At 34.2% G+C, this 70,942-nt stretch overlaps 7 protein-coding genes, 3 long non-coding RNA genes and 1 pseudogene across 26 annotated transcripts in view; 6 read left to right on the top strand and 5 right to left on the bottom strand.

Annotated features, from left to right (window-relative positions):
• The window catches only part of LOC140987887 (uncharacterized), a 6,714-nt gene extending 3,137 nt beyond the window's left edge, over positions 1-3,577 (top strand). Inside the window, 5 exon segments of the mRNA XM_073456614.1 lie at positions 529-611; positions 711-788; positions 2,064-2,247; positions 2,361-2,489; positions 3,149-3,577. Coding sequence (XP_073312715.1) covers positions 529-611; positions 711-788; positions 2,064-2,247; positions 2,361-2,489; positions 3,149-3,313 — 639 coding nt within the window. The 3' untranslated portion in view covers positions 3,314-3,577.
• Positions 3,578-4,753: 1,176 nt separating this feature from the next.
• Positions 4,754-4,968, bottom strand: LOC140987888 (uncharacterized). The gene is made up of 2 exons (XR_012177227.1): positions 4,888-4,968; positions 4,754-4,793 (listed from the first exon to the last, which is right to left on the bottom strand). It is a non-coding gene; the product is annotated as an uncharacterized lncRNA (long non-coding RNA).
• Positions 4,969-5,115: 147 nt separating this feature from the next.
• LOC140988449 (uncharacterized) lies at positions 5,116-7,779 on the top strand. Its single transcript, XM_073457461.1, has 4 exons — positions 5,116-5,252; positions 5,508-5,819; positions 6,042-7,430; positions 7,512-7,779. The coding sequence occupies exons 1-4, from the start codon at positions 5,116-5,118 to the stop codon at positions 7,777-7,779; spliced, it is 2,106 nt and encodes a 701-aa protein (XP_073313562.1).
• A 1,188-nt stretch (positions 7,780-8,967) lies between these two features.
• On the bottom strand, positions 8,968-15,034 carry LOC140988682 (uncharacterized). Of its 2 annotated transcripts, none has more exons than XM_073457722.1 (16): positions 14,669-15,034; positions 13,458-13,577; positions 13,132-13,191; positions 12,937-13,002; positions 12,738-12,839; positions 11,652-11,735; positions 11,462-11,577; positions 11,260-11,361; positions 11,061-11,177; positions 10,830-10,895; positions 10,222-10,288; positions 9,842-9,895; positions 9,670-9,762; positions 9,383-9,433; positions 9,259-9,297; positions 8,968-9,181 (listed from the first exon to the last, which is right to left on the bottom strand). In XM_073457722.1, the coding sequence occupies exons 1-16, from the start codon at positions 14,684-14,686 to the stop codon at positions 9,077-9,079; spliced, it is 1,260 nt and encodes a 419-aa protein (XP_073313823.1). In that variant the 5' UTR covers positions 14,687-15,034; the 3' UTR covers positions 8,968-9,076. The 2 variants fall into 2 exon arrangements, with proteins under 2 accessions (XP_073313823.1, XP_073313824.1); XM_073457723.1 differs by lacking the exon at positions 14,669-15,034 and adding an exon at positions 13,918-14,185.
• Positions 15,035-23,403: 8,369 nt separating this feature from the next.
• Positions 23,404-32,281, bottom strand: LOC140988160 (uncharacterized protein At5g08430-like). Of its 4 annotated transcripts, XM_073457122.1 has the most exons (10): positions 32,104-32,281; positions 30,353-30,432; positions 28,870-29,057; positions 27,768-28,626; positions 27,091-27,200; positions 26,839-26,898; positions 25,897-25,947; positions 24,980-25,124; positions 24,585-24,798; positions 23,404-24,465 (listed from the first exon to the last, which is right to left on the bottom strand). In XM_073457122.1, exons 1-8 carry the CDS (start codon positions 32,211-32,213, stop codon positions 25,017-25,019), a joined length of 1,566 nt encoding a protein of 521 aa, XP_073313223.1. In that variant the 5' UTR covers positions 32,214-32,281; the 3' UTR covers positions 23,404-24,465; positions 24,585-24,798; positions 24,980-25,016. The 4 variants fall into 4 exon arrangements, with proteins under 4 accessions (XP_073313223.1, XP_073313222.1, XP_073313224.1 ...); XM_073457121.1 differs by having other exon boundaries at positions 24,585-25,124; XM_073457123.1 differs by having other exon boundaries at positions 23,404-24,462; positions 24,585-25,124.
• Positions 32,282-34,022: 1,741 nt separating this feature from the next.
• Positions 34,023-36,843, bottom strand: LOC140987825 (ras-related protein RABA2a-like). The gene is made up of 2 exons (XM_073456509.1): positions 36,498-36,843; positions 34,023-34,715 (listed from the first exon to the last, which is right to left on the bottom strand). Exons 1-2 carry the CDS (start codon positions 36,819-36,821, stop codon positions 34,233-34,235), a joined length of 807 nt encoding a protein of 268 aa, XP_073312610.1. The 5' UTR covers positions 36,822-36,843; the 3' UTR covers positions 34,023-34,232.
• A 1,746-nt stretch (positions 36,844-38,589) lies between these two features.
• On the top strand, positions 38,590-40,650 carry LOC140988790 (uncharacterized). 4 transcript variants are annotated; one of them, XR_012177363.1, is made up of 5 exons: positions 38,590-38,829; positions 38,923-39,025; positions 39,164-39,187; positions 39,387-39,434; positions 40,156-40,650. It is a non-coding gene; the product is annotated as an uncharacterized lncRNA (long non-coding RNA). The 4 variants fall into 4 exon arrangements; XR_012177364.1 differs by lacking the exon at positions 39,387-39,434; XR_012177361.1 differs by having other exon boundaries at positions 38,600-39,025.
• Positions 40,651-43,249: 2,599 nt separating this feature from the next.
• Positions 43,250-45,231, bottom strand: LOC140987433 (putative 12-oxophytodienoate reductase 11; annotated as a pseudogene).
• Positions 45,232-53,359: 8,128 nt separating this feature from the next.
• LOC140988448 (putative F-box/kelch-repeat protein At1g15680) lies at positions 53,360-54,528 on the top strand. Its single transcript, XM_073457460.1, has one exon. It carries the CDS (start codon positions 53,374-53,376, stop codon positions 54,526-54,528), a length of 1,155 nt encoding a protein of 384 aa, XP_073313561.1. The 5' UTR covers positions 53,360-53,373.
• An 8,530-nt stretch (positions 54,529-63,058) lies between these two features.
• Positions 63,059-64,147, top strand: LOC140987165 (uncharacterized). Its single transcript, XR_012177081.1, has 2 exons — positions 63,059-63,359; positions 63,882-64,147. It is a non-coding gene; the product is annotated as an uncharacterized lncRNA (long non-coding RNA).
• A 1,209-nt stretch (positions 64,148-65,356) lies between these two features.
• Positions 65,357-70,942, top strand: part of LOC140987854 (regulator of nonsense transcripts UPF3-like) — a 9,292-nt gene continuing 3,706 nt past the window's right edge. For 5 of the 10 annotated variants that reach the window (XM_073456560.1, XM_073456559.1, XM_073456557.1 and 2 more), the window contains exons 1-7: positions 65,358-65,782; positions 67,983-68,089; positions 68,591-68,686; positions 68,828-68,926; positions 69,065-69,144; positions 69,754-69,861; positions 70,382-70,529. In XM_073456560.1, coding sequence (XP_073312661.1) covers positions 65,643-65,782; positions 67,983-68,089; positions 68,591-68,686; positions 68,828-68,926; positions 69,065-69,144; positions 69,754-69,861; positions 70,382-70,529 — 778 coding nt within the window. In that variant the 5' untranslated portion in view covers positions 65,358-65,642. Of the gene's footprint in view, positions 65,783-67,982; positions 68,090-68,590; positions 68,687-68,827; positions 68,927-69,064; positions 69,145-69,753; positions 69,862-70,381; positions 70,530-70,942 lie in introns of all 10 variants that reach the window. The other 5 variants (XM_073456558.1, XM_073456555.1, XM_073456554.1 and 2 more) reach the window with 3 other exon arrangements.

Below are 70,942 nucleotides of genomic sequence, written 5' to 3'. Positions count from 1 at the left end.
AACTTCAAATCTATTGAATATTATTTTTCCGCAAGGAGGCCGGGGAGCAGTTGGTTGTTACCATGAATTTTCAGCTGTCTTCAGGGGAGTGATTTCATTGATGAATCGCAAGCATTCATCTGGTTGTGATCTCAAATTGCAATTGTTATGGTGACTGGAATCAATTGGCAATCGGAATCTGAAACTGAAATTGGATAAGAATTTTTTTTCTCGGTCTTGTTGGTTTGCATCTTAATTTATGGTATTAATATGTTATGTATTTGCTTAAATTGATTGTCTTGTGTGCCATTTTTTATTGTATGTTTTTCATTTTCAGTGGTTATTTTAGACCTTGTAGCAGATAACTGGTGCAGTCTTCGGTCTTCCCATTTTGTAACTTTTACCCAAGTTGTGTCTTGCTAGTTTCCTACTGTTCTTTTTGGGTTATTTTTCATTAACTTTTCCCTCCCACTCTAACTTGGTCATGATTGTACTTTCTATGTTCAGCACTTAAGCTAGTGAAACTAATTTTGTTCATTCCGCTATCAGAAATCAGGATCAAGAACTGAAATTGTTCATAAGTTTCCTGTGGGCATCAAAGTTCAAGCTGTTTGGAGTGAAGATGGAGAGTGGTATCTGAATTTTCAGAATATATTATATGTTAATTCAATTGAATACTTTTGTTTGTGTTCTTTCTCTTTTCTGTGGCTTATTGATGGAATGATATTCAGGTATGATGGAACTATCGAAGATCATACTGTGAATGGATATTATATTTGCTATGATGGTTGGGGTAACAAGGAAGAGGTATGATTTAATTGCCACAATCTTTGAAATTAGCTCTTTTGATTTGAGCCAAACAATTTAATTTTTGTTGTATTTAAATTCCATATCCCATGGTGCATTATTTTCTCATTTTGTTGGTATTGCGATAATTAATCATTGACAATATCGTTTTTTGTGCATGTTTATTTTAGTTCATTACCAGCTTTTTAAAATTAACTATCTTAATAATGTATCAAATGATTTTTTAAAAAAAACATTGATTTTGTTAGTTTTCCTCTGGAATTCAAAGTTTTGATACTCTTTGGGAGTTAATCATACGTATGGACCTCCCACTTTGTCTCTTATTAATAGTGTTCTAAAAAGAGGTAGGCATTCGGCTACCTAGGACTGGGCGCTAAACGGTTTTTTAAAATTAAGTTTTATAATATTTAGTAACATTATATATTAATATTTTAAATTATTTTTTATTTTATTTTGGATATTAAATCATTTTTTGATATAGATGGGAGAACATGACTAATAAAAAATAAGATGAAATTTTTTATTTTAGTATATTAAATCATGATTTAAATTAATTCAATATCATCTTTGCGATCATCCTCTTTTTTTTTTTTATGCAAAATCATCCTCGTGAAGTTTTTCACTATAGACACAGACGAAAATGAAATATGATGTGTTAGGACAAGCCATCAAATGACATTTCTTGTTAGACTTTAGTTAAGAGATTATAAAAAATTTAACTTTCATTTTATTAATTGACTTTCAATTTAAATAAGAATAATAGTTTTTAAAAAAAAAAACAAAAAATAAATAAATAAAAGTCCTAATCGCCTAGGACCGCCTAGAACCGTGCAGGCGGAATTGCCACCTAGGCTGGCCGACTAGCCCTTTTTAAAGGCGGTCGGCTGCTGCGCCGCTGTCTAGGCCGATTTTTAGAACAGAGCTTATTAGTGCCTAATTGTGTGAATTGAAAATCCCTAGTGTCATGCTTCGTGATGCAAACTGCAAAGGAATCTTGGTGCCAGAACTCTATCTTATTCTTCTTTGTATGGTCATCACTCTGTTTATTTCTGGTTTTCAATTTTTGTTTACCTTCACTATTCCGAACAAGTCGAACTAACTAAAATCTCTTAGTGACAAATTTGATGGCCCAGAAATTGTTATTGGTGCCAGAGGAAATAATTTACGATCTTTGATTTCATTCTTCTAGTTCTTCGTTTGTGCTCGCATAATGTTGTACTGAAATTTTTCTGAGAACACTTGATTTGAGTGGCTTTGTTTAATTGGTGATTCCATGTGGATCCTGATAATGTTAGACCAATTCAAGAAGACACGGCTGACCCATTGCTTGAAGCTGAAAAGGTGGCTGTGGCTACAAAGGAAGCCCTTAAACGGTAGATTGCTCAAGCTGCTGCCAAAGATTTCCAGTCCTGGACCGTGCCCGAAAAACTTCAAATCAATCTTAATGATCCCGAAGATGTGGTATGTTTAGAATTTCTGAACAGTTTTTTGAGCCATAAGATCATATTTCAGCCACAACTTGTCTAGAGTTCTGCACTTTCTGAATTTTTACTTAACAAATTTGCTGTTAAAAGAAAGCGGCAAAGCGAAAAAAGATACATGCTTTCAAGTCCAAGATGCGGTTGGAAGAGCAAGAGGTTACACAGAATAAGAGACAAACTGCCTGGCAGCAATTCCAGACAACTAAAGGCCGGGCCAAGAAGGTATGCTTGCCAGCAAACTCTTGGGCAAAAACAATGGCACTTGCACGGCTGCGTCTGGAATTGACTTGATAACTTCCTACATGATAGCAGTCTCTATCCTTAATATTGAAATTTCCTTATTTATGCTGTCCACTTGCTTTGCTCCTCTTTTCACCTACAAACCTCAACATTCTCTAAATTTACCAGTAGACACAGGAGATCAAATGTTGGAAAAGTTTAGTCACCTATGTTCTGTTCGAAGGCTACATTAGATCCTCTAGAAACTTCAATAGCAGGTCGAAAGAAGCTCTCAGCGTGTCTTATTCCTGTTATTTCTTGATTATTTTTATACATCCAAATGGTGCGGAGCTTTTGTTTTATATTCCAAATTGTACGATTTTTCTCATCTCTCGTCTTTTTTGCTCAGATTTCCATTTACATTTTACTTTGTTTTCCCTAAACTTGTCTATTACCTTTCTCTGATATCTAAATTCAAGGCATTAGGTGACTAAATGTATGTGAAGCTTACATATTGGTGTACAATTTAAAAACAAAACTTGATCCTATTTGTCATTCTCCTCATTGTTCATGACATTTTTTTTTATTTTAATCCTTTTGGACTTATTCCTCAGGTTGGATTCTTCTCTGGTCGATTTAATCCTTTTTGACTTATTCTTCAGGTTGGATTCTTCTCTGGTCGAAAGCGAGAGAGCATATTCAAATCTCCAGATGATCCGTTTGGGAAAGTTGGTGTAACTGGAAGTGGGAAGGGCTTGACTGATTTCCAAAAAAGGGAAAAACACCTGCACCTAAAGGGAGCAAATATGGAAACTGCAGACGACTAGGTATCAAATATGTAAGAAGCATATTTAGAACCGGCCAATATGTGATCCAATTTACCAGCTGTGGGAACAGTGGAAGGGCCCTAGAGACCAATTACTGGAATTTATATCCCCTAATAGCACTGGCTCTGTTTTACATTCTACGTAAAAGGCGATGACAGTTTACTTGACGAGGTAAGGTTTCATGAAATTTCGGATGTTTTAGTATTAGAATGCACTGAGATTTCATGTTTGGTATTCGGTAAGAATTGTTCAAGCTTGTTAATAGTTCTCCCGTTGCTTTCCAATTTCCAATACGTGTTTTAGCTTTTAATTTACCAATTTTTTTTATGCTTGGAACATGACAAATCCAGTTCGTTTACCCGTAATTACCTATTGTCTGAATTCCAACATGATTCTACGAGCAAAAATTGTATTTCAAAAGCTATTGGCTTGTGCACGGTTCACCCTAGATCAAATCAAACTATTTCAAGGATCGGGCAATGGTGCAAGAAAGGTGATTTTATAATTCTGTTAAGCAATACATTAGCGGTCTTAATTAAGTCCGACCTATGAGTATCGGAATTCCCAAACTGATTAATAAACACATATTTTACAGTCAATAATGCGGTGCATCTATCAACGTTGAGGAAGTGCTTGTGCATTCCTGTGCCACTTTTTACGATAGAGTTCGCTTATAGGGTTACTTAATTTTTGGGTGCCGATGATGAGCCCCCCAGCTTTCCCTTTATTTCAAGCTCACGAAGAAATATAACGTTAACGACTCTAGTACCTACGAATAAAGACAAAAAATCAGATGAGAATGTCATCAAAGAACATAATAAGTAATAAATGAAACAAGGTAAGGTAGAAATAGGGGAATATCTATTGGCTTCGCCTTTCAGTTTGATTTTACGGGACTTAACCAGACATAGCATAAAAGATATTCAGATAAAAGTTTGGGGATGCTAAAACATCGGTCCTCTAGTGCACTTAATATGCGCAAGTATGTGTTGTCCTTCTTGAAATCTTTGGGAAGGTTAGGTTTAGTGAAAGTGCTATACCACTCCATTGTACATGTCCACTCTTTGGGAGGTTGAATAAAGAATAAGTATTTTCTCCAATCTTTTACGTTACTGGGTATCTCGTCAAAGAGTTTGCGACTGGATCGAGAAGTTACAAAGAAAGGCCCTTCCTTCGACTTGGCCAGGACCAAAAATTAAAAGAATGTGGAACAATTTAGAGGAAGTCTTAGAGCTCGTAATAAAACCACAATGCTACATATTGAACGGAAGGCATTGGGGGTAAGTTGGCCTAGGTGCGCTTGGTAATAACTGCCGAGCTCTTGGAAGAACTCGGATAGAGGAAAACGGAGACCTGCTTCTAGCTGATGTTGGAAAAGGTATACTAACCCTTGGGAGCAAGATATGGTCGATCTTTGGAGGTCGGGATGATGATTTTGTGGGAAAAAAGAATGTGCCATGAAGCCGTAAGGTCTGATTCACTGGTAAGAGAAATGTGAGAGGATGAGTGATCATACCATAGTGTATCAGCATTGGCTATGTTCATTTGTTGATTCACGTGAAAGATTTCTTTACCAGGACGACTATGGCTTACGATTTCCTTATCTTGATAGTTGTTGAAAAGTTCGGCATTTTCTCTCTCGATTTCGTAGGAAGCACTCATGTTGTTGGCGTTGGCAGCCTGTCAAACAAGCGGGGGAGTGTGGCGAGGGCGATGGGAGAGGGCTAGGTGCAGGCGGGGCAGGGCGGGACAAGTGTGGCGAGGGCGAGGGTGAGATGGGCAAGCAGGAATGGGTGAACTAGATGAATGGGCGAGAGGCGAGGGCAAAGCAAGAGCGAGAGGGAGGGGCGAGTGTGCCAAGGCGAGGCGAGGGCGAGGGCGAGGGCGAGGACGAGGGTGGGAGTTGCGAGGAGAGGTTGGGCGAGAGTCGAGAACGAAGGTGAGAGGGGGACGAGGTTGAGTTGATGGGCATGGTCGAGAAGGCGAGGGGCGAGGGCTAGGTGCAGGGGCGAGACGATGAGTGATGGTGGCTAGGTGAGACAATCCATTGAACAAGTGGTGGTCTAGGAGTTTGGGCGAGAGGCCAAGCACAGTGAGGGGCGAGGAGCGAGCGATGGGTGATGTGCGGTGAGGGCGAGGCTGCCGACGAGGGATGATGCGTGGTTAGGGCCGAAATTGCGTGTAATGTGTGAAGTTGTGACCGATGCACAAAATTCTTTCATGATCTCATTAAGAGAAACAACAAGCGTAATGCCATTGTAGTCATTCGAAAAGCTGATGGACGTACAACCATGCATCAAGGTGAAATTGCTCAAGAGTTTATTAGTTTTTACAAGCTTCTGCTGGGTTCGAAGATTAATATAACACCACTTGCTGATGAGTCTATATTATCTGGGCCGTTAGTTCCTTCAGATTGCTGGCAAGAATTAGCGAGCTTACCAACTCAAGCTGAAGTTGTTGAGGCAGTGTTTGATATTGACAATGACAAAGCTCCGGGTCCCGACGGGTACGGCTCCTTCTTTTTCAAAAGTTCTTGGCATATTATTGGGGAACATGTTTTTAATACAATGCTTGAGTTCTTCAAAAATGGGCGCATTTTGAAACAGTAGAATCATTCAATTATATCATTAATACCGAAGACACCTGGAGCAACATCAGTGCATGATTATAGACCTATCTCTTGTTGTACTGTGTTTTACAAGATCATCTCGAAAATACTTGTGAGCAGATTGAGGACCGTGATTGGAAAGGTGGTTGATGGAGCGCAAACATGTTTCATTGAAGGACGATCGATAGTGGATAATATTCATCTCGCCCAAGAACCACTCAGGAAATATTCTAGGAAGCGAGGATCACCTAGATGCATGCTTAAAATTGATCTTCAGAAGGCATATGACACAGTTGACTGGTGTTTCTTAAAGGGAGTTCTCACTCACTTAAATTTTCCATGTTCTTTTATCAACTGGATTATGGAATGTGTTTCCACGACTTCTTTTTCTATTGTCATTAATGGGCACTTTCATGGGCATTTTGAAGGCAAGAGAGGACTTCGACAAGGTGATCCGCTATCCCCTTATTTATTTGCTTTATGCATTGAAGTTCTTTCTCGAGAATTGAAGATGATGGCTCGTAATCAGATTTTCGGGTATCATCCTAAGTGTAAAAACTTAGGAATCACCCATCTAGCTTATGCTGATGATTTATTATTATTATCTCGAGGTGATGCTCGTAGTGTCTCTTTGATGATGCATTGCATGAATAGATTTGGGGATATGGCGGGCCTTCGAATCAATATACTGAAATCTAATGTTTACATGGCTAGTGTTCCTGACGTTGTGAGACTAGAAATCCTTGATGTTACTGGTTTTGCTCTTGGAAATCTTCCATTCAGATATTTAGGAGTGCCTCTTGCGTCCAAAAAACTTAGGGCTTTGGATTACATCCCCCTAGTCGACACCATTTCAACTAAGATCAGCTCTTGGCCACGTCATTCACTGTCTTATGCGGGTAAGCTTGAGCTTATCAGGTCAGTTGTTCAGGGTATTGAGTGTTTCTGGTTATCTATTCTTCCTCTACCCTCGTGCATTATTGATGCAATATATTCGTTATGTCGGAAATTTGTGTGGCCTACTAAACATCCACCCATTGCTTGGCACACTCTATGCAAACCAATTGAAGCAGGTGGCTTGGGCCTAAAGAATTTGAAAGCTTGGAACAAAGCTTTATTGGCAAAAACACTTTGGAATATTCATAACAAGAAAGATAGTTTGTGGATAAAGTGGATTAATCATGAGTATAGTCATGTTCCAAATGTGTGGAGCTGGGTTTGGAAAAAAGATCAATCTCCGCTCATCAAGAATATTATTATTATTCGAGATAATCTTATTTCAGCCCACGGCTCAGCGCAAGCTTCGATTCAGATGTTGGATAGTTGGTTTGGAGTTTCGAAAGGTTTGAATAGAGCCTATGATTTCTTTGTTGCTCAACAGCATAGATGGCCTTGGAAACCTCTCATTTCAAAGAGATGCATTCTTCCAAAACACAAGTTCATCTTGTGGCTGCTTGCTCATCGGAAACTCCTCACTCGAAACAGATTGGAGTACCTTGAAGACAAATCGTGTGCTTTGTGCAATGCTCCTAATGAAACTATTAATCACTTGTTCTTTGCATGCCCGATTACTAGAGTGATATGAAATAGCATTCGTTCTTGGCTTCACATGAGGAAGATTATGGGATCACCTTCGTCTATCCTTGCTGCGTTCAGAGGTATTTACCGTGGTAGCTCAACCATTAATAAGATGAGATGTGTGGCTCTTGCTGCTACGGTTTACCACACTTGGAACATTAGGAACAGGAAAGTGTTTGAAAACCAATTGCCCAATATCAATGCTGCTGTTATGAAGATTAAGATCCATGTGTTCAGAACCATCGACAATGCTGTTGAAGTTATTGATTATCTGCATTAGATTGTTTTTTCGTATTATGCATTGAGATTTGACAAATGTATTATTCCTGGAGATGCCCAGTGTATTTGTATTTGTAAAAACTTTTACCTTTTCTAATGATTTAGTTCATTAAAAAAAAATGAAAGGAGTGGACAAGTACTTATAGAGGAGCCCAAAGAAAATTTGGCCATTCAAAAGATGGAGGGTGAGTGGTGGATGGTGTGCCACAGATATGTGAAAATGATTTAACTTATGTGACTTTTATTTTATCTTGTTCCAAAATTTTTGAAGAATAATGGAGAATACGGGAAAAATACACAACACATTTTTTAAGTCAATGTCAATGAAATCAATCGAACTTTAAACCTACATATTCAGTTCGACTTACAAAAGAAAGACTGATGATACCCCATAAATGGATCCATCGGATGGTCAGGCTCAACTTGAATCCATACCTAGATCTTGGACCCCAGACCCATTTCTAATCAAAGGAAGGCAGCCCATTAAGAAGAGGAGAAAGGAGCACTGGGGTGTTGTTGCTCAGAAAGGGAGCTATTTTTCGGGTAGGAAGGCTCTTAGGGGTAGGATCAAAGTGATTGAGCAAGAACTGGGGAGAGAACTAGCAAGTTGAGGAGCAACACATGAATTCAGGAGGAACAAGATCGTCATAAAGGAACAAGCCCCCAGAATAATCTCAATTATGAGTCGTGGCACCCAACCCCTTGTCATTTGTTAAATGCAATATAGATGCAGCTTTTCCGAATGAGGCAGGGGTTACGGCCTGGGGAATAGTTTTACGGGATGATGCTGGTGCTTTTATTGAGTGCTGCTCTTCAGCAATTCAGGGGAGATTGCCAGTTGACGAAAAGCATTCATTTCCTGAATTGACAAACATAAATCATATATATTTTAAACAAAATGTACTGCAAAAGCATTCATTTCACTGTTTCTAAAAAAGAACGATATCACCCTCTAACTTTTTTTATTTAAATATAATTTGCCTTTCGACCGATATCTATATTTTACAATAGCCTTTTGTTTCAAAAGCCAAAAGAAGGCAAATTGGCCTCTACAAACAGCAGATACATATCATCAAAACATAAATCTTAGAAAAATTTAGAACCCGAAGTTCGGTCCAAATAACGAGCGCAAAAAGAATGCCAACTTCCCAATTTTGCTGCAGTCTTCAGAACCGTGCTGTATTTCACAATGCTGTGAGAAAAGAATGTATTGGTAGACTTCTGAAATATCTATGTTTCTTTCTGTACATGCATCTTCCATCTTCTGAAAAATTGTGTATTTGTTGTTTAAACTCCGGTTATCGTGTTTGTTTAAACGGGTCGACCCAACAGTCGTCCTCTTTGACTGCATTATCCCATCTGTTCTTAAATATCTTCATTTCATTGTAGGATCGTAGACGAACCTGCATGAGTATGGGTAAATCAGTATATATTGTTGAAATCTAGCTAGGCCTATACAGAACTTAAGACTACAACGTACAGCTGATCTGTTGTCGATCTTGTATTTAACCGAAGTTGCCTGAAATTTGTAGTGGATGGATATATTTAATTCAGGGTTTCATGTGGAATAGTGTAACAACACAATTTGAATCAAGAAATCATACCAGTGGTTCCGAATCTGACACGTTTTTTGAATGTGACGATTCTGAGCTCGTCTGCATTTGAAAAACAACGATCAAAACATGCTTGTCGAGAAACACAATATCTCATTGAAAGGCACATAATCAAAGGGGAGTGGGGGTTTTAAATGAAAGAAATTTCGAAATTTTTGTCAATCTATAGGTTTCATAATCAAAACACTTTAATTCCTAAACCCATCCCTGATCATTCTCACTTTTAGGCATGTGTTTCATCAAACACGTTTCAGTTCTTGTAATAAGAGACGGGATACCTTGTTTTCATTAGAAAGACCACCAAGCGTAGGAAGACCAAAATGAATTATATACTCTTCGTCGACCACACCAACTTTAACCGTACGATCACCCTGTAGTTAAAATGATAATTTTTGTTTAACGATGACTGCCATTAATCGAACGAGAAATAAACTTCAGGAGAAAACTTACCTGTGCACAATAACCAAGCTGCACATCGAGGCCCCAAGCGTGGATCAAGTCATTCTGTAAGGGGACATTGCTATTAATTTTCATAAGGGGAATTGTTATGTGATATGCACGAGATACGAATGTATAAGTGGATAAGTGGTTATACAAGAATGTATCGAATTAGAAGCGCCCAAACAAGATCAATAATTTGATTTTAACTTCGCTTCCGTTTATAATTTAATAATCACTTCCTAATCTTCATATCATATTGTTTCCATTTCATTTCTTTTACGTAGTAAGCATTATATGGTTAAATTTATTCAGAAACTTCATCATTAACACAAGTAACACAAACTATACAACCTAAACAACAATTGCAAGAACATGAAGATTGAGTTTACCTGGATCATATACCACACACAGCGCCAAGCTGCTCTTGAAAACACGGGAGCCATCATCTCAACCCAACTGCACCACATTTCGATATATAGAGTTGGAAGTTATAATTTAATGTTTATGCAAGAGATTCACAACTACCGCATATATGTATTATTTTTGCAAAGCAAAAATGGAGAATGACGATGTTATGGTTGTGATCGAACTACATAAGTTGCGTTTACCGAACGTCCTGTCTTTTTAAAATAAAATCTTTTTAATAACGTTTCATAATATCAACTTAATTAATTTATGAAAACGTGAAACATAGAATAATTAAAATCGGTACTTATTCACATAATGCCAACATGAAATAGCACAAATAACTCGTCCACGACAAATTTAGTAAAACTTAAATGTATGAGCCTAATACTATTCATAAGAATCAGATAAATATATAAAGCAGACTACCTCATGCATCCCAATATAAAGACCAAGTTGTGTTTTGTAGTTTAATATGACTATTTTGTAATTCGATTAGGGGTGGTGGGTTTGCTATTACACTTGTACCACAACAGTTACTCCGATCTTGCTATTAATTTATACAAAAACATAATAAACGATAGATTCTTACCCAACACAGGGAGGAGTTGTACTGTTGTCGTAACACCTTCCACCGCCTGTAAACTTATAGTATCTCCTATTCAAAGAATGGATGGAAGATAATAGATAGGACATAAAAACCACTATTGTAAGTAAACTGCCCATTTTTGCCATAAAATCTTGGATACAACGAATCAAGAAAAATTTCACGTTGTCAAAGATAAATGACATATGAAACACCAAATACATGACTTTTTCTAACCTGTGCACCCTTGTTCTACTTCTGCGGACTGTAATTTGATGATGCACCTCGGATTTACGAGAATCAAGAGCGGGTTGTGAAATTTCAAGTCCCTCTTCCTTGATAATTGATACATATCTGTAAAAGAAGTGAAATATTTCAAGAAAACATTATTAAAACAATTTCACTACTAAGCAATAATAAAGTCAAACGTTTGTACCTTTCCGGATGAAAATATTCGACTCCTAGGTCTTCATCCCACAAAAAGATATATTCATATTCAGCAACAATATCAGGATGTAGAAACCGTTTGGCAAACCACCTATCCCATTAATAAAGATTTTTGACACATAAATATGACCATTGACGTTGGAAAAAATAATGTCACTTAGTTTCTCGTGAAACATCTTTAAGATACACACCATTTTGTTTGATTTATAGCAGAGACGTGAATGACTTTGTCGCCGCATCCCTCATTCCAACTTTCAACAACTCCATCATAGTGAAAAAGCATCACGACAAAATCATTTGCCAAAAACTACAAAAAATTCGTGAATATCAGATGATTTTCACTGTTCATAATCAGAAATTTGAAGGAAAGGAAAACAATACCTTGTGAACAATTTTGTTTACCAATGTTTTTTGCTTTATCCCAACTGCAACAGCCAACAAATTTCTTGAATGTGTTGTCTCACCCTGATTACAAAATAACGCATATCATAAATAAAGTGTACAAGAATTCAAAAAAGCAAAAAAGAGAAAACTACTACAAGGATAATCAATCATGTAGCTCAGTAGTTATTACTAAGAGAGAAAAATGGAAATTTATCACATGGGAACCAAAAATTTGTGAAACAAAAAAATATCCTCATCGTTATCAATCAACTTTCATAACAGTCTCCATTTCTTTCTGAACCATCTTTCTATTTTGCAACGTAATTAAGTTTATCCTATATGTAGAATCGACATCTAACAGTGTTCTTATTAATTACATGGCCGATCTGTATTACAATGCAATAACTAAAACATTCATGCAAGCCAGCATGTTAGTAGGAACTTGGAAGGGATAGGGAATAGGTGTTAATTCATAATAAAATAGTCATTAAATGCTTGAAAACTTAAGCATCATAACCTTATGGAGTTAAGAGAACCAGACAAATGATCTATTGCTGTCAAGCACATAAATGGCCCATTATATTTCTTTCAGGGGCGAGCCCTGGGAGTGAAAGGAGGAAAGCGAGTTAATAAATTTTGGGTGGCAAAACTTGAATTTTTTAAGAAAATATTACAAATAAAATTAAATTGTAGGAAAGGGGGCAGGAACCTAATAGTTGGTATGAATACTCAAGAATCCCAAAATAACCAAGGATAAATAGTCATGTCTTAGAAAATTCGATTGTTCCTTCCTACAGTTCTAAGTATTCGTAGTCCAAATATTCAAAATTCCCAAAATGATAAAACATACTTATCCGTGTCAACCAACAGTTCTAACTATGTTATAATAAGTGAGCCTTAAAAAATGATTACTCTCGCCTTCCTTACCATTAGTTTATCTAAAACTCTAATAAAGCTAAGTGGTGAAAGCCTTGAGAAATCGTGCACTAACTATTCAAAATAAGCACAAAGATTATCAGAGATGCCACAAATAATTATCACGGGTTATCATACTATTGAAATTTGTTATCATGGATTACATACTTTCTCCGTTATGGGACCTGTTAGGGGGATCACTTCCAAGTTCGATGTTGCTGAAACGATTCCTTTTGGCAAAGCTTCAGTAACAACAGGCCTGCATTCTCTCTGTAATTAACAAGAAAAAAGACTTTTTGTTAGAAGAAGAGGATGCTAGAAAAGATGAATTCAGCAAAGCAAGAAAATAATAGTATAAATGACAAACTTTGCATTTTGCAGGACGTATATCCTCTGTTGCCACTTTTTCTATTGAGTTCGGTTTTGGTGATTCCTACAAATTCAGATTCGAGAATCATGCATTATTAGCGAATATTTATAACGATAGAATCTATATGTTATAGAGATCTGTGATAAAGTTTAAACTGGTAAAAGCATTCTCATAGAGGGAAAACAAATCTACCTTGCAGTTATTAGAGTCTATATACTTCTGTGTCCTGTTCAAACCAAATCCAGGTGATAACTGCATTAATGGAATATAATATTAAAAGAATCATTTTTGTTTTGAACCTGCAAAATGTCGCCGTGAAACTCGTAATTACCAACAAACAGATATTGCAAGATTAAAAAAAAAGTAATGACAATGATCTTTTCCTATAATCTGGGCAGGCACTAGTAAACCAACATAAACTACATGAACCGAATAATTTTTTGTTCATACTTAGAAATATATTTACTCACACCATGAAATTAAATTAATGTGCCACAATTTGATTGTTGAATAAATACCTCGAAAGTTTCAGTCCCCAGCCATGCACTTCCCACAAAGAAAACACCACAAATCAAAGACGCACACACGACGAAACTGCAGAGACATGATCTGCTTTTAGGATCTGACAATAGAGAAACCTGAAACCATCAAACAATTTGCTGATCAGAGAAAACTAAAAGAAAGAATAAGTTCAGCTACACTGTTAAATTAGATTGAAAACTTGCAGAAATCATGGATAAAACCAAATCAAGTTGACAAACAAAAGAATCAATGGTAAAATAGGCGCATGACGCCTAAAATAATTTTGAACAGAGGGAGTTCACCAAGAACTTTTGAGGCATCAATACCATATTAAAACATATGCCAAGATTAGTGCTTTAAAATTTGTATCAGGAACCTCAAATCTCAACGAAACAAATAACAAAACTGAGAGCTGCTGCCACAGCCATGATTATCAACACCAGCCAAAAGACTTACCATGATGATATCCAATAAATTCAGGAAGCCGCCTAAAAGAAGAATGCCATACAAAAGTGCTAATTAAACCAAACTCGAGTTGATTAATCGATATATATGAACACACCATATGCAGTAAATATTTTTTTCCCAGAAAATTAAGGACAATTTTAAAACTACAAACTTATCTATTATGATTACCAATATATGGTATTCATACACAATCTTATTCTCCAAACCTTTATTGAGTTCATGATAGTCAAATGGGTAAAACGAAGACTTGAAAGCTATAACAAACCTCTCAATTTTTTTTTATTATAATTGCCTCGTTTTCATATGACTGGCTACTGAGGCAAAGACGATTCAATTTGAGAATTGACTTTTATATATAAATTAAAAAGACCAAAGTTCATTTTTAGTTTATATTTTTTGCTTTATCTTTAGCTATTTTCCATTTGTCAATCCAACCCCCAAAATAAAGGGCACCCTTCTAAACAATTTAAACATAAAAATTAGAACAGAAAATCTATTTTTTTTTTTTCCAAAAATCCAACCTCTAGAATATGTAAAATATTTTCTCCTCATCCCTCAATGTATTTATGCGTCTCGCCGTCTCCCCTTGTGATCAAGACACGACCAGCTCAACCAAATACGTTCAGACAATAAACGAACAAAATGAGTCAAAGAAAAAAAAAAAGCATGCAGGAAAATTGAGCACACAAGCAGTTCACAACACATGAAAGCAAAGAGATAGAGAGAGAAAGATAATTACAGAATTGAACATCTCCATGCTACATAAAAATCTCCAAAAACATCCCAAAAACCCGCAGACAAGACCGGAAGAACAAAAAGAAACTGCCCTTTTTCCTCCTTTGCTTTAAAACTTTCCAATTAATCACAGGAGATTCGAACAGTCCTTCTCAAAAAGCAACGAATATAAGAAAGCCCACAAAAAGGAACAAGCCAGTAAAGGCGCCTTTCTGAGTTTACTTCATGGAAAACGGGGGACCCGATAACCCGTAGATAGATATAGGCCCGTGTATATATAGTTTTATACTGTACTGGGTTTCATCCTTGTAAACGGAGGATCACGAAGAGAACATTTGTTTGTACGTCGCCAATTATACGGAGGAATGTCCGGTCGTGCGGTTCGTGAAGACGTGGGAGGTATACCTGGCTACTGGGTTTACGCCACGTGTTCCTGTGGGACCCGTTAGTAGTGGTGGAATTAATTTTATTAATTTATTGGGTAATCTTGAATCATTGATTGACAATCCTGAGAAATTTATTATATTTCGATTTTGATTTTATTATTTAAATTGCCTTTTGTTTTTAAAGGGAGAAAATTGACCAATAAAAATAAAAAAAATAGAAAATCTTTTTTAATATTATTGCAAGATATTGATTCACATCGATATTAAAACTAATTTTAATTGTGTCATGACTTGATAATTTTATTATAAAATTAACAAAATATAATCCATTTTTTTAGAGATTGAGATATTTGTTACAACTGGAATTCGTACTTTGAGATCTCATCTCAAACTTAAATTTTGAGATCAAATGAACTATTGTATCTCTTTTACGTTTTAATGTATTTTTGTATGGAAAAAAAGTATTTTTAAAAACATACCGATAAAAATTTTAATTAATAGGAATTTTTTTCCCGAAAGTGGATACGATATTTGAACGTAAAGGCGTTCATTCAAAATTTCCTCTAGCTTCATAGTATTTTATCATAGTTCGACACAATATGTACAGACTATATGAAAGAGTAGGTCTCTTATGACACTGTCTCATGGGTTTATATACATTAGACGCATCAACTCGACTTATATTTACCATAAAAATTAATAATTTTGGCATAAAAATTAATATTTTTTGTGAGATGAGTAGGATAAGAAATCAATATCATAAAATTGATCTGTGAAGCAGTCTAACTATTGTTTTTGATATATGAATTACTAATCATTTTATTGTGTATATATAATATATCATATGCATAGATTAGTAATACCGCTTTTCAAATTAAAATTATATTTTATTTCACTGATGATTGAAAAAGATAATTCACTATATATGTTAATATTAGTACTTTCGAAGCTAAAATTAGTATTCTTTCAATTTGTTTTTCAAATTAAAATTATATTTTATGTTACTGATGATTGAAAAAGATAATTAATTATATATGTTAATATTAGTACCTTTGAATCTATAATTTAGTATTCTTTCAATAAAGAGGAAAACTTATAAAATTTATTAAAAATTTTAATGTATTTACAAGTTTCGAGTTTGATATCCTGGACTCAAGTCGGATCGCTTAAAGTTTCTAGTTGGACTAGATACTCTTCCAACTATACATCCTACGGGCAGACTGCATACTTCTGTAAGCTCAAGCTAGATTGCTTAATGGAGATCAAGATGCATGTTAATCTCTATCTAGTATACTAGTGATCATTTAAGCCATTTCGTATGTATACGAACTAGACATTTCATAATATCTTTTAACCAATAATTTACAGTAGCCTACATATCCAGTTATTCAAGAATGTCTCCTAATAAGACAAATATATATACAACTTTCTCCATCGTGATTCAGCTATCAGCACAAGTGACGTTTTTATGAATATATGGCTGTTAAAAGAGTTCTAATATATAAAAACATTATTCAATACCAAAGAAGTTTATGTCGGTAGAAAAGTCAAGAAAGACAGCAGAACTATTAAATGTGGGCAGAAGGAAATTTCACGGAAATTTCAGAAGACGTGTTTTATACGCGTCTGCACACTGACAGAGGCTCTATAAATAGAGCTCCCCCTTTCATTTTGAAATCATCCCTTCTTCGAGTTTTCTCTCATCTTATAAGCATTTGAGTGCTTAGTTCTATAATATTTGTGAGGTGTTTGTTCTCCTGTATTAAGAGAGTGTGTGGTCTCTTTGGAAACACAATGAGTGAGTTGTACACCACAAAATATTCTAGTGGAAATTCTTTTCATCTTGCCCGTGGTTTTTACCCTAATAATTTTTAGGTGTTTTCCACGTAAATCTCGGTGTCCAGTTTATTCCTTATTTTCTAATTTATTATCTCAAATTACCGCAAGTGGGACCAACAAGTGGTATCAGAGCGTTGGTTTAAAATTTCTTAAAATTCTGAGTATGCTATGTGGTTGCAGCCTAGACTGATCTTCCACATCAGAAAAGATTTTTTGAGATTTTTTATTTAAGGCGGGATTATTTTGTCCAGTCTACTAAAATTGTTGTAGACATAATGGCGGGCAGGTACGAGATAGCAAAGTTCAACGGAAACAATTTTATGCTATGGAAAATAAAGATACAAGCATTTTTAAGAAAAGAGAATTGCTTGGCGGCTATTGGAGATAAACCGGTGGAGATTACAGATGATGGAAAGTGGAATGAGATGAATGACAACGCTGTTGCCAATTTACACTTGGCTATAACAGACGAAGTATTGTCAAGTATCTCTGAGATAAAAACAGCAAAGGTTATCTGGGATATTCTGACAAAGATGTACGAGGTCAAATCGCTACACAACATGATTTTCCTAAAGAGGAGGCTTTATACTCTTCGGATGGCGGAATCCTCATCAATGACTGATCATATCAACACACTAAATACTCTATTTGCCCAACTCACTTCCATGGGGCATAAAATAGGGAAAAATGAACGTGCAGAGCTTTTACTTCAAAGTCTATCAGATTCATATGATCAACCTATCATCAACATTACCAACAATATTCTTATGGGCTTTCTAAGATTCGACGATGTCTTAACTGCGGTTCTCGGAGAAGAAAGCCGGCGCAAGAACAAGGAAGATAGGTTGGTAACATCGAAGCATGCAGAGGTTTTACCGATGATAAGAGGAAGATTTATGGACCGTGACTCCAGTGGGAGCCAAAGACGAGGTAGATCAAAATCGAGAAGTAAGAAGAAAAATATTTACTGCTTTAAATGTGGCGGTAAAGGGCACTTCAAGAAAGAGTGTACGAGTATCGAGAAGAGTTCTCAAGAAAATGTGGTCAGTACTTCAGGCAGTGGTTAAATATTATTCAGCGAAGCAGCAACTGTTGCAGAAGGCAGACACAAATTTTGTGACACATGGATTATAGATTCAGGAGCGACGTGGCACATGACGTCTCGGAGAGAATGGTTTGATCATTATGAACCAGTCTCAGAATGATCTGTATTCATGGGAAACGATCATGCCTTGAAAATCGCTGGGGTCGGTACTATCAAAATTAAAATATTTGATGGCACCATTCGCACCATACAGGAGGTACGACATGTGAAAGGACTGACGAAAAATCTTTTGTCCTCGGGGCAATTGGATGACATCGGGTGCAAAACTAGTATCGAGAATGGGATCATGAAAATTGTGAAAGGCGCGCTTGTGGTTATGAAGGCAGAAAAGGTTGCTGCAAATTTGTATGTACTTTTGGGAGAAACACACAAAGAGACAGAACTAGCTATTGCATCAATTGGTTCAGGAGAAGAATTAACAGTGTTATGGCATAGAAAGCTCGGGCATATGTCAGAACGGGGGTTGAAAATTCTCTCAGAACGGAAGCTGTTGTCAGGACTTAGAAAAGTGTCAATACCCTTTTGTGAGCATTGTGTTACCAGTAATCAACACAGATTAAAGTTTGGCATTTCTACTGCAAGAAGCAAAAGCATATTGGAGCTGATTCATTCGGATGTTTGGCAAGCACCGGTTGTATCCCTAGGAGGAGCGAGATACTTTGTCTCGTTTATTGATGATTTCTCTAGGAGATGTTGAGTGTATCCGATCAAGAAGAAATCAGATGTTTTCCAGATCTTCAAAGATTTCAAAGCGCGGGTTGAACTTGATTTTGAAAAAAAAATCAAGTGTCTGAGGACTGACAATGGAGGAGAATAGACTAGTGACGAATTTGATGCATTTTGTCAACATGAGGGCATCAAAAGACAATTCACGACGGCTTACACACCTCAACAAAATGGAGTGGCGGAGCGGATGAACAGAACTTTGTTGGACAGGACAAGAGCTATGTTGAGGACTGCGGGTCTAGACAAGTCATTTTGGGCGGAGGCAGTCAAAACTGCTTGTTATATTATCAATTGTTCTCCTTCAGTGGCAATTGATCTGAAGACTCCGATGGAGATGTGGACCGGAAAGCCGGCAGATTATTCTCATTTGCATACATTTGAAAGTCCTGTGTACATTCTGTACAATGAGCAAGAAAGATCGAAGTTGGATTCGAAATCCAGAAAATATATCTTCTTGGGTTATGCTGATGGAGTAAAGGGGTTTCGCTTGTGGGATCCTACTGTCTACAAGCTTGTCATCAACAGGGATATTATCTTCGAGGAAGATAAAGTAAAGGGAGACAAAGGCATACCGAATTCAAAAATTACTATATTTCAGGTGGAAAATAAGACGGATGAAGGTCAAATTTCTTGTGAAGCAGTACCAGAGCACGAAGAACAAGTTGAATCTGAGGCTTCCAATGTGAGGCAGTCAACTCGAGACAGAAGACCACCAGGTTGGCTTTCAGATTATGTCACTGAAAGTAACATTGCATATTGTCTATTATCAGAGGATGTTGAGCCATCGATTTTCCACGAGGCTACTCGAAGCTCGGATGCATCCTTGTGGATGATAGCAATGCAAGAAGAATTGGAAGCATTAGACAGGAATCAAACTTGGGATCTTGATACACTACCACGAGGAAGGAAAGCCATTGAAAACAGATGGGTCTATAAGATCAAGCGTGATGGCAATAACCAAGTTGAGCGATATCGTGCTAGATTGATGGTAAAAGAGTATGCTCAGAAAGAAGGCATTGACTTCAATGAGATATTTTCTCCTGTGGTTCGGCTTACAACAATCAGAGTAGTGTTGGTATTGTGTGTGGTATTTGACCTACATCTAGAACAGCTAGATGTGAAAACATCATTTCTTCATGGAGATCTTGAAGAAGAAATCTATATGCTCCAGCCAGAAGGGTTTGCGGAAAAAGACAAAGAGAACTTGGTTTGCAGATTGAACAAATCTCTGTACGGTCTCAAACAGGCGCCGAGGTATTGGTACAAGATATTTGATTCCTATATCATGAGCCTTGGATACAACAGACTGAGTGCATACCTTTGTACATATTTCAAGATGTCTGGTGATGATTATATCATTTTGCTGTTGTATGTGGACGACATGTTAGTAGCAGGCCCCAACAAAGATCATGTCCAAGGATTGAAGGCACAGTTGGCTAGGGAATTTGATATGAAGGAATTGGGACCAGCAAACAAGATTCTATGGATACAAGTTCAACGAGATAAAAGTAACAGAAAAATTATTTGAAAAAAGTCTTGCAATGCTTCAACATGCAAGATAGTAAGGCAATTTCGAACCTTTTTCCTGTTAACTTCAAGTTATCCTCCAAGATGTGTCATAGCAGTGAAGCAGAGAGGATGGAGATGTCTCGAGTGTCATATGCATCAGCAGTGGGAAGTTTGATGTTCGTCATGATCTGTACAAGACCGGACATTGCTCAAGCAGTGGGAGCAGTTAGTCAGTATATGGCAAATCCTGGACGAGAGCATTGGAGCAATGTTAAGAGGATCCTTAGATACATTAAGGGTACCGCAAATGCTGCATTATGTTATGAAGGATCGGATTTTACACTCAGTGGCTATGTCGATTCAGATTATGCAGGTGATCCTGATAAGAGGAAATCTACTACTGGTTATGTGTTTACACTTGCAGGGGGAGTAGTAAGCTGGGTTTCAAAACTGCAGACAGTTGTGACGTTATCTACAATGGAGGCTGAATATATGGGAGCTACTCAAGCTTGCAAGGAGGCAATATGGATTAAAAGGTTAATGGAGGAGATCGGGCACAAACAAGAGAAAGTATCTTTGTTTTGTGACAGTCAGAGTGCCTTGCATATCGCAAGGAATCCAGCCTTTTATTCCAGGACGAAACACATTGGAGTACAATTTCACTTTGTACGAGAAATAGTAGAAGAAGGAAGCGTGGATATGCTGAAGATCCATACAAAGGATAACATAGCTGATTTTCTGACCAAGCCAGTGAACATTGAAAAGTTTGAGTGGTGTAGATCCTCAAGTGGCCTAGCAGAAACGTAAGCAGCAAGGAATGGCAAGACTGAAAAGATGTGTGGAGATGTGTTTGATTCTCAATCAAATCTCCAAGTGGGAGAAATGTCGGTAGAAAAGTAAAGAAAGACAGCAGAACAATTAAATGTGGGCAGAAGGAAATTTCACGAAAATTTCAGAAGACGCGTTTTATACGCTTCTTCACACTGACAGAGGCTCTATAAATATATCTCCCCCTTTCATTTTGAAATCATCGCTTCTTCGAGTTTTCTCTCATCTTATAAGCATTTGAGTGCTTAGTTCTATAATATTTGTGAGGTATTTGTTCTCCTGTATTAAGAGAGTGTGTGTTCTCTTTGGAAACACAGTGAGTGAGTTGTACACCACAATATTCTTAGGGGTTTTTACCCTAATAATTTTTAGGGGTTTCCACGTAAATCTCGGTGTCCAGTTTATTCTTTATTTTCGGATTTATTATCTCAAATTACCGTAAGTGAGACCAACCGTTTATTGAAACTATCATAATCTTCCTTATCAGAGATCTCGATCACTCTTCATTTGTTATTATCTTCAACTTGCTCCATACACACACATACTTTGTTATCTGATAATTTATGATCAATTATTGCTACCTTACAAACTCTAGTTGGTCAAGATGTTTTGTTGAGAATGCAGTGTTGTATATGTCTGGACTTATGGTTCGATAAACAATTCGTGTTTATTTGTATAGAAGAGATACTAAAAGTTTCGATATATAAATGTTGGCTTGAAGTGTGTTGTTACAGTATGTTGTAGAACCAAAGTCTTTAGTATTTTTTATTTTTATTTTAGTGGAAAAAGATAAAACGTATATTGATTTTTCTTTCAATACACTATCATTATCTTTCTCCTTATCTATTAGGAATTTATTTAGAAAAAGTGGTACAGCTGGACCTTTATGCAATTGAAAATTTTTATGTGGTCATGTCCGACTGGTCGAGAAAAGGCTTCAATAACTAAAAAAAAAATTAAAATCATCTTAAATTTAGAATAAAATTTTAATGAATTTATTCAACTACATTCTAAACTCTTTTATGATCTAACTGTTATTTACAAGAGCACATATTTCGTATCTTAAATAGTTTTTATAACATGTATTATTTAATATAATGCATATTTGAATTTTGAATGGTGGAAAATTCATGATTATTTTCCTTTAGTGGATATGGCATTATTGATGGAATCTTGTATCATAGAAAATGGGATGATGCCAAAATTAAATATTTATTTCTCTTGTGAATTTATTAAAGATGTGATCTTGAAAAAATCATATTATATTAAATTCTAATATGAAAGAGATAATGAAAGAGACTTGGTCATGACATAACATGAATATGACAATTCAATTCATACTCACTTGTTTATATTAAAGAAAATAAAATATTGCAATTGTATCTGCTTTATAGGCTCTAAATGATAACCAATATTAGTAGATCAATGTGACATGAGTAAATTCAATTCATATTTCATATGGAAAATAATAGTTTTAACATAAAATATAATATTTTTTATGAATTAAGTCAGATTGAACATCTGTTTCACAAAATCGACTCGTGTATATATATATATTTATATATTTTTTGAAATAAAACATTAAACATTCCCAAAAAGATAAGCAAATACAGGCCAATAATTGCGTTTCCAAATCTATTGTTATGTGAAGGTATCCATTTTGTATCATGAACCATTTAAATGATAAAAAGAATTTTATTTATTTAAACACGACTGGAAAGAAAGTAAAATTATTCAGAAGTTTGTACATAGAGTTATTTCTTTTAATCATCAAAATTTGTCATTGATATTAAATAAAAGTGTATTATTTGCAATCCAAAAATAAAATTTTATTTTACCTTTTTATTTTATTACTTGACAAGCTTATGTTTACAAATTGCTTTCTTGAAAATTTTGATAGATTCTATAAACTCCAATGAACATAATGGTTGTTGGATTGATCAAATAGAAGCTAGCTATGTTTTTTTAGTGTATATAATAAAATAAAATAATCACCTTTTTTATCTCAATTTTTAATATATTTCATCTAATCTTTAGAAACGATATACAATTAATAATAACTAATTGAATAAAATTAACTGTAATAAATCGATTGAATGCAGAGTATTCTATACACATCGCACAACAGATATTAAAGATTCACAACATATTTAATAATTTTTATTTGCCTTTCAATTAGATTTCAAATAATTAATCATAAATATATACTTCATCTACCATATTATCTACATGCAGGCTACATATAAGTAAAGTACCAATAATTTTTGTTTATAAAGTAGGTAAACGGCCCAGGGAAAAAACACCCTCTAAGATCTTACACAACCTTGTATATCTTGATGCATCATGTGTAACCAATTTGGTCGACAGAATTTTTTGGACTTCAAGTTCACAATTCCGATGTTCGACCTCATGAATCCTCCACTGACTATGAACGGAGCTATACATCCAAAAAAATTTCCTCTATTCATATGACTGTCGTATGCTTCAGGGCAGGGACACTTCTTTACATATAAACGAGACAAAAGTTGTAAGATTTGAAGTGATCAATGTAGCACTGCTACTGCTTCGAAAAGGCGAAGTTGATCGCATCCCCTAACCATATTGCATCCTCTTCGTTTTGCTCTTCCTTCCAAACCTTGAATTTAAACGCACAGGGACTGATCTCACTCCATCGTTTCAGCATGGATATAGGCCACTTTTCTTGCTCACCATTTGGACCTCGGACACACCATGTTTCGCTTTCCAGGTTGTAGAAATTTTGATCTTTAGGAAAATAACTGGCTTTACTGTCATTGCCGTTTTCATCATCACTAAGCAACTCAACAACCTCAATCTGTGTAGATTCTTGGCTTTTTCTTGTTGCAGGTTCGTCTGGTGACTCTTCAGAGCATATGCCAGGCATATAATAGTTTTCCAGCTTGCCATTTTTACCAAGATCATCCCCGAGCAACTCAATCACCCCAATCGGTGTAGATTCTTGGCCTTTTCTTGCAGCTTTCTCGGAATGTGTCTCTTCAGTGCACGTAACAGAAACTAAATACTTGTCATTCTCGGCCTTCAATTCACGAATACACCATCTTTTTTCACCTTTCAGGATGTCATCTTTCTGATTGACAGGAATCAAATTACCCTTGCGATCACTGGCATTTTCATCATCACTTGACAATTCAATCACCCCCATCGGTGTAGATTCTGGGACTTTTCTTACTACTTTCTTGGAGGACATTCGTGATACTTCACCAGAATGGCATGACTCAAACGTATCCCTTTTCTCTTCAGAAGCAGGCTGCAAAGGCTTGAATTCATGGTCTGGGATGCAAATGTGTTGAGATTCTCCCAAGCCTGATCTTTTAAGAAGGGGTTGCTTTGTCTCGGGAAAATATCCACGGGCACGACGACCATTCTCTGCTGTCAAAACAAAAAATTTTAACCCAAGATATCAAGATTAGTGATCATTCCGGTCTTGTTTTATAAAAGGTAAGACTGATTATGACTTGGATAAAGTGAACCTCAATCACACAAAATACCTGATATCTCATTTTCTTCTAATCTGTCTCGACAAACAGTACAGATTGAACGATTGAGTTGTCATAAATTTTCTCATCATCTATGCTATCTTCAGAATTGGGTGAGAGCTCAGATATTTCTGGACTCACTATAGGAAAGGTTTCAAGTAAACGAGCCTGTTCTGATGGAGTCTGCAGCCTCTTTCTCTTCTCCAAGTATTCAGAAAGCGTAAGACTATGGAAGTCAGGACCACAAACCCTATAGGTCACCTCATAAATTTCAAATCAAGGTCCTAACTCTTTCGAATGTAAATTCAAAGTCTTTTGTTTCATCATTTTGTTTTATGATACATTTTTTTATAAAAATGTTCATGTTCCTAACTTGATAAAAACACAACATAAATAGGAAAGGATACATAGATGCATAACAATAGTTCATGATTATATTGTGAGCTAGTTTTCTGTATACATTAACATCGGGAAAGGATATTCGCGTCTATGTCCTTTCTCGTTGGCTCGGTCAATGAGTCTTTGCAGCAATCCCAGCTCTTTATTGATCCACTGCATTATTATTTTTAAGTAAATTACACTCCCACAAAGTAATGATACATAACCTCAAAATTTGTTGAGTTCAAAAATAAATGGTTCTAATAAGTAAATCGCAGAAATAGTGACAACATGATTTAACCAAGCAAATTTAACTTTTGAAGCCAGGTTAGGGTTTGACAATCTACAATTTAACACCAAGCGCTCGCATTAGTTCCAAAAATTATAGCTAGTAGTGATCCAACTTAAAACTTCGAAATTTTACAAAAGTATAAACGCCATGTCGTGATCGTTGTGGCACATAAGAAGAGGGCTGGAATAATTATTGTTCCCCAACAATCGACTTGGCAACAATTGCTTCAACTTACGATTAATTGAAATTGGCCACATGATTTTGACTTTGCTGCTAACTATGCAATTATGCGTTTTTAACAGTCTCAAAGGCGACATTTGATGGTAACTCAGCACTTCAAAATTTGAAATTGTATAACACCTCAAATGTCATATTTCAAACATAGTGCCACATAAACATTTATGTAAGACATTAGACACGGGAAAATTGTCGCTACACAAAATATATTAATTCCAAAGTACAAAATTAAATTCCATAAATCCTCGTTACATCTCAAACTATGTTAAACTTTACAATCTCAACTCTTAATACTCTTTAAGTTGAAAAACACTAGGTTGAAATAGAACCAAAATTTCATATCCAGTAGTATGCGACCAATAATGGAACGTAAGTATCACAGAACATGCAACGCAATGAGAAAAACATAAAACATACATGTTTTGTTAAATCTTCATGAAGAACTCTGGCCTTCTGTTGAAGCTCCACCTATTAAAAAAGATGCAAACAAGATTGGTTTTTTAAGGTACAACGGAAATAGTGAATAGATTAAATTATTTCATGTAAGCAACATATAATATATTTTGATTCATATTATCATTATAATCATTGTGTTTTTCTTTTATGAATTCTGAATAATTTACAAAACAAATATTAATTATAATATCAAATATCCACATACGGTTGTTGGGATTCAGAAGGATAAAAATTAATAATACTTTAGTAAACTTATTAAAATAAAAAACCATTAATTGTGCTGTATCTCACGAGCTCGAGCTTTTGGGATAAGCGGTCTCAACATGGTACCAATCCAAAAAGGTACTACCAAACCAATTTTTTACATATATCCTTTTGATCAATTTGTACAGGTATCCTTTAGATATTGAATCATGGGCATATATTCTGCAATCTCTAGTTTACACGTGCAAGGGTAATTGTGCCACCTCCCATGATCGCAAGCTTTTGGGACAGTTAGTTTCAACTGAAAATATTATTACAATAAAAAATATTCAATTAAAAAACCAAAAGCTTATTCTTTACAAGAATCAAAGGCATATCTTTTCATGATATAAATGTTACTGAATTTTAAAGTAGCAACAATACAGTGAAGGGAGAATGCAACACAAATGATTTACATGGTCTGAACATAGTCTGTTGTAACCACAACACAGCATAAAACCCCCTTTATCTCTTAGGTTGAGATGTAATAATCACCCATTTATATCGGTTAAAAGTACTTTGAAAGAGATAATTTAGTCAATATTTCCTATGACTAAATCACTGTGATATCATATCAAATATATATCATAATCTTAATTCTCAATAATTCTATATCTAATTTCAGAATATGGTTTTTTAACTTATGATTGAATTGCTTACCACTGTAGGCTTCATGAGCAGACCAGCAAGCGTTTTTTGCCTTAGTTCGGTACACTCTTCCTGTGAAGATGGGAGGGACAAAGAGTCATGTTCCAGTTGGATGTAGTGCTGGAAAAGCTTCTATGGACTTGGATACTTGAAAAGATCTGTATTGCTGGAGGTTTATTGAAGACTGATAGAATGCTCACAGATCTCACTAGCAATCAACAAACTTTTTCTATCATTTTGCAATTTTTTTGAGTATTTGGTTACCTCTGAAAAATCATTATCTGAAAGCAGCCTTATATGAACTTCTTTCGGAAAGGCAGAAAAACAAAGGACAACCTCTGAATTGCTTTCACCATTGGAAACTGATTTTATGCCTGAAAGTAAAAGTAAAAATTGATAGTAAGCAAGAAGTTCTGAAAGTTCTATGGTCGAAACTAAAGAATATACTTAAATAATTATTCTGAACTCAAAAACTTAATTAGGCAGCAGAAAAGATGAATCATAATTTCTATTTCTGCTGTGTGAATTAAAAAAATAAAAGGGGGAGGATGAGTTTCCGACATGCTTCTGGGAAATTCTCTGGTTTTTTGGTACGATGATATTCAAAGATTTCGAGTTTTTTTGAACATGCTGGTGTAGTTGTGTTTACTGTAGACTAGTGAAAAAAATACTGAAAGATAACGACGTACGTTTTAATACTAAGTCTGATCAATGTCATAATCAATCAAGAAAAATAAAGAAATTACAATAGCAATAGATTGTTCATTTTTTTTAACTTTCAATACGAAATGAAACAATAGATTGTTTTTCTACTCGAGATTCTTGATATAGTCCTTGGAATTCATTCACTATTTTCCTTCAAAGATATGTAAAAGGATAAAGCAACAGAACATCAAAGAAACTGAAAAACCGAACATTATGTTTCACGAGTCTCGACTAACCTTTGACTTGCATAAGCCGATGAGAATTTTTTGCACAGTAATCATATGAATCTGATTTAATTCGAACAAAGCATCCTATCACCTTTCCTTCAAACGACTCAGGATGCTTGAGTAGCTCATATAGCAAGCTTCTCTTCAGGTAAACAAGTTTCACATTATCAACACTAATCGATGCAAAAACACTTTGAGGCACACTACGTTCTCTCTCATATTTCAACGATTCTATCTCCGAGTCAAACTTTCTTCGTCGTTTGCATACAGGATTAGTCAATTCTTTAGCTTCCTCTAAATCATATACCATATAATTTTCTTCCGAATCATCATGGTTCTCGGTAAAATGATCCTCCAAAAGGTCGTATATTCTATACTTGCTTATCATCGTTTTCCCAAATAAAGGTTGTAATCGTTCATCACATACCACCATCTTTCTTTTCTTCAAATGGAGGAGTTTATTTTCTAGAACATACCCATTTACAATGTCTGTCACGTCACGCTGTGATAATACTTCACTCGTGCTTGTACCAATTGATCCAAGAAATTCAATTATGGTTCTCGAACCCCAACCGATGAACTCCTTTTTATTGGGTTTTATGTGGCTTTTCTTCACAGATTTTGGTATTCTCTTCCTCGTCTTCTCATGATCCGAGCCATCATAATCAGATATCTCTTCTTCATCTTCAACATCATCTTCGTCAAGTTCCAAGGAGCCAGCGCCGGAATTATAGTTCTTTCTAGCCTTTTCCCGATCTTTTGCAGCATAAATATGGCATATTTCAAATCCTTCGTTCTCTTTAATAATCTGATAATATTCCTTGAATAAACCCTCGTATGTTTCTCGATCTTTAAAATCCACCAATTCCTGGAAAACAACAAGAAACACCATTTCATGTATAAACAAGTGTGCATGCATGATGTATGCATCTGGAATTCTGGATTTCAAGATATGAATTAAGTTTACAAATTCACAAAAGGAAAAGGCGAAAAGCAGGAAGGAAATCACGTGATATCGAAAAACATATTATGCAAATCGTAAGGTCGAAATATTAAAGCACATAGATGTCGAAAAATCATCTCAACCGAAAGGTAAGCCACTAGATCATACCCCATCAGAGTCATAGTCCTTGTTTTCTTCAACAAGTAAAGCAAGCTTTAGGCAGTGACTGCAGAATCCATTTTTTCCCTTAACTTGCAAAAAGTCAGCAGTAGGAAGACAATGATGGCACACTGCCTTTGCACAAGTGTAACAATGATGACAGGCAGATCTGCGGCACAGGAAGCAAGTATGCCAATCTGAAAAAGAAATATATTAGATCTTTACCACACACACGAAACGTGATGTTTTGATAATTAATGACAATAACTTCAAGCCTTACCAAAAACACCCTTTCATTAGTTTCTTATTACAAACAAAGTATTCAATTTTTTGAATGATGAAAACCAATATTAAAACCTCTCAACAAGCCACATTAAAAGAAATTTATGGTTATGAGTCCATAGTGATAAAAAGTAAATGGATTAAATCTTTACCATGCAAAAGAAAATTGGTGTTTGGGTTGAGACACCAACTATTGCCATACCCAACACATCCTCTCATTTGTTATTTTATTCCAAAGACATTTCGAAATTTTTAAATGATATTCACATATTCAAAAGGAAAGCGTTGTATTAGAACTTCTAAACATGCCACACTGAAAGAAATTTACGGTTATGAGCACGGGTACTGCATACAATCATGAGTAATAATATCATCCAAAAGTGAAACATATAAATCTTATATTGATTATGCTATGTGAGAAGAGATTGACCATTACGAAGCATCCAACCTGATTCTTTCAGAAATTTAGGCGAATTGAGATCAACTACTTGTTTTGATTAAATGTTTCATCGCAAGGAAGAGTAAAGGTTTCAGTCAGAGTTCATGATAGATTCACAATTATACTCATACATGATAAAGTATCCACCTTCCACAATGTTTTATGTCATTGTCACAAAAGAGCAAGTACATATTCTCCATTGAATGTTAGAAACATTTTGCCGGTTGATCAATCACTAAGGCACCGTTAAGTTCTAAAAATGGGATGATGAAAGATGTATAACATATAGATGATAAATCCATATATATGGATAACATAATTATTTATAACTCTAGTCCTTTGTAGAATTTAAGTCAAAAATTAGATAAAAAAAAAAGATGTGTAATCAATTAATATCTCGTCCTTCGGATCAAATGTGTCTTAAGTGTACATGTGATGCAATCTCATGATAAATAAGATGAGGTGAATCAAGAGAACCGCATCAGTCGTAAATCTTTTAAGATTAAAGGTAGGAACGGGTCATGGAATTTGGCAAGGAGACTGGAGAAGAGATGGGACAAGGTTGCAAGTTATGGAGAAACTAAATCGATCTTCGTGGGGGTGAAACTTGGAGTTTCAGAAAAATTAACATAAAGTGTTTAAAATTGTATTGGGGAAGGGGGCGCTTTCCCACATGGCTATTTTTGAATTCGCCCCTGCTCAAATTCCAATAGCCAGAAATATGTATATACATGCGTTGAGGTGGAGTGCGGCGACAGAAGTTCAACTTACTGCAAGTCCAGTGGTCCTCACTTTCCAAAAATGAATCGTTCTTCCCCACACAGCTAGGATGATAAGATTTTAGACATTGCCTGGAAACAAATTATGCTTTCATTAAAAATGCTTTATGGAGAAAATGATGAATTTCGATTTGTAACAAAGAAACACAAAATATGTGATAATGAAAATAAAATTAGATGTGCAACCAAAAAGAAAAAAAGAATTCAGCTTGAAATTAATGCACACTATACATGGGCATAGAGCACACAGAGAACATACACTGAGGAACAGGTACAAGTACACAAATACATGGATTGGGCAACATTCTCTCATATTTCACATGAATAAGTAGTATTTTTTTTTTTTTTTTGAGAAGTGAATAAGTAGTATTTTCACATATTCTAAATTTGAATCCAACAAATATGGAGCTTAAATTCACCGACTGTTACATGTATAATAACAATTGTAGCATCAATTCTCTTTAGTCCAATAAATCAACGGGCTTGCTAGTATTTCGCTAATTATTAAGAAAAACAGAAAAAAATGAGTGGTCTAGTTTCATATTACACGAATCTAAGACCATAGCACAACAGCAGCAGACTTAGAGATATACTGATAAATTTTTTGAATAAAATATTCATGTGTAATTTGTCAAAAAGGTTCTTTGATTTGTTGCAATCACCGTTTCTTTTTCTTTTTTCCAGCATTTGAGATCTTAAATCACAATAGCAAGTTTCATTTGTTGATCCTATTAGACCTTTCTCACAAAATGGATAAAACTTGGAGTCGTGTAAAAGTACAAACAAAAAATCAGCTTAAGTTAAGTAAAGATCATTTCAAATAATTGATTCAACATAGAAGCTCTTTTTTATAACCATGACTATTTATGATAACAGCGTGAGCAAGCATAGTTGGCAACATTTTAAATTGATGCTAGGCCTCCCACTTGGGCTAAAAATCGATCTCTCCCATCTAATTGAATGCTTTTTGGCAAACAGCAAAAGTTTTTGTGGCAATATCGCATGTAAAATACTTAATATGATGTGTAATACTGGGACAACAGTGAATAGCAATTTAACACCGTCTCGTAAAAGGTTTTCAGAGCAAATAGTTCTAGCCGGAAGTTCTTTATGAATATGCGTGACCTTACTTGTGTTTTTTTATTGAATTACTCTCCACACTAAAATATCAGACTTGTTGCACCTCTTAGAACAATGAATCAGACATTTTATCCAGCGTAAAAACATCAACAGTAAATTTTGTTCAAATGTTCAAGTTCCAAACACAGTGCTCTGTAAGGCTACACCAACAAGGTAACTAAAATCATGATCATCAATTGATTTGTGATGCTGTAAATAGGAAAATAAATTGGGACTTCAAAGGCATTAGGCTGTTCAAGTTACATGGACACAGCCATAGCGGCATGAAATTTACACAAAGAGTCAACTCAAATTTTGTAGTATACTACAAGAATTTAAAATGATTCAATTTAGGAATAATATTTTAGTAATGTACTGTAACCCAAAACATTCATAAAATATTTCCTACAAACTAAATTACATCATTGAGATGGATCCATACATTATTTGTCTTCACCAGTTGTATTCGTAAACGATACACCCTAACTAAAATTTCTGATAATCCCCATGAAATGGTCTTAAAATTAGCTCCTAAAAACCATATCAACTGCAAAAAATGCACACATATATACATATATTATATACGCAAACAATAGAACCCTAAAAAAAATCATAGTAACTGACTTGTAATCGCAAATTCGAACGAAGCCACCGTCTTTACACACGAAGCACCAGTCCTCAGCAACTAGTTCCTTCTTTAACACCTTCTCCTTCCCTAGTTTACTACTCCCCATCCCAAATACACTAGCAAGCTTTCCAAATCCTCCAGAACCAGTGCGCGCGCGCGTTCAAGTTTTAGTGGACCCCGTGAGACGACCGCCAATTTTATGATATTAATTAATTTTTTATTTAAATTATTAAAAATATTATTTTTTATATCAAAAATGTTTCTTATTATTATAAAATAAATCAAATCAATCCATCTCACGAAAATCTATTATTTAAAAACAAAGAGTATTGTGTTAATGATGTAATATAATAATATAAATATTTTTGAGATTAATGAAATTTAGGAAAACATAAAATATGAAATATAAATAATGATTGAACAGAGATATATGAAATGAAGTAAAAATATATTGAGTAGATCTCCACGAATCTTTATCCGTGAGACGGGTCAATCCTACCGATATTCACAATAAAAAGTAAATTCTTAACATAAAAAATAATATTTTTTTCATGAATGACCCAAATAAGAGATTCGTTCTACAAAATACGACATGTGAGACTGTCTCAGACCCTCACATAAATTTTTGTCAAATATATTTTTCGAAATGTTTTAAGAAAATAGATTTAAAAAAAAAGGGCGGGTTTTTTACCGGGAAGGATAAAAGGACCATTTCGTCAAATCTTATTACCCAAAAAACAATTAATTTAAAATATATTATTTTTCCCTAAATTATTCTTGCTCATTTAGTAAAAATAATTCTTATATTGTAATCNCAATTTTAATTAATCAAATTAAACATGCTATTATTTATTCAATATCATTTCATATCTTACTAAATTATTTTAATAGTTATCATACAATTACAATATTATTTATTTGTATACTCTCATCAACCCGACTAAACAACCCTTGGTAGTATGGTTGAAATTAAAGACAATTTGATTAAAAAAATTAATTCGTTTAGAAATATTTTGAATTAATTATACCAGTTTGAATCTGATAGTAATTTCATTAATGTAAGATAATTGATGAATTATCAAAACGAGCAAACAAACATAAGTTGTGTTTGATATGTCCAATAAAATATTTAGTTTCAATTTTGTTTATTTATTATTTATCTCATATCAATCAACTCAATATTTATTTTATTTATATATATTAATTGTTTATTAAAAATAATAAAAATATAATTTATTATTTTATCTCAAATTTAATCATCCAAACCAAACATATTGTTATTTATTCAATAGTAAAACATCGTATCCAAATATTTTGATAAACACATTATTTATTATCTAATCTCATCAAATCACATCAACTTGACTAAACACTGCCTATTCTATAGGCAAAAACATCATATTTGACCTATTACATAGATGGATATGAAAATTAGTCGATGCAGATTTTAAGATGTAAATAACATATCATAAAATTTTTAGGTATAACTATTTTTTAGACTGGTTTTTTTGGTACTTCTTATTCGTCACCACCCCAAAAATAACATCATAACCCTATTTAATTGGCCTTTACACAAAGATTGTTTCTCAGTGTGTCGATATTGCAACTATACAAAGAAAACATACAAGATGCACCAAGAAGTGAGTTATGAAACACCAATTGCCCTCACAATCAAGTGAGATGCAAATCATACCACCACCTTAATTGCGCAAAAGTCACCCCTTCCACAGGGCTCGGTGGCTCATTCGATTCTTACGATCATTCACGCAAAGTTTCGAGCCATGGATCACCCCATGACTACAAATTGTATAGTTTCCAATACAATTTTTTGTTGCCGCGATATGCATCCCAAAGGCTCACATCAACGAAGTGTTGCTACACAATTATGTAGCATAAAGTAAACCCGATGCAACCATTCTACAAACTGGGATTTCACACAAGGAGACATTCTGTGACCAAAATGCAAAATAGTAACGCTACACCACTGTAAAGAATTATCTCATCCAGTTACATGCACAAGAAGCCTTAGCAAATCAAATAATCAAGAAACTGGAATACGTGCAAGAACCAAAAGACTCAAATAGATATTTGGTAAACTGAAGGTAATAATGAGATAAGATATGTATTAGGATGTAGAACAACATGTACTCTTCGTGTTGGAATCTTGAGGGCCAACTACAAGGGCGGTCCCTTCTTTGATGCTAGTAGGTCCAGGTTCATTTGAGGAGATTGACTTTTTGCTGATTATTCGATATATTTCTGATAGGATGGTCTGGAAAGACTTCTCGACATTGGTAGCTTCCAAAGCAGATGTTTCAATGAAAGAAAGCCCCTCTGTTTCAGAAAATCCTTGAGCATCCTCTGTGGCAACGGCTCTAAGATGCTTAAGATCAGTCTTATTTCCTATAAGCATGATAACAATGTTTGAGTCAGCATGGTCCCTAAGCTCCTTCAGCCAGCGACTGACGTTCTCAAATGTAGTTGGTTTAGTCACATCATACACAAGAAGAGCTCCTAGGGCACCACGGTAATATGCACTTGTTATGGCTCTGTATCTTTCTTGGCCAGCAGTGTCCCATATTTGAGCCTTTACAGTTCTTCCCTCAACCTGTTTTGACACGGAAAAGTCTAAACAGGCAAGAATTTTAAACAATTACTTGATTCTGATGTAGATCTAGGTGGAACCCGATGTTATAACAAAATGAGCTCGGCGACCAGAATGCAACTATGGAAGTGAGACGTGAGCGAACTAATACATCTTCCAACTTTTGTTTTTTGAACCAAAATCAGTGATGAATAGAACACAACTATAATCCAAAGTAAAACTCAATAAATAACATCTTGAAGAAACACGGTCATTAACCCAACACTTCAATGAATTATTTTGCAAATCAGCAATTGCTAGAGCCCTAGTAGAGATAAAGATTAATAGTTGGAACCTCCCCATCCTCTTCTTTCCCAGTTGTTTCAAGAATTGAGCTCACCAGATTTGCACCAGTGAAAAGAAATTTCCAATAAAACTCTGTTTATATTTGGTGTTCCATAACATTAACCCCCAGAGACTCACTCCCACTGACATTCTTTGCCCCCTGATCTAGAAGTTTAGAAAGTCCAACATCTCAAACATTACTATTTTAAGTATTGTAACCAGTTCAGAGGTTGGATTGCTAATCACTTCTCACCATGCCAACAAGTAACCTAGTAATACTGCATCGAAGCTCCTAAACAACTTGAATATAAGATGTATATGGCCTCAACTCATAGTAAAGTCATGGTAATCATGATCATTTATGCATGCATTTACACTGATATAGCCTTGGGAGATCCAAAATACTAATTATTGTCACATTGAATGCCCAACAACAAGACCACTCAAATTCAAAACATGAGTCGTAATTGGGCAATGACACTACATGCGTAATATGCTAATAGTGCATGCACTCCTCAATCAAATTGACATTTTATTTATCGATTTTGAATAGAGCGCGATCCAAATTAAAATTAATTGTGAGAAAAATAAATTAGAAGAATATCGACATCCATAAAAAAAAAAACTATAATCAATCAAAACAAAATGCCCACAAAGGACTGTCGTGATTGCGACAGTTACAGAATCCTTTTTACATATAATTCTTCTGCTATTATTCCACAAGTCCAAGGTTGCTATAACCATGAATCAAGTAAAATTAAATACAATTGAACCTCCAAAATCGGGCAAATCTGCGTGTGCCCCCAAACATTGATAAAGAACAAGAGCTCTATCAGGACTAGCACAACGGAATGGCAAGAAAAAATGCTTCAATTAGCTAGCGGCCAGCTATTGTGAAAGGCATTGGTCCCCCACAGTCCTCTCATGGATCATCACTACTTAATCATTTCCTCTTCTTCCCTCACACAAATATGAACAATTAAAGAAAATGTTGACGACACAAGGAGAAAACAAAGGCAGTAAGGATTCAGTTCTATCCAAATAAGGAATTAAATATGTCCAGATCAACAAAGAAGGATACGGCATCGTAGAGTTAGCCTGAATAAGTACTTAACCTGCGCCACCTTTATTACGTAATAAATTCTGCAGACACAAAAAATTAATACTCCAAATTCAAACCTTGATCGCCGCACATTTACTGCACGAGTTCTCAAAGCAATCAACTAAATAGCACACAATTACTCGCATATCTCATGAACGAATCTAGACATCAAACCCTAAAAGTAAGTCCCACCACAAAAACACGAGAGTTCACTCAATTTTCCAGTAAAACTCATGCAACGAACGACAGTATCAGACCCAAAACAACCCATAAAAACCACCAAAATTCGATTCTCTTTACACCACACTCTTAACCAAACAAACTAAAAACAGTAACAGCTGAAGCAGGGGAACACGGACCTGGAGAGTGCGTGTGGCGAATTCAACACCGATCGTGGACTTAGATTCCAAGCAGAACTCATTCCGAGTGAATCGAGACAGCAGATTCGACTTACCCACGCCCGAATCGCCGATTAATACCACCTTAAACAAGTAATCGTAGTCCTCATCAGGTCTTCTCGCCATTTTTTTAAAGATTCCGACTTTTTCGGCCTCGGAATCGGTCGTTGATTCAAGAAAAAGATATAGTAAAATCAGATCGAGCTTAAAATAATCGGTGAGGGTTACTTTCGAAGGAACATAAGCATAATTATTGTGGTGGAAATGATTGAACTGTACACACATTCCATGCCCATGGGGAAGTGAGCTGTTTGCAACTTCATATTTAATGACTTAAATATCCTTCACATTTTCAAGAATAAATTTCATTTAATAAATTGATAATTGTTATAAAAATATTAAAAAAATTAAAAATAGTAAAAAAAATTAGAGGAGAAAAGAGAAAAGTAATTTTAAAGAATGATTTAGAAATATTTTATTTATAATCGAGAGCTCCTATTTGTAGGATATAATGGTAGAATATAAATTTGTAGATAGAAAGATTGAAATATCAATCATCTACATTCATGACATATAATAGTATTCTCACTTGTACAATTATTTACACAACTGCTTCGTTGAATTTTTTATTTGGTAAGATGTTTTTTTTTTTTTGAAAACTGCATGAAGAGTCAGATGTTGTCTCGTTAAGACCTTGGCAATAAAACTTGAGCGACGGAAAAAGAGAACTACAATATATATTTCTCATTTTATGTTCTCTTGAAAATAGATATACATCGTTAAAATCTTACTAGGAAAAACTCAATGGAACAAAATCCAGTGAAGGAAAAATAGTATGACATCTTTTACTTCTTTCTATCTACCTCGTTAAAACCCTCTAATGAAAAACCGCTTGAAAAAATTCACAAACAAGTCATAAAGAGTGTAGTCTGGATTGCTCCCCTTATTGCAAACATGTTTCGAAATCTTTAAGTCATTGCCCGATCTTGCATTATATTTTGAGAAGTTTTTGGTTCAGGTTAACTCATATTGTCATATGTCAATATCCAATCACTTTATTAACAATATATAGAAATTGTAGTTTTGTATACTCATTATTTTTCATATCGTCAAAAGATATAATGAAAGCAAAATAATTATCAATAATTATATTACATTGATCTCATAATTTTGAGAAAACAAATAATTTGTTGAAATCTCATTTCTTCTATATGTTTGTTATTTAACATTATTTTGATTTATCAATCCTTTTTAATGTATCGTTTAAAATTACTATATTTAGAGTTTTTATACTTTTAGGGTACAAAATCTTTTAAATTTTTGGTTGATGACGCTTCTGACGTATTTTAGATTTACTTGTGTTAAGAAATTATTATTATCTCAAAGTTTTGGTGATTGACAAAATCAAAACAAGACCTAATTGTTTCAGGAAAACAACCGCAATTTATTTTATATAACAGGAACACTTCAAAACAGCCTGAAGCTCAACCGCCTACAGCTTGAAGAAGTTTCAACCATTAGAAGACTTTCAACCGACTGTTCAAAGTTTTTAAACCGTTTCATTTTAAGAGTCATTCATTGCTTACTTAATGAAAGATATTATCTGACTAACTCAGGACATTCAATGGTTTTGCACAGCTACAAGTCAATCATTTCCTGCACAATGTGTCGATAAAGATCTGCATTTATGTCACTATCCCAGAATAGAAAGATTGCTTAAGCATCCTAAAAGCTCTGAGAGAGCTAACAATTACTACAAAAGGATATTCAGCAGCTGTAAGGTCCTGAAATTAATTATCCGGTAATTTTGGCATAATTAGAATAATTATTGAGTGGTAAATTAAAATAATTATTTATGCCAAATAATTTTTGTAGGTGTGTTAAAAATATGTATTTTAGAATATCAGAGAATTTAACGATATAAAATACATATAGAGTTTAAATAACACACGGGAGAAAGATTAATGCAAAACCGGGATTTTTGAGCATGTGTTACTATTTTTTAGTAACTAAATATACATATACATACACACAATTTCTCTTGTGGAGAGAGAAAGGAAGAAATCAGAAACCCATTTCCCTCAACCTCATTTTCGCAACACTTGTAGCAGCTGCGGGAAAGTTGCGATATCTCCTCCGTCCGGCATCCAAATCACAAACGGTTTGAGGGGTTTTCTTCCTTACATCAGTAGCTTCGTTTTGAACCATGAATCGCTACTTTTGATGCTCGTTTTAGCCCCAATCGAACCCTGTTTTGTGGCTGTTCCTGTTCAAGTTTCTTGTTCGATTTCAGGTGAGCTATTGCTTGGTTTTTCTTGGTTCTTTGGAGTATTTTGAGCAAGGAATTGAAGCTTAAATCTTACCTTGTTGTTCCTGCATTTTCCAGCTAGTTTTCAGTTCGGTTTTTGGTCGTGAATAGTATTTTCCGGTGTCTTTTCGGGCGAGTAGCAACATTGGACCGCTAGCGACTAGTTTATACTTCGATCTTGGTAATTTTTTGATCCAATTCCAGATTTTTCGGTGCATAAGTAGGCTGCCCCGAAGTGTAATTTTACTCGCTTCGATTCAATTTCGCTTTGTCGATTTTAATGCATTATATTGACGTATATATTGGGTTTATATTGTAGGTTCGATCGTTGGAGAGCTTTGAGGTATAAATCGAAGAGTTTGTGAATTAGTATCGAGCTAATCGTGTGATTATTTTGGAGAATTACGGTTATTTAGTTGAAATTTCAGAATTGTAGAAATTGATTTGGGAATTAAGTTTTGATAATTAAAAATCAATAAGTTGGAATAATTTAGTTTTATTGGCGAATTGTGAATTATTCAACCTATTTTTATCATTGTTAGGGCGCGGAGATTAAAGTTGAGCTTGTTGTGATTTTAGAGTCGGTTTAGGTATGTTAGAGCTCGGTAACATACAACGGTAAAACATAAATTATGTTTGATTGTCATTCTGTGTTACATGGATTGTGTTTATGAATTGCTGACTGTTATAAATTGTTAAATGCCTTCGTTGTGATCTATGTTTATTATTATGACATATTATTGGCATTTAGCATCGAGCATACAGTTATGACATTCATGTTGAGCCCTATCGTTCTTGTTAGCCCATTGTTGATATCCGTTGTTATCTGGCACTGTTGTTTATCTCGGGATCATTGTGTGGCTGATAGGCCTATACACATGAAACCGTAGATGTGATTGAACAATTCCGTGGTTAGTGCAGCCTTTTGAGGGGAGCGCTGGGAGTGTGTCATCTAGTTCGTTCTGTTGTGCCATCCTGTTATAGCGTATCAGCTTTATGGAGGCCGAGTCAGGGGTATTATTCAGCACAGCTTGGCATACCTCGCATACTTGGCAGGGCGGTTTAGTTGCATGACGATGTAGCTCCCTTGTGTTGTTGCTCGAGCATTATTCCAGTTGTTATCGTACCGTTTGTTGGCTCCTGTTATCCCGATTATTCGTTGAGCCTTTCATGCATTGCATATTACATTTTACTATATGATTATGCATAATTTATGATTATTGTTGTTATTGTTGAACTGTTTCATACCAGAATCCTAACCTCAGTTGTTTACTGGGGGGCTGCTGTGGTTGCTATTGGGCACCATGGTAGATCTCCCGAGTCATTTTGCAGCATCAGGCCGAGGTTCCGCCAGTAGAGCTCGGGATTGAGGTTGGATTGCTTGGTTCTGTCAGTGGAGTTTCCCAGTTAGTCTATATGTATGTCTTGAGTTTGTTTCAGTCTTGTATTGTAGTTTATTTGCCGGGGAGATGTCCCGTGTATCTGTAATGATATTTGGTTGTTTTTGTGATGTTCTGAGTTGACCCTATGATTCTTATGATTTGGTAAGTATGTGGTAAGTTTTAATTTCTGTTTAGTCTTGGCCAGTGCGGCTATAGGTTGTTGACTTTGGTTTTTGTTTTTATGACTCTAGTTGGAGTATATTTTGATATAAAATGCTGCTTGAGTTTTTCGGGATGTCCTGCTTACGGGGAGGTCATGTCGAAATTTTTTTAGGCCCTGAGGTCCGTTTTAAAGTATTTTTAAACCATTTCCGCTGCAGTTTTAAATCAAACCATTATTGTTTGATCATTAATTATCGTTAGAGTAAATGGGCCTCACAGCAGCAACTCTTCAAAGGAACAAGATTCAAAGCTACACAAGCAAAGAGAACATTAAATGTTTGCTGAAGAACATTTAATGTAGTTGTAGCTGATAGTGACACATCATTCCAGCGATACAGTTTTACGTTATTCATCTTTTCCTACCGTTGGGATAATAGCTTATAAAAGAAGAGTTGAAGTATGCAGAAAATAGTTCGATCATTTTAAGCTTTTCAACCACGTGATTGACACACTACTAAAGTTTGCATACTCAAAGATATGAGCGCACTTAAAGTTCATATACTTCATCGCTCATCAAGCACGCACTCAATAGAAAGATATTTGATCATTCAAAGATCAATTTTGTGTTACTCAAAACACATAGTTTTCTTTTATCAGTAACCTTTTGGTTATTTGATTGATTGTGTTGTCTGGTGAATTGAGGGTCCTTACAATCCAGAAGTGTAAATTGATCACTAAGAGTTCCAAAACAGGCAGTGTGATAAGTCCTGATTGGAGTGAGCTGTTGCAATAATTTTGTAAAGCCAAAGTCTTTTAGTGTAATCCTTCCTAAAGAGGAATAAGGGGTGATGTAGAAGTTTTATTTCCGAACATCCATAAAAATCATGTGTCTTTACTTTTTGCAAGCACTTACATTTCGAACCGTCTCTTGTTAACAAGCCAGCCAACCAGTTGAAGCTATCATTAGAAATTGTGAGCTGTTTTCCGTACTTTTCAAGTTGTTCATATTTCTAACCGTTCAAGAAAAACTTTTAACCTCCTAAAAACGATTGAAAACAAATTTTGAAAGCAAATATTTTTAAAGAGTTTATTCACCCGCCTCTAAACTCCTTCCCGATCCTAAGAACTTGCAAGTAAAATAAGATATGATTCAGCATGACATCAATTTATTTAATAATTTTCATATAGTTGAAACTCTTTTGCAGTTTTACTATTATTTATGTCATGATCTTTTCAGAAAGATTAGCCTCCTTAATTGTGATATATCAGTTAATCTATAATTTCTTTTGAATAGGATATTGGCTTTTATATTTAAATAATGTATCAGTTAATCTATCAAATAATGTATTTAAAAACTAAATTTCGAACTTCGAGTTCAATTCATATTTCAAAAGGGTTGACCGAAAAAGATAATATATTCTCATTGATATACATTTAGCTTTCACGTTTCTCCCCCTCGATGTTGGATAACATTGTTTTAATAAAATAACAATTGAGAAATTGTATCATAAAAATCTCATAGTTATTTATTCAAGATACTTCAACATAAATTCCAACATAGTTTCAATATCTTTTAAAATCAACAAAATCATTTTTACTTATTGTATATTCTGGAAATTATTATCTGTAAATATTTTCGCAAACATCATGTTGCAAGTTGTGTGCCCATTAATATTATTACTTATTAAGTCCAAAAAATATAGGAATTCAATCTCAATTTGAACTATTAATAGTGATACCAGATTTAATAAATCGACACATAAGAATTCTTGAAATCCTAGTTATTTAATTCAAAATTTTCTTATTTATCAATCCGAGAACCTATGGTTGTTTGGATAATACCCTTATATACTATCATTATTTTATTATATTATCGTGTAATCGGAATGTCAAAATTAACCAATCAATTATGTCAAATTATAAAAGTATTTGTAACAATGACCTATTATTGGTATGGAAAATTCTAGTTTTCAATACCAAAAATTTAAGTTTATAACATCAACAAACTTTTATTTCTATATCAATAAACTTCAGGATTACAATATTAGTCAACTTCAATATCAATAAACTTCTGGTTTAATATAATATTTATTTTATTGACATTGATACAATATCATTTTTGGGAAATCGAGTTTGAGTACCACCCAGTTTTATTATGATATTTGCTGGTTAATAATATTGGTATTATATTTGTCTATGAGACATAAAAAAATTATTCAATCTTAATAACTTTTTTCAAGAAAATGTATACCAACTCTTATGAAGTATTATAGCTCTTCTTGAGCAATTTATTTGTAATAACATACTATATTGAATTAATATTGTCATTGAATTCAAATATCAAATATTATTAGCACATCATTTTTTTCATGGTTAATAAAATGATAGTCTGGATCTTTAATATAATTATGTTAAGTTACAATGAAAATATAATTTAGGCAGTAGTCAATTTCCTCCACAAATTCTATATCATGCTTGATGAAAATCGATAAGAGCTAATGTACTTCAGGTACAATATAATGATTCGAGAAATCAATGTACATTTGGTACAACATTAAGTTAAGATATCTAATATTTGTATCATACTACACGTAAAAATATTTATTGAGGACACTTAAAAATATAAGTTTCTAACATTTGTCTCAATATTTTATAATCCATTTCACTTGTAATGAAATAAAATATTCTTCTTCTTTAAAGAATTAATCTACCACAAGAAACATTATATCAACTATGTGTTTATTAATATTGTCAAATTTGCTTCAGGGAATGCGTCATTTTGATTAGATGACTCTTGATTATTAATCTAGGAACAATAGAAATTGAAAAAAAATTTCTATTGTTCCTTCCTTCCTTCAGACATATCAAGCTCGAATACTTAGTAATGAGTGTATATATAAAGCAACTTCCTTCCTTCAGACAAATGCATGATTTTTCCTCCTTTTTCAAGACATACCCGCCGCATACGTACACCAGAATCCAGATGTATCGGCTACAACTGGATGATATCCAACCCCTGTCCGGAATCAGCATGAAAACGGTAGACAAGAAACTAGGCGAAAAATTTATTCAAGAAATGGATAATCAGTGTAACCAATAACTGGATCCGGAGTGTAGAATGTGCTCCTATCATACTTATTAAGAGCAGCATCGATCTCATAACGTTTCGGTAAATCCGGATTAGCCAAGAACAGACGTCCATACGCGATCAAATCCGTGTAGTTATCAGCAATATCTTTGTTTCCCTTACTCCTGTCATACCCACCAGCAGCAATAAAAGTATTCTTGAAAGCTTTTCTCATAGGGAGAAGCTTGTGAGGAACTTCATCTTCTGCTCCTCGAATGACCCTTGCACCGGCCACTCTTGATTCTATCACATCGAGGTAGAGTAGGTCAAAGTCATTAAGCGCATTCGCCATGTAAAGGCCTAGAGCATCGGATTCGAGTCAATGGACTCCATGAATTCTGAATATGGAGATAGTCTCATACCAACTCTGTTTGACCCGATCTCATTAACTACGGCTTCTACGACTTCTAGAGCAAAACGGGCCCGGTTTTCCATGCTCCCCCCATATTTATCTGTTCTATCATTTACTTGGTCTTTCAGAAACTGTTCGATTATGTAGCCATTTGCTCCATGTATCTCAACTCCATCAAATCCTGTAATGGTACACAAACGAAGGTATGTTCTTGAAATAGTTTAATTTTTTTTTAAAGAACTACTATCAAAATCGGAACTCGACCTGCTTCAATGGCATTCTTAGCAGCCAACCTGAAATCATTGACAATACCCGGGATTTCATCGGTACTTAGCCGTCTAGGTGGAGGCCAATCTACTCTGTCATGCCCCGGGGTGATCCCTTTGTCAGTTGATGAGATCGGAGATTGGCCATTGGGCTGCATACCTAATAAAATAAACCATAGGGAAGGTGATTATGTAGATCACTTTCCAAGAGCTCGAACTTTTAGGGAAGGTGATTTTTAACACATACCATAGGTTGAGACACGACCAACATGCCATAATTGCAAGAAAAATATGCCACCCTTCTGATGAACTGCATCCACAATTGGTTTCCATGCCTCTACATGCTCCTTTGTCCAAATTCCAGGCGTCTCTGGATACCTTTAAATCGAATGTAACACCACATATACACATATTATCATCGACTAAAGTAGACGTCGTGAAGTTGAGAAGAAATTGCATGATATGTTGGTGAATACATACCCTTGTGCCGTATCAGATACACCAGTTGCTTCAGAAATAAGAAGACCGCCTTTGGTGGCTCGTTGAGAGTAATACACCGCGGCATGCGGCTGCGGGACGTTGTTGTATGACCGGTTTCTGGTCAATGGCTCCAGAACAATTCTGCACAAATGTTAAACAACAACGTATTTTATACACATTAATCTAAAGCTAAATGAAGGGCCGTTTCTCTTGTGCAAAAAAAAAAAGTTAGTGGCCACTCCAAATCACAACATGGAGTGAGTAGAATCAAAATTTTCGGCGGTTCAGTGTGCTTAATTGGTTACAAAGTTTCAAACGGATCAAACTTCAATGACCTTTATAAAAATCTCAGCAGATTCAATCATTCGTACTCATTTAGCTTTTGATTATACTAAAAACAAAACACAAAAGGCCTGATTCGGAAACGATAAAAGCAGAAAGAAAACGAAACCTGTGGGCGAGATGGAAGTCTCCCATTTTGTGGGGAGTGAGCAGAGGAATGGTGTCAGATGAAGATCCGTCAGAGCTATGAGTGGGAAACGCCGCGGCCATTTCCACGAAGCAAGAAGAGGAAAAATCAGTTTCTAAGCTGTGCGGAGCCTCAAAGACCAATGAAAAGAGAGAGTTTAGTATCATTCATGGACCTGTCTATATCCACGTGATCATCGATTCGATTCCTTCCGAATATTTTAAATAATATATATGAAGTATTTATAATTAAAAATAATATTTTTTACTAAATCGTTTAAATAAAAGACTTCTCTCGTAAAACTAACACATCGTATCGGTTTCATAAGAGTTTTGGTGATATATAATAATGATTACTATATCTGTATTTCTAGTTTTTAAGGTACTTAATACCTAGTTACTTTTCCAGTTATAATAATTAATTAGTTATAATAATTAATTAGCAATTTAGAAAGTGATTAAGATATATAATGTTGTTTACACGTAGTTGATGTTTTGGTAATCCGGACCCAATTAATAATAATTATTAATAATAAACAATTAAAACAGTGAGAGATTCCTTACCAAAAATTTAATAAATAGTTGTAAGAAGTGTTCTAATCTCTTCCACGCACTAAAGAATTCACATGTAATTAATTATGTGCTGGCATTTTATTCGAGGACTTTAAGTTTAAATTAATTGTACCAAATCACTTGCTTGCTTCAGGTGAATCTCTCATACGTCTTCAGATATTTCTTTTTCGATATTATATATATTTTATATTTGGAGGTTACATTTGTCTCGAATTAATTGTACCAAATCACTTGCTTGATTTAGATCATTGAACCATACAGCTTATGAGATTTATTTTTGAGCAATAGTTCGAATATCTTGCGAATATGTTTAATCTTTCGATCCGAAGTTAAACCTGAGGCTGATTCGAACCAAACTGGAACCAAAATTTCAAGTATTCCGAGCTTAAAATCGATCTCAAATATATATATTCAGAGTCGGATTCGAACTTTCATTTTTTCATAAAATTCGATTCGATTCATTTACACATTTAAGATATATCAATAATTCATTAGACACCTTACCCAAATTGTGACATTATATGCCATTAAGCCCAATGGATTAGCTATTAAAATTAAAATTGATGTTACAATAAAATACCGAGATATTTAAATATGAGAAAATCGAGAAGTCTAAATTATTTTCAAACAAACGCATATGCATGACATAAATGTAACTTAACATTTTAATATTCTAGTAGAATCGTCTCACAATTTGTTATAGTTTGATAATTTTCTAAATTGTATAATATTTAATTAAAAAACCCTATATCATGACATAGGTACTGGAGCCTAATTTTTTTTTTTTATAAAAAAATCCAAATAAAAAATAATACTATTATTATAGGAGTAAGTCTCTCGTGAGACGGTCTCACGAATCTTTATCTGTGAGACGAGTCAATCCTACCGATATTTACAATAAAAAATAATACTCTTAGCATAAAAAAGTAATATTTTTTCATGGATGACCCAAATAAGAGATCTATCTCACAAAATACGACTTGTGAGACCGTCTCACACAAGTTTTTGCCTAATTTTATAGATTTGAAAAGTTTCATAATTTGTCATGGTTTGGTAAAAAAAAAATTTCGTAATATTTAAAAAAAAATAGAAATGGTCGAGATCTGAATTTTTAAAAGAAAAATCGTGAGGAAGAATCAAGATTTGATTTTTTTTTTAAAAAAATAATAATAATTGTGAAGATCACAATCAAGATGTACATTCCAGACATACTAAATTCAAAAATTTACACCAATCATGTGACGATTTAAAAAGTTTCGTTATTGTTCTTTTCAATAAAGAAACAAAAATTCTATTTTCGATGGAGAATCAATGCTACTACGAAAAGACAAAAGAAAACGTGAAGAGCACAAATTACAAATGAATAAAGCAAAGATATAAAACATACACGACGATAAAACAGTAGAAACAACGATGAAAAGATCATATACAAATCACGAACGAATATCACAAAGATATTACAAATATAACAATAAAAATTTCTAAAGAAATTGTGTACAAGAATTTTCAAATACCGTTTCTTGATTTGTCGATCGATCTTGCATATATATAGAAGAAAACAGGAAGTGGCAGCCGCATCATCAACAACATTAGATTGAACGTTTCTTCATACAGTTCTGCTGTTGTGCACTCGTCACTATTGACGGCGTAGAGAAAATTACAATTTTATTCCTATAAATTGAATTGTTTTGACTTTTAGTTTTGTAAATTGTCAAAACTTGTACGATAACTCAGATTTTTTTGTTTGTTTGGTCATTTTACCTGAAATCACTAAATCCATCAGATTATTTGACACTGACATTCTCATATTAATCTCATCTGACAAAATAAAGCCTATATTACATACATTAAAATAAAAATAAAGAAAAATGATTAAAAAAGTTGTGAGGAAGAATCAAGATCCGAAAATAAATCTAGAATGTAATAAAAGAAGTAAATGATACAAATTATTATAAACAAATAACATAAGAGGAGCAACAATACAACGAAAACTTTATATCCATCTTGGGATACTGACCAACGAAGGGTCGTTTGCGTTTGATTTCTTCATCACGACGCTTGATGTCAGTTTCAACACTCATGTTTGCTCCCATTAAATCAGAAAAATTGGTGGGTTTATATACTGCTAAGACCGACTGGATTTGGCTGCTCAAACCTTTCTTGAATTGTTGCATCTTTATTGTCTCGTCTGCCATAATGGTTGGGACATAAGTTCCGAGATCATTGAATTTTGAGATATACTCTCTCACCGTCATATCCGCAGTTTGGTGAAAGCCTTCAAATTCACTTAGCTTTTGCCAACGAAATTATGCTAGGTAATATTGCTTCAAATATTTTCTTCGGAATAACTGTCATACATCATAAATAATAAAAGATGATCGATAATCGAGAACTAGTTGATCCATACGAGCCATATACGGATCCATGTCCAACACCAAGGCTAAAGCAGGGATGCAAATACAATATTATATAAACTTTCAATATTTTACATGTCTTCGATCTTCAGAACTCTTTCTGAGGATCGGGCCCACCGTCTTCAAATCTTGTTCTCCCCCTAAATCTAATATTTACATTAAATATCCATGGCACATTGGGATACAAATTTAGAGGGTGAGAACGGACTATAAATTACGTTCACTTTTAATTATCCAATAATTAAAAATACAACACGTGAAATATCCTAACATACATCTTGTAAATTGGTCATGGTTCTCGATCATCCTTATATCATATAATATCAAATATTATATTAATTCGATAATATCGCATATTATCTACAAATCGTGTATCTCGTAAATTATCACTAATCGCCATAATTATCAAGTTAAAATAACATTTTTATTTAACAACAATAATTAAATTTCTTATAAAACACTTTTTACCATAAATAATTCAAATCTTGTTTCAATTATTTATTTTGTAAGAAAGTAATTTTATCAAAAGTTTATTCCAAAGGCAAATTCGTCTGTATCTTCATAAAACATCAATTTAACCTCAAATTTTTCGAAAATTTAGAAAACAACTTGGGGACTACCGAAAAAGAGTCACAATCAGGAAGGACTACCCGAGATGTCGGGCGAGACTATCTCGGGCAGCCTGCCCGAGCCATGCCATTGTTGCCCGGTTCGGGCAGCCCGCGGGCGGGCAGAGCTGTGCACGGCCCTGCCCGCCCCCTTAATTTTTTTTCTTAAAATCAAGGGCAGGCTGTGCGCTGCCTGTGCACTTCCCGAAACTTTTCCTGGCAGCCGCACATCAAATTTTTTTGTTGTTTTCAAAAATTAATTTGAGGGCGGTGTTTTCTGGAAATTTTTTTACACAGTTAGAAATAATAAACTCAACACGAATTTAATATTAAAACATATGATGAGAATAGACTGACTCTGATATTACTGTTTGGGCAGAATTTTCTCACACCCAAGGTGCAACAGAAGTCAAAACTTTTTACGTTTCGACATTCAAAACGGTCCTTGGGCGTTGTATGTTTAAAAACATTCATTGTGTGTGAATTTTATACATGCGCATATATTACGCTTGGATTTCAAACTATTACGGGTTTAAAGTGGAGATAGTCCAGTCCTTCTTGTAAATCCCTACGAACAGAACTCGCTTTTGATCGTCTAATTGGGTTTATGATCGAAAACTATTTTTCTCGCTTGGATTGCACTAGAAATCGCAAGCGATTTGTGCCTTGATACTATAGCATTTGAATTTCCAAAATTTGGAGATGGTGCAGCGACGACGGTGAGGCGTTGGAAGAACTAAGAGGGGCAAAATTTTCTTTTAAAAATCCAAGTGGCCGAGAGCTTTTTCAATGGAAGGGAAGGATTGTTGTAAGTTTTGTGTGCAAGAGTTTCGATACGTTTTATGATATCTCATGGCGTATATATAGAGCTCGATCCTGATATCATCAGCAGTCCCTCTCCCACAAGGACTCTCCCACTAGAACTCTATATTTTATTATATTAAAACTCCCATATTATTAATATATATAAATACTTGATAATACATAATATATTAATACCATATATACACAAATTTTATATCACCATATAAAATTTATATATGTATATTGATGTAATATATATACATGCACTTTTAATACATTCATAGATATATTAATTAAATTAGATAACCATTATTGAATTTATGTAATTAACTCATTAGTTAATTTAATTCTAGACTCCTCTAGAACATTTATGGAAATTTGTACATGTTAGTAGTCACCACTACTAGTAGAATCATTTAATCAGTAAATTCTCAATTCACTTAATAAATGATTCCGAGCTCATTATAACCACGACCGACGATCCGAGAGCGCTGATGTATCAAGGATACAAGTCTTGTTCATATAATGAAAAAGAAAAATTTTGAAGATCAAAATCTTCATTTATCATATTGGGCAGCTGTCAGTTCAGTGAACTCCTTACGAAGTGCATGTTAGTACGTATAGCCCTTACATTGTCCCGGGTCAAAGGACTATTGATGTACAACCATAACCACGGACTATTCTATTCAGTAAGAGAGAACCGCTTGGACAGTCCAATGGAGGGTTGTTTAGTGCATCATCATATGATCACCTATATGTATGAATGGACAGCTCCGAGCCCTTACCAATGAAACATGCCATTTACTTCACAGATGCTATTATCAAGCTCAAGCGACTTTTATCCTTATTTTAGGTGACTGATTCGACTAGAAACTTATTTAGAATATAAGGTACACTTTCTAATGAGTTTCACGACATTACGTTGAGTGGCAAACTCATAGTACTTATTGTATATTCAAAGACTTTATCTATACATCTTGCATGAGTATACAGATAAATCATAATGTCATAATTGATTAAAATCATAAAATATTATTAAAATAAAGACTGTTTTACAATAGAATCAATAAAATCCCAGGCCATAATTTGCTTGCTGGGCACCTACTCTAATAATTGTGATTTGCGTTTTCGATGTCTTTTTTTGGCAATAATCCTACATACCACTATTGAGCATATAATGTAATGGATTGTGCTGATGAAATCTCAGAAACTATTTGAATTGAAAATATGTATATGGAGATATATGTTCTTATATACCAACTTTGACCTCTATCCAATCACATTCACTTTGGCTTTTCTATCAATTTTTAGAGCCAAAGTATAATATTATGTAATGTAAACCATCTTCTCCATGAATCTCATCTCCTGTAATAGCAGACAAACAAAGGTAACCTGCTTCAATGGCACTACTAGCAGCCAACCTGAAATCACCGACAATAACCGGGATTTTCGATTCGATTGTCAGTCGATGAGATTTGGAGATTAGCGGTTAGGCTGCATACAACATACTTGATAAAATAAGTGGTACTGTTACGACAAACATGTAGCCAATTTTCTGAGGGAAAAATCTTTGAATTTCATGAATAATCATATGTGCAACCTCATCAAAAGTAGCCAGCTACCAGGAATATGTCAAATGTGGATTTTATTTTTGTTTGATGTTATTTTTGTTTACTTTTTAGATTATTTGTTAAGAAAAATTAAAATATTGATTTGAATATTTTTGGAGATAAAGGAGATAAATGAAGAAGATAACTATTAAATATGTTTTGTGATGTGTTATTGGATGACATGAATTATCTTGAAAGATGTAGTCAAGATTTGAGAAGAAAATGTCTATCTTGAATATGATACATTATTCTATATAAAAGAATGTTAATTTATTTTGAAGATCGACTGAGTGTGGTCATATGTGGTTGAGGGAGGCCATGGGCTTTAAGTGTTATAATATTGTGAGAGATTATCAGTTGTTGTGAGCGACTTTTTGTGAAGAAAAACGAAACTATCCATTTTGTATCGCGACATCTGTTGAGACAAACTACTGACTGTTCCACCTTATCATTTTGTTTTGAGAGATTTTCAATTGCTGTGCACACATGTTTTGAGCCTCATGATTAATTCCTCGAGAGAGAGGGAGATGACGTTCTAGAGAGAGAACAATCCGTAATTTTGAAGAGAGGTTGATCAAGGCGGAGTTGAAGACGAGTGATGTTCGCCCAGTGAAGTCTATTAAATGTGTTCATCATAGAGACATCATTAGAAAATATAGTCTTTTATTTGAATAAATTCATGTATGATCATAATATTTTCTATTTAGTAGATTAATTTGATAGTTGAGCGTGGTCCTGTGGATGCAGGACAGTTGGATCAAACCACGTTAAAATTACATGCGTTCTATTTTTGCTTTCAGTTTTATCTCGACAACATGCACTTTTTGTGGATTTATATTTGTTAATTTTGAAGATTTGTTTTGAAAACATGAAGTTACAAGGACATATCCAATGGATTGATGCATTATCAAGAATGTAGTAGCTTTATTGATATCTTATGTGAGTGCGTATATGCATTTGAGAATTTGGCTAGTATTTGTGAGACAAATACAAAATATTGGAGATATCTGGAATTCGAGATTCAATTGTGACAAATCATCTCGTTCAACTAATAATAATAATAATAATAATAATAATAATAATAAGCCTCCAAGAGATGTGCGAGTTAGTGAAATAAGTGAGCATTTAACCAATAGTCATGAGTTAGATTCTCAAGCCAACACCTTCTCAAACGAGCTTGTCACACATGACTTTTTTTTTATATAGTTTACTTAATTAATGTGATTTTTTTATTATTGAGTTAGTTCGAATATTTAACTAATATTCACGGCTCACTCCATAAAAATAAATAAATAAATAATAATACCACGCAATCCGTATGGTGCGTTTAAGTTTTAACAACGTGTCCAGAAAAACTGGATATAGCTTAGATACAAGGTGGGCACACGTGTGGAATTGTCGAACATGTTTTGGACATGATATAATTTTTTTTAAAAAAAATATTTCCTACCATATTTGGAAGCTCGAAGCCAGATGGATTATAAACAATCAGCATCATGATGTGATTTTTAAAGTACAAAAATTATCCTTTCAAATTTCAAATCATACTTTCCAAAATTGCTCTTAAATTTAATTGCAAATTTTCTTCCGATTTTATCTTAGTTTAAAGTAAAATATTAAAAAAATCATATGAAAGATATATTTTAAATTATTATCGGTTCTAGTTAACTATTAGAAAAATTTTATATAAAAAAAATCATTTTTAAGATTGTTAACTTCAATATAATACCTAAAATTCTCGCATAAATAACCACATAATAAAATTTAGCCTGTCTTTGGGAGGGTCAAAATACATTATTTATCGTTAAGAAATTCATTATGGGATTATTGATTTAATTTCTAAATTACAAGATACATGAATATATATACGATTTATTTTTGCTATTAAATTGGATTTTTTTTCCATATCATCCACATGATTCATGTATTACAATTATATTTTTAATATAGGAAAAAAAGATAAAATTATTATATTTTGAAACAATAGCCGTACAAAAGTGTATATATGAAGAGTCCTTGGCCAACTCTAATCCATAGAGATAAGAATTGGAGAAGAAAATCATTAAAGAGGTGGCAATCTTCAAGTTTATCGCCGATTTAATATATCCCTTCTCTTCAAATCTTCTTGTATGAAATTGCGTCCACTAGTTGTTTTTTTTTTATTCCAAGGGTTTTTGCTGATTCCAGCCAATCGTGAAAACTGCTTAAATGGATTCTAGGAGAAGTATAAAGGGGTCTACACATGGAAATATCAGTTCTGTGGAGTGGATCGAGGCTGACGATATGCCGGAATGGATGTTAATGGAGGTGTTCGTGAGACTGCCGTTCAAGGTTCTATTCAAGTTTAAAACTGTTTCGAAACGATGGTGTTCTATGATTTCTTGCCCTTCTTTTGCTAGGATGTACGTTGATCGAATATCCCGGTCGCCCCATTCGCAGGACTGGATCCTTGTCTCTAGCTTTGCGGACAAGGTTATGACAGAACAGTTTTTCCAGAGAAAGTTGCCACTGGATGGATGTTCCCTCGGCATCAATTGCCTAGATCTGCTTACTCTCCCGTGTGATCAGTTCCATGGTTTCGAGTCGTCTTTCGACCATGTAGTGGTCGGAATCAGCAATGGGTTATTGCTTTACGGTCCTCGCCTGGAGGTTGCCAAAAGACTTCAAATTTATAGTTACGAAATATGCAACCCTATCACCGGGCAGAGGATAATCCTTCCTCCATCTGACAGTTGCTTTGAGTTTGTTGCCACGGGTTTTGTGACACAAGTCGAAGACAACGTCCTTCAAAGTTATAGAGTTGTGCGCATTGAAGTGCATCATGCAAATTCCGGCTTCATCAGGTTCGACGTGTACTCTTCCGAAATCCGTGAATGGGAGTATTTCAGAATATATTCTCGTATCTGCTTTTATAAGTGGAAGAATCCTGTCGTTCTCGGCAAAATTCTGCATTGGATGGTTACTAGACACAGCGTGATGTCGTTCGATCCTTACAATATAAATAAGCCTCACTCCATTCGCCTTATTTCGCTGCCTAGTGACGATGTCGCTAGCTATAGACTAAGGAAAATAGAACTCGACCATGTTTTGTTCGACGAACATCAAGGGCATTTGAGATATGCAGAAGTAAAACTGGATGGCCAACAGATTAAGTTAAGTATCTGGGAATTAAAGGACTACGATTCGGGAAGGTGGTGTCTGCAACATAGAGTCAGCATCGACGAACTAAATATACTCTCGGTACCATTATCTTTCCATCCCTTTGATTCGAACAATATTGTGTATCTGATAAACTACAAGGCCCTTTTGTCGTTCGATGTCGAGACCCGAGAGTTAAAAGTTGTGGATGATTCAAGAGAAAATTACATTGATCAACTCCCATACGGTATGTCATATTTCTCGTTCGTCATTCCACCATGGCCAGTATTCATCAGCTAGCCCCTCTCTTTTTGAGGTCACTGATTGATTTTCTTTCATTTTTGGATAGATTTTGTTTGATTATTAGTTTGACTTGCATCTTAAGTTCTTTTTTATATCTATTAATGAGAACATCTTGATTCATGTAATAGTTTATATGATTTGAAATTTTGAATGCTATTAATTCATTTAATTACAGGTTTCTCTTTGATTTCGTAACAATGTATCACTTCCATATGTAAGGAAGAAAATAATTAAGGAACAAACTTTATGCCAAGTTTTCAACATCTTGGTCAACATGTATACCTTCAATACTATAATTAAAACTGGTTTTAATTTAGGGCTTCTGGCAGTTTAGTGTTTTTTTTAAGACGGAAATAATATATTTAAATTTCGTACAAAATTTTTTAAATCTTTTTGCAAATGGATACTTTTACCCTGAAATTTTTTAAAATTTTTGCAAATGAATACTTTTACATTAAAATTCGAGTATTTGTTTGAGAAAACCATGTAGGTGTGATTGGTTTACATGGAAGGGGAGGGAGATCGAGAAACGGTGTATTTTTTTCCTTGATTTGTCCGATATTATTTTGGGATTTAGATTAGTTTTGGGGTTATATGAGTAAACTTTGGAACATTTAAGTTTTGGTGATGTGATTGTTTTAAAAAATTAGTTTAGAAATATTAAAATTCAACACACCAAGTAATCTAGTAGCCGATAAGTTCAGCATACATTAACTAACATCTATCCAACTGAATCTTGTCAATAGTTATTTATGAGCTTGGACTTATTATTTTAAATTAATTTAGCAAATCAAACATTCAGATAATGTTCAACATTTTATTTAAGGTTAATATATTTTGATCGTTTGAGTGTCCGTATCATAAGTGTTAATGACAACCTTTTATTTGTGGATCATGACAAATGACACATAACAAGCTATACGATTGCATTTATTGCCTTGATATGACTATTTTATAGTCGTTTTGATCCGAACGTTAAAAATCATCTATAAAATGTCATAGTTCAGCAAAAAAGAACAAAATTACGCGATATATCATCTCTTGAAGCAGAGTACTGATGAAAATGTTCAAAGTACACATTCAAATTTTATCAGATCTTTTTACATATCATATTGTCATGTTAACTCACTATTCTTATAAGTAAATGTACTTATCTCATTGTTTGAGTAAGTGATTGTAAATACTCTTTCTGTTCAGAAGTATATTTAAAATCTTGAGTAGTTGATACTAATAGTTTTAGTGAGCAGTGTTTAAGTCCTACTGAAGTAGGTGGTTACAGAAGTTATAAATATCAAAATATTTTAGTGAATATCTTCTGGAAACAAAAGAAAAGGAGATATAGAAGGATTTTAGCATTAGATTAAAATACAATTATTGTGTTTTACTTAATGCACTATTCTTTTTTATCTGTTCACAAACTCTCGGTAGACTTATTCCGAATCGCACATATATTGTCTGCTGAATTTTGACGGTCAAGATCATATTTCTGATGTTAACACCAATAAAATTCACTTAAAAAGTCAGAAGCAACGAAAATTGGGAGGTGATTATTCACCTTCCTCTAAAGCATCTCTACCGATCCTAATAACTGGTCTAATTTTACCTGATACAACTATGGAAAATCAGTTGTTCAAGGAGTTTAACTTTAAATTAGAAAATCTAGATCTATATAGAAATACATTCATTATTTGTTATGTACAATATAATTTTAAATGATTAACGAAAATAAATTTGATTAATATTTTATGGTATTGAAAAATTATTGGTGTCGATTTTATGTTATGTATGTGTTGGCCACAAAATTTAAAATCTGTATGCTCAGGAAAGTAAGTAAATAAAGTACAACTCAAAAGAAATGTTGAATGCAAGAAAGTTGACAACCAATAACGATGAGAAGTGGAAGATCAGTTAGGTGTAGAAAATTTGATTTTTAGAACGATAAAGAATGTGAGTTCTTTTTATCAAACTCATTTCAAACTTTTCCTGCATCAACTTGGAGAATTTGTTACAAAGCTTTGGATTAGTGGAACCGAATATAATATCATTAACATATATTTATAATAATAAAGAACTAGAATGGAGTTTTATCAGTAGTTTCAATAACAAATTGTGGGTAAGGTGACTTCCAGTAATGGTTCCAATCATTGATCGGACTAGGTGTACTAGATATCATGGTGAATATTTTATCTTTTATATACAAATTCAGAAAGAGTGCAAATAATTGATTATCTATTTAAAATTTTTGGGTAATTAACTTCGTTTTTCATTAAATTTTCATAGAAATTCATATACTAGTCCAAAACTTGTGAATTTGAAATTATGGTCTAAAATCAGAGCAGAAAACATCGGAAACAAAAAAAAAATCTAGAATCGAAGCAGCGGGTGGGTTACACATGCTACCGTTCAGGCGTGTGGTCTAGATCCGACCACCACGTGTGGCTGAATTTTTCTGGGTTGATTTGTTACACTGTGACCTGCAACTTTTGTATACAAAGTTTTTCGAGAAAAAAATTCGAATTTGCCAGTTTTTTTATTTTCAAAACAGTGTTCCTGTCAATTTTGTCACAAAAAACTACTATTCCGGTGGCTTTCCGGCCAATCGGTTGCCATGCATGGATTTAATGCAGTACAATGAACAACTTTCATGTTATAACATAAGCAAAAAAATAGTGCGTAAGTATGAAATGTACATGCATGATCATGCATGCAACCTGGAAATGTGATTTCTGGGTTTGAGACCTTTGAGGTTCTTCACGTTTTGATTTTTTTGGCCCAAATCCATCAATGATTTTGCTACACCTCTTATATTAAATAGTTTCTGAGTGGAATAAAAATGTTAGGTAATTTTTGTAGAATTTCTGAATAATGGTTATTGATTTTCAAGCATTTTTCTCTTTTTTGGCATATTTTATCTATTTTCTCTGTTGTTTTCTACACAGATTTTCTGTTTAATTTTTGAGGAAATGTTATTATCTACAGGCAAGAAGAGTGCAAATGATGCTTTCAAGTGTGTAGGCTAATTTGATACCTATCACTTATAGTTAGTTTAAGAAGTAACACATAAATATTTTTAATATTTGGGGTATAATAATCATCAATGATCATCAAGGTATATACTTGTTTTCTCCTAGTCTCATTATAAGTATTGAACTAAATAGATCTATATGAAGAAGTTCCAAATATCGAGTCGTTGAATTGCTTCATTTGTTGTTGAATATTGATATACCTGATTTCCTAAATGATATGTAGAAAAAATCTTATCTTTTGTAAAGTAAATACTATGCAATCCAAGACCAATATTTGCTTACTTAGATTGGCAATAGATTTGAAATTAAGTGGTTAAGTCGTTTATACTATAACCAGTTTTTATTACCATATAAAATAACAAAACATGTAGGAATATTAAGATTATCATCATTCCAAGTAACTTTGTAGGTGTTTTGTTCTCTTAGTCCGATTAGCATAATATCTCCATTTGTGGATTTTAAAGTGCATGTGTGTTTGTGAAACTCCACCGAATTACCGTTATCACATAATTGACTAATGCAAATCCAGTTGTAACATAACTTTTCAACTAACAATATATCTTTAATAATTACTTTGTCGTAGATAATCTTATACTTGCCAATAACCTTACTCTTGGAGTTGTCTCCGAATGTAATTCTTGGTTATTTTTAATTAATGATTTCTGATAACAGCTTGACATCATCAATCATATGTCTGGAGCATCCACTGTCCCGACACCGTATTGATTTTTTGATGAGTTTCTTATTTAAATCCTGCAATCAATCAAATAGACATTTGGTACACAAAACTCGTGGAGTGGATGACTCTTCTTATGTCCAGATTCACAGCTCGAACTCGTATGCTTTTAGGTCTGCAAATAAGTCATGAAACTTGAGTTTGTTGAGGTCCTTGGACTTCATCATAACCATTGTATTTACATTTCACTCTCTGGACAGTGCTCTCATTACCTTCCATTCAAGTTCACGGCTAGAGTATTCTCTACCAAGTGATGTAATTTCAATAACAATACTACTAGACCATCCATCAAACTCATTCATAAGTCTCGTCGAGCTTCAACTTTGCATTATCAAACTCATGGATTGCCACAGTCAACTTGTTATCTTTAGTTTGATCATTGTCCTCGTAGAGTTGAGTCATATTTGGCAGTTGAACATGTCTTGATCTTACTGAACATATTTTTGTCAATATTTTTGTAAAGAATATCTTTGGTCACATTGTCCAAGTTTGTTTCTTACTCAGTAGTCAATTCTGACNGAGTTTAAGAAAAACCCTCTCTGATACAGTTGTTGGGATCGGGACAAACTTTAGAGGAAGACGAATATACTCTTTTCAAATATTTGTTAAAACTGAGTTTGCTTTAATATTTTTTAGGCTATTAAGACACTTTTTGAACAACTAGACTTTGTTGAATCACTAAAAATAAACAACAAGTACAAAAACAATCACAAGATTAATGATAAAAAATATATTTAATATAAGCAGAAGTTAACAAAAAAAAAAGCTAAATAGACAAGCAAGCAATTGAAAGTGTGTGAGACAAAGAAGACATAATTTATGGATGTTCGGAGATGAATACTCTTATGTCATATTTTTTTCACTTAAGAAAGAATCTACTAAAAAACATTGGTTTTACAAAACTTTATAACAATTCACTTTGACTAGGACTTATCAATGTCTAAATCAAAGTTCTTAGTGATCACACAACTACTTTTGACTTTTTAAGAACCCTCGGTTCTCTTGAAACTAATACAAATACCAACAGTTATCTTTGAAGGCTTGAGTTGGTAGGGTAGCACAAAATGATCCTTAGAAGATTTTATGTAGTCTGATGAGCATGTGTTAAGTTGAGCATCTTGATATTTGACCAAATGAGAGTACTCGAAATATTGTATAGGGGTGTCAAAATGCAACACAACCCGTCAACTCGACACGACCCAACACAAAAAAAATCAGGTTCGGGTTGGGGTTTTTCGGGTTCGGGTTGGGTTCGGGTTGGGTGGGTTCGGGTTAGTGCTGGGTTGGACGGGTTTCGGGTTGGGTCGGGTTGGGTCATGGGTTGACCCGATTTTTTTTTGTTGAAAATATTACCTATATTTTTATATATTGTATGTTTGAACAAAATTTATTGTATATTTATATGTTAAATTTTCATCATTTAATATTTATTTTGTATATTTTTTTATTTTTTTAACAATTGTTTATTTGATTTAGTAAATATACTTTTAATTTTCTACAATTAAACTTTCAAATTTAAATCAGAAATTTTGTTATTATGTGTTTAAATTAAAATATTATTATAATTTTTTATTTTTTTGAATTTTTTTCATTAATTTTTTTTAAAAAAGTTAAAAAAATAAATAAATTTCGGGTTAGGCGGGTTAGACGGGTTGATTCGGGTTAGACAGGTTCGTGTTCGGGTTGGGGGTTTTCGGGTTGAAAAAAAAAATCCGCGAGTTGACCCGAAACCCGACCCACCCGACCCGATTGACACCCCTAATATTGTATATTGTATATTGAAATGCGTGTAGTTCAATTGATTATCGATTGTTCCGTTATTTCTTCACTTCTGAATATGAATATTTATAGTTGAAAAGTTCCAACGATCAAAAATTCTTTTCAACAATCATATGTAGTAACTTCCGAAAGAATGACATTCTCGCTATCAATCATCGTACTATTAATTTAATGTCATTTATTGTCCATTTTCTTTTTTTGATTTTAGCTCTTTTAGTTTCTGAAAAGTTTATTGACCTTTGACACTTTGAAAAATATCCTGTCAATCGGGAGTTGTTAGATACTGTGCTTTGATAACTTTAACTAATAGTTATTGAACAGCTCGAGTTGCAGTATCTACCTTGATTTGCTAATATCTGGCCGGTTGCAGTGCGACTTATGCACTTTATTGAAGACTTGGTCCGGTCAGAAAACAAATGATCTCTGTAGCTTGAGGTTATGATATAATGTTTAGCGATCTGAGTTGATCCAGCGACTAGAGTCCTATAAATACATGAAAATACTTTGCGCTTAGAATCTGAAATAGCTCAGTGTTGTTATTTATCATTACCAAAACTTTGGGTATAATATGTCTTAACGTGTACAATACAATCTCTTCATCTCATATATCCAGATTGAATATGCAACTATTAGTATATCGAGAGTTGTATATGAATTTGATAATGGTGTGATGTATTTTTGAGTAATCATAGTGGTATCGCATGTTCAACTAGAGAATCACTTTGCCCTAAATCACATGTCACACTCTGGCAATATATTTCATACACTATTAATTCATCATATTACATTGGATATCTACACTTGTAGATGAGTGATGAATCCCCGACTAAAATGCACCAAATCCTGCGTGTATTGCCACTACACCCAATCTCGCCACCTGATGATCTTCATGGAGTTGGTAAACAAGTCAAAGTATAGCACGAGTACTTAGAGCCTCAATGTTGTCCTAAGTCTAATCATAACCATGGACTTATCGAATCGATACATGATAACCACTTGAAAATTCAGAGGGAGAACTGTTCGGCGAACTCATCATATAATCATTCATCTATATGTTTGGATATCTTCATGTTCATACCAATGAAACGTAGTACATAATACCACATATGCTAGTTTCTAGCCCGAACGATCTTTATCTTTCTCTTAGGAGGCTGAATATACTAGGAACATTAGAATATACAGTAACTAAGATATGTGTTTCATGATCGCTATCATATATACAACCTTATATTTGTTGTACTACAATATATTCAAAGTCTTTATCTATTCAGCTTTCATAAATATACAGATAAAATAAATACAAAAATAAATAAAATATTATTAAAATAAGAATAATTTGTTTCAAATATTCAATAAAGTCATAGCCAACCGTTGGCTTGGAGAGAAATTATTCTAACAATAATATAATGAATTTATACATTTGATGACGATTGACGATGCTGAAACACATTTAATAAGACACTTGATGATAGTTTTCTTTTACTTAAGCTTAAACGGTTTGCAGTAAAACCCGTCCTAATTTTATAATCTAAGAATCATTTGGAAACTTTTGGATATTATTTATAATTAAAATGACACATTCATAGTTATACCAATCTTATCAAGTTTATCACATTTATATTCAATTTTATATAAATTAATTAGACCAAGTTATCGATTAAAGTGGAACCTCACATATATTCAATGTATACCGAATTTCAATATTTATAAGTATATAGTTATTGATATTTAACCATTCCGAATGTAGAAAATGTTTATTTTTATAAGTTTTATGTATATTAATTCCAACTTTTCTTCCCAAAAAAAATATTAATAGATACGACATTTATTTCATACTTATAAACAATTATATTATTAAATTATATGTCTCATTAATTTTGTAGAATATAATAATAAAATAAGATAAGTTTAAAATAAATATCATATTGCACACATATAATTATGATATTCACTAGTATAAATAATAATAATAATGATAATAATAATAATAATAATAATAATAATAATAATAATAATAATAAAAGGTAAAATACATGAAACCTTCGATAAGAGCCAGGCAAGGCGGCTAACGTGTGCAGAAGACTAGAGATGAGCGAGATCTCAAGAAAGAGGGGGCTGTTTTTTCTCGCATTTTTCTCTTCAATTTCTTCACTGTTTTTCCCAGGTTCGTTCCTCAGATCTTCACCGAGTTTTCTTGATAAATCAGGCTGATATGATCTCTTGATGGAAATTGGAATTATATTTTATAAAAGTTTTTTTTTTTCAATTTGTTTGGCTCTCGGGGGAGTCTGGTTGAATTGATTTAGGTCTTGTGGTTTCTGATGATTTTGCGATTGTACTCTTATTGTAATAATCTCTTGAATTCGGAGAACAAAGAGGATACGGTAATGCTGTTGTTCCGGTGTTATATTTTGTTTCTGAAAAAGCTATGTTACCCCTTTTTCTGAGTGTTTTTCTTACAAGGTGTTGGATTGGTAATATATATCACTGTGTGAACTTATGAAACACATCATTTTGCTGCGATTTAGACTTGCCTTGATGCTTGCTTATTCAGTACGCATTCTGTTTTAGATGAAGTTATATCCTAAATTAAGCCTGATTGAATATTTTTGTGGCCTTTTCATGCTATCAATTTGGAATGACGTGACTTTCTTTTTTTGTTCTGCCGGGGCATTTTCTCAGTCACATTAAAAAGATGAACTTTTTCATGCCCAATTGATTCCATCTTAAGTAATATACTTATCGCAGGCTATTCAGATGATTCAATAAGTCACAATAATGCAACAGCAACAGTAGATCATGCTCATTCGGGTGGCAGCAAGGGATCCACGATAGCTATTATATGCATACTGCTTGTGATAGTTGCAATCTTATCATTCTTTCTTTTCAAACTTTGGCAAAAGAAGAAGCGTGAAGAGCAGTATGCTCGTTTACTGAAGTTGTTTGAAGAGGATGATGAGCTCGAACTCGAGCTCGGTCTACGGGATTGAGCATACTTTTTTTGTGCATGTTAATGTTTGTTGAGGTAATCTCCTTTTGGTATTCTGCTGGTTCTGTTGCTAGTCTAATTCGTCCATTCCTGTGCTTTTTCTTTGTAGTTCTAAAATTCACTCTGAGGTTCCATGTTCCCTCCCTTGAAGCCATTTAGCGGTTTCATGTGCGTGTAATATGACCCTAGATATTCTATTTTGTCAGGTGGCTTTCTGTAAGAACGACCCAAATCAATGATTCTACTGTTTTTGTTGCCATGGGTATTGTCAATGGAGCTTCAAGCTTTCTAGCTTCGCGTGAGCTGGATTCCATGCTTTAATTTGGTCTTAATAAGTTGCCACTTGGCTAACCTAAATGTCGAGAGCAAAAGAGTATTCCCTTTTGCCTCAGGATTAAACATTGTTTTTTCCAATCGTGAATACATTTTTACTTCTGAGCAGCCCCTTGAATTCGACTGCCTATTTTTCTGTTCTATTCCATATCATTGTTACTTGTTATATGTTAGTTTAATTTATTGATAAGCTACCCTAGAATTTCTGCAACGATGTTTAGCCTGGGCAAAAGCCAAGTTTTTTAATGTCATTGAGGGGGTGGAGTTACTCTTTTATGTCAGTGCAGTAGGTGGGTGTCTTTTGAACGAACTTCCCATGCTGATTTATCGGTAATAGTTACTAGTAGTGTGACTTTGTAAGCTGTATTGGTATGTGAAGAAATTTTGGCACTTCGCCCGATTCCTGTCGCATCTGCATGGCTTTGGATTTGATTTCTTGTCAATCTTGGACTCAGATGAATATTTAACCTCAAGTGGCTTTTGTTAGGTGGTTTTGGAGTGGTTTGCACCGTCTTCCTGAACCTCGTCTGAAGATTTAAGACGGTATTGCTCACTGGAAATGTCTGGATCACGGCCTTCTGAAAATTTATTAAGCATACACAACACACGGAGAAAGACATTCTTCAAGGAAGGTTTTAGCGTATGTATCGAGATTATTGTACCTAATCTCTGAGGTCTTTTTTTACGTTTGAGATTCAGACATGCATTCGTTTATTCTTTGTGTCTTAAATCACCTGTCATGAGTTTGGAATTTGCTATAGTTTCTTTTTCTTTGGGATAATTTTTTGAATTTCGAAATATAAAATGTTTTTCCAAATATCTAAATCGTTTTATTTGTGTGTCTACTCTCTCTATCTTTGAAGATAACATTCAATCAGACTAATTGAAAAGAGATGAATTAGAATAATGAATTAGTCACGTTAATTTTCAATAATTGGCATGCTATTATATTTTTTTAAAGCTTCCAATTTTTATCTGTGGAATGAAGAACTATCACAGTTAAGCTCGATATGTAAAAATATTAGTTAAGCTAATTAAAATTTTTTTATAGAGCACTTTAGTATTTTAAAGATAACACTTTGGATGAATAATACAATACTGAAACGTAGATGCACAAACATTTTACTTTAATACATATAACACAACTTATCGAGAAAACACCAAATTTGAAGTGGAACCACACAGATTGAACAATTTTCAATACTATATTCACCGCTTGATAAACGGTTATTTTTATGTATTAAATAGAATTTTATCCCACTTTCTCAAAGAGATTTGATATCAATATTCAGGGTGAACAAGATTTTCGCTAAACTTGTTATTTATATATAATTTAAGATTTTTTGAATTTAAAATATATCATTTAATTAATTATATTATTATTTTATATAATATACCACAGGTTTTACGGTTTTGTAGAGTTGGCTCAAAAGCTAAAATCACTATTATTATATTAGTTGGGCTGTGGGGCTGGCAGTTTGCAAAGTGTAAAAATTAAAGATAAACGATGTCATGGGTTGTATTTTACGAGACACATATCTTATTTGAGTTATTCATGAAAAAATATTACTTTTTATGCTAAGAATATTACTTTTGATTGATAATATCGATAGGGTTGATCCGTCTCACAGATTAAGATTTGTGAGACTGTCTCACAAGAGACCTACTAAAAATTAAAAGCTATTATTATTTTTTCGGAGCCTCTAAATATTGGGGTGTTATTTTCGGGTGAACTTAAATTTTAATTATTATAAAATTTGATTCAAACGTGGAATGTTAATATAATATTTCGTACCAAATGATAAATATCGATATATCTTTAGAAAAAACCTATAATTTAGCTCGAGTTCGAATTTTAGTAGAAAATAATAAATATAATAATAGATAGATTTGAATACGATTGACAATATGTATGCATAGTTGGATACGTACGTACACTATAATGTACAGTTACGAAAGCTGAGACATTTATTTTATTTTTGTCGATTTCTCTCCCTAATTCTCCCTAAATTCAACCTTCGAGTTTCTCTCTATTTGTTGTTTTCTAACCAATTCTGCATGGGCAGCAATCCCAAATCCAAATTTCAGAATTAGGGCAAAGCTTCGACAGATGATGAGAACCCGGGTGGGCAAAACGTAATGTCCGTGGCAAACGAGGTGTGATTCGATAGGGGATTCAAGTCAATTCAAGAGTGTAATTTCATTTCATCGTAACTGTAGAATTGGTGTTAGGGTTTTTTCGTTACGCATGAAGGGGATGCTAGATCGAACGAAGGTGGTGGTGCGGCATTTGCCGCCGACTATTTCTCAGTCGAATTTCGTCGAGCAAATCGATTCTCGCTTCTCTGGTCGCTACCGTTGGCTTTCTTTTAGGCCGGGCAAGTCAAGGTTAGTGATATGGGATTTTTTTAATGAGTTCGTGGTTTAAGTTCTTTCGGTATTAACATCAATCGTGCTCGTTGGAATGATATTTTTGTATCAGTGGGTTTGGTTGTAGAAGTTGTTTTATTTAGTTATTCTTATCGTGCACGAGTTTTTAGTTAATTTGTAAATTAAGCAGGATGGAGGTTGTCATTTGATTAATTCCTGATAAATGTGAACTTCTAGGGAAGCAGGAGTTGGGGTTGGGGTGGGGGTGGGGGTGGGGGGGAGTTTGTTTGGCCATGGACTGAGGCCTTCATCTAGTTTTCTTCTTTTATCCTGGAGTTTAGCTGACCGGCTGGGAATGAAGTTTCCCATATGTTATGAAATGATACAGGTTCAGATAAGTGTAAAGATAACTGAGGGAGTGATCCGCATATTGTCCAAGTACTGGCCAAAATTCTAGGAATTCGAACAAGATTGAACTAGCATTTTCCTCTTTTAGGTGTGAGAAGAGTTCTTATTTGTTTCTGTTATGATCTACTTGATTAGATTTAGTTTGATGGTTTTGGGTAGTTGGAATTGAAATTTTTGTTTCTAGTTTTTTGTTATCTTCCATTTATGTTTCCCTTTTTAATTTGTTGCTCATATCGATGGAGCTAACGCCTAACAGAAAAGATTGTTGTGTTTGACGCTGACTCATGGTGATATGCATTAATTTTACCATCATTTTTTATGTTTCTTCCTTGAAAATTTGACTGCTGGGACAAATGTTATTAAAATTATATTTCAATAATATGGTTACTTATTTTGATTTTAGGTGTTATACGCTCAATTGCTTATGTTATTATAGTACTTCTTATGATGCAGTTGTGATGATGTTTGTTGTTGGATTCTTATACCGACTTTTGAATGTGCCATGCGGCATTCAGTGGGACCAATAGCTACACAAAAGATATCCGTTCACTACATTTTTGAGTGATTTATGTTTTTTCATCTCTCAGGAAATTAATGATCATTTATTGTGAGATACAAAATACATTTCTGTAAATGATGTCCCTTTATCTTTAAAATTTTTCATCGGACCATGCATTAAAAACGCAAGGTGCACTAAGGAGCCCACACGTCTTACAGTTTAGGCACAAGTTGTTAGATGAGATACATACCTTGTCACAGCTTACTGCATCAGGGTATAGCATACTAAATAGGTACTCCAAAAATTATCAAAGTAAATAAATATTCATTAGCCTAAAAGCAAAATGATATATTATTACATTGAATAACTCCCGGATCCTTATTTTTAAGGTGCGCTTAGATGATGCCTCGATACTTTAAGGTGCATCGAAGTGTGCGCTTCACAATCAAAGTGGATTGAAATTTGGCACAAGGTATGATGAGCCTCACCACCATGTGGTGAGCACCTTGTGGACTTTTAAGGAATGTGGCCAGCTTTGAATTTGCATCTTGGACAGGCTTTTCGGGAAACAAGGAGATTTTCTTATAATTGTAAATTGGAGGAGACATATTTGTTTGTAGATCTGACAAGAGTATGAATCTGTTTCTATACCCTAAACAATTTGCAGTGCCTCTACCTTTGGTGGGAGATGTGGGATGAATGAGTAAAAAGATTGACTGCAACTGAAAATGTGACTTCTTAGATGAGGGAAATGACAAATGTTGAGGAGTAAAGTTGAGATTTTCATTGATGCTTTTTCCCTTGTGTGTACGCATGCTATTGTTATTTATTTCTTTGACAAATGCTTCGAATATATGTTTCCTTTTTGAACAATTGCTGAAGTAGTCAGGAAGATTCCATTGATTGGTTCTCTCCTATTCTTAATTAGAATTTATAAGTATGTTGAAATGGCACAAACCATGTAATGACCATTGTGCCAGTGAAAACAGAATTACTATTTTCCCCCTTTGTCGTTTAGACCTATCACCTACGTCATTCATTATTGGAAAGTTGAGGACCGTATTACAAATGTGGTGTTTTTCACTTTGAGAATAATATGTGATTATGTTCTTTCCTGAGGTTTGAGATTTCATTTATCAGAAAAGGTTCACTGAAATAACGAATTTGTCCCACTATTTCAAAAATGGAGAGGTGTGCTGAATTCTTGCATTCATGAGGAAGTCCCCAATTACAATATGTCATTGCTTCATACTTTACCCTCCACCCCCTTCCATTTCCCTCTCTGAAGTTATTATACATTTGCTTTTGCAGCCAGAAGCATGTAACATATTCAAGAGCAAGCATCGACTTTAATAAATCAGATGATGTGCTAGAGTTCGCTGAGTTTTTTAATGGCCATGTTTTTGTCAATGAGAAAGGTAAGGCGTGCCAGAATATTTGAAGAGGTTCATAAGATGGCTTGATATAAGCGGTAAAAGTATGGATTTTTGGGGCTTTTATTCTATCACCTTATTGCTGCATCTTGGTTGGCCTTTTGTGTTGGTTGGTTTGTTTATTTTCTGTTTTGTGTGTGAAAAATAATTAAGGTTGTGTTTGGGGAGATGAATTTGAAATTTATAGATTTCGATTATAGTTTTATTATTTATAATGAAATAATATATCAAATCTTAAATCTACACATTACTTATTTTCACAATAATAAGACAAAATAAAATGAATTTCAAATGACATTATTATTAGGAGAACTTGAAATCCATCGTAATTAACATGAAATATTATATAAACAAGTGAAGATTGGATTTGAAGTTTATGGTCTTACTTCTCCGAACAACAAAAATATATTTGAAATATTTCAACCCAAACGCAACCTAAATATATGTATTTACTGGATGTTTAACTCCTTTTTTTCATTTATTCAGGGACCCAGTATAAAACAATTGTTGAGTACGCCCCTTCACAGCGTGTTCCAAAGAATTGGTCAAAGAATGATGGTCGTGAAGGGACTATATTGAAAGGTAATCTTTTGCTTGCTTGTTGTGCCTGTCATAAGTTTTATATCTGTCTGAAAGTAGTTTCAGATGTTGATTGTTTATGATTGAGATGCCATCATCCATTCACTTCCAACCCTGTTTTCTTTTTTTCGGAAAAACATGTAGATCCTGAATATTTGGAGTTCCTTGATTTTCTTGCGAAGCCTACTGAGAATCTTCCCAGTGCAGAGGTACAGCTGGAGAGAAAGGAAGCAGAACGAGTAGGTCAGTGTAGATACTTTTGTAGCTTATACATACTTAGAATTAAAGCTGAAACCGGGATGTATGATTTATTCAAGGAAGATGTATCTCAGACTAACATCTTCAGTTCTTTAGTTAAAGCAAATTCACATTTTCTTTTAGGTGCTCCAAAGGGTATTCCTATAGTTACCCCTTTAATGGACTATGTTCGTCAGAAAAGAGCTGCTCGGGGTGGAGCTCGGGTAGGAAATCTTATCATTGATTGCAACTGGACATTTCTTTCTTTTTTTGACACATAACTGCAGTTGATTGCTACTTGAAAAAGAAATCACTTGTTTTTTCGTGAAATATTTCTTGGTGTTCCACCAGAGCATCATCAAGCTATTGGTGTTTCCTGGCCTTTTTTGGGAACTGTTTCGTGGCCTTTTTGACATCTTCCAATTCGACTATTACACTTTTCAGCAGTCACAGTTCATACAATAAAAATATAAAATTTATGTGTCTTGTTGACAGACATGCATAGCATTGCAACAGCAGGTGCGGTGATTTGATGTTTCGCCTTACCCTATCTCTATGTGCGCGTGTTCTGTATTTTGAAATATGAGCAAACATTCTTTTAACCTCAAGTGGAACAGTTATATGGATGGTGGAGATTTACACCTTTGATCCTCTTGTTTTACATCTATGTTAAATAAGTGTTATATCTAACACCGAATGAGGGAATACTTGAGTTACTATTAGCCTGTTCGTGAATAGTGATTTTGTGAGATGATCATCTGTATGGTTTTGTTGCCCCACTGTTTTGTGGATCTTTTGGGATAATTTGTAACACATCCATTTTATTGCCATAGAGAACCATTTTGAATGGAAAGCCAACGAGGAGAGTCAGTGGAATGCTCTCCAGGAATACAGGCTCAGGATCTTCAAGAGGTGGCTCAGAAAAAAGAACTTCTACCATGGTAGATTATTGTTATTATTTTTTTGGTTGAATATTCTTGATGGAGACTGCTAATTATGATTTTTCCGTGGAGATTTGGTTTCTCACTGCTGAAATCTGGATTTTATTTCTGATGTTTGCGTTGAATGTGCCATTTTATATGTTGGTCATTTACCTATTTCATGAAAGTGGCACTCTTCGATGTTGATTGATCTGTCACTTTTAAGTTTATTGCTCACATCTATCGATGGTTAACATGCAATAAATTTTAACATGATGTTTTATTTTTCCTCTGAAACTGTTGGTGCGTGGGAGATGGTCCTGGAGCTCAGTTTGTAATTTGTTGGGGGGTCACTGGATAACTTGCTTAATGATTTGCTGCTTATGGATCAGTTTTACATCCTTTTGTTATTATTTGTAAGTTTGTTTTACTATATGTGTTGGTATGTACTGTGATAAGGCCCTGGTAGGAAGGCAGTTTTGATGCTGTGACTGGCAATGTTTATCATTTAATAAATGTCATTCAACTGAATTTTTTGCAGTACGTGTTGAGGGACAGCTCAAAGGGTGCAAGCAGCAAGGAGAAATCATCTTCCGTACCGGTTTTTAAACAGGATGAGCAACGACTCTTGGACAAATCTGTCACTTCAGCTGCAGTCTCCAGAACTGATTCATTGGAAGGGGAAGGTGGTAAGATTCAATGGCCAGTTTCATATATTTATGATTACGATGATTTTTTGTATTGATAGTGCCACAGTCTGTGCATACTTGATATGAATATGGTATTAGGTTATCCTGGATGAAATTATTCAATTAATGTCCTTTTGATTTTTATTTTTCCATCTGTACGATGGAACTTGGGTGACTTCTTTCTGTTTTCCTTAGGGTTTGTATCTGTAGTTTTTGTTTGGATACACAGCTTATTTTATATAGCTAGTCTAGTCCATTCATGCTAGGGATATTATCATGTTCTTTTCTATATGTGATGTGATTTTCTTTGGGAAGTAATGTCACTATTTTTTTGGGTAGGTTACCGAGTCTTTCAGAACACTACTACCCAGGCCTGTTTTGGATATGTGCTTTTGTTAACAATTTTCCTTGTT

This window comes from Primulina huaijiensis, chromosome 11 (assembly GCF_012295235.1).
Source record: "Primulina huaijiensis isolate GDHJ02 chromosome 11, ASM1229523v2, whole genome shotgun sequence".
Classification (NCBI taxonomy): Eukaryota; Viridiplantae; Streptophyta; class Magnoliopsida; order Lamiales; family Gesneriaceae; genus Primulina; species Primulina huaijiensis.
This window is presented reverse-complemented; position numbering and strand designations above follow the sequence as displayed.

What these genes read in the sequence shown, in the direction of transcription:
- LOC140988449 (XM_073457461.1), top strand. Translation starts at nt 5,116, where the DNA reads ATGAATGGGCGAGAGGCGAGGGCAAAGCAAGAGCGAGAGGGAGGGGCG. An exon ending in AAAGCTCCGGGTCCCGACGG is followed by an intron (nt 5,820 to 6,041) that starts GTACGGCTCCTT and finishes ACTTGTGAGCAG; the next exon opens with ATTGAGGACCGTGATTGGAA. An exon ending in GAGTACCTTGAAGACAAATC is followed by an intron (nt 7,431 to 7,511) that starts GTGTGCTTTGTG and finishes GATATGAAATAG; the next exon opens with CATTCGTTCTTGGCTTCACA.
- LOC140988682 (XM_073457722.1), bottom strand. An exon ending in AGTAGAACAAGGGTGCACAG is followed by an intron (nt 10,896 to 11,060) that starts GTTAGAAAAAGT and finishes TTCTTTGAATAG; the next exon opens with GAGATACTATAAGTTTACAG. An exon ending in TGTCAGATTCGGAACCACTG is followed by an intron (nt 9,298 to 9,382) that starts GTATGATTTCTT and finishes TACAAATTTCAG; the next exon opens with GCAACTTCGGTTAAATACAA.
- LOC140988160 (XM_073457121.1), bottom strand. Translation starts at nt 32,213, where the DNA reads ATGGGGAGTAGTAAACTAGGGAAGGAGAAGGTGTTAAAGAAGGAACTA. An exon ending in CAGATAATGATTTTTCAGAG is followed by an intron (nt 26,899 to 27,090) that starts GTAACCAAATAC and finishes CCATCTTCACAG; the next exon opens with GAAGAGTGTACCGAACTAAG. An exon ending in TGCTCATGAAGCCTACAGTG is followed by an intron (nt 25,948 to 26,838) that starts GTAAGCAATTCA and finishes CTTTTTTAATAG; the next exon opens with GTGGAGCTTCAACAGAAGGC.
- LOC140987825 (XM_073456509.1), bottom strand. Translation starts at nt 36,821, where the DNA reads ATGTGTGTACAGTTCAATCATTTCCACCACAATAATTATGCTTATGTT. An exon ending in TCGCCACACGCACTCTCCAG is followed by an intron (nt 34,716 to 36,497) that starts GTCCGTGTTCCC and finishes GTGTCAAAACAG; the next exon opens with GTTGAGGGAAGAACTGTAAA.
- LOC140988448 (XM_073457460.1), top strand. Translation starts at nt 53,374, where the DNA reads ATGCCGGAATGGATGTTAATGGAGGTGTTCGTGAGACTGCCGTTCAAG.